Raw genomic sequence first — 72,089 nt, forward strand, 5'->3', positions numbered from 1 at the left:
TATGCGTGTATAGTCGCGAATATTTTATAAATTAATGTCAATGCGTCCCGCGATATCCGGTTACCGGAAGTGCACGACAATGGGCGTGCACACGCGTGTCACAACGTCAGCTAAATGAATGAATAAAAAAATTCAATTGAGGATTGAAAATAAAAAATAAAACGGGAAAAAATGTATTCTTTGATTCATTATTATATATCTACACATACATTTTACATCCCACATATATACAAAAATTCTCTACGACTGACTTTCGAGGATATGGGCGTGACTTCCGTTATTTTTAAAAAATACTACGAAATTTTTTTATTCTCAACAAATCACTTCTCTCTTTACTTCGTCAAAATTTTTGCTCAAATTATTTTTAAAAAAAAAATTTCCCGCTCTGCCCGACTCTTCGTTAACTGAAGTCATTAAATCCAAGTAAATATATATATACATATATATATAACCAAACATTATTAAAAATAATAATTGAAATCGATAAAAACTTGACATGACGTGTGCATAAAATTAACTCGACTATTTCTGGCTCACATATATACCAGTATACATTTCTCTATAATTTCTCGTCTATTATACCGAGAGATATGGTAACGACCGTGTGTCTAAGACCGTATTTACTCCACATTTATAAAATGTCTTATATATATATATAAGTTACTAAATAAAGTTTCGTGTCAACCGACAATTCATAAATTCCCTTGCACCGAGCTCACCTGGCCTTGACTCAAATCACAAGAATCCATACAAGATTTAACTGAAAAAAATTCAGGGTTTGGTGGTCGCAGTATTTTTTGTTATTGTTTCTATTTAGTTTTCACGACAGGACCAGAATCGACAGATAAAATCAAAGACCCTCCGGTTGCGGGTGATTGCTCAGGGATTAGTGTCAGCCCTTTTTACATCACCGGAATCTGAGTTAAATCCACTTGTCTTGTCCTGTGGACCATGGGCTTAAAAGTCTGTCTTTGATGCCCAAAACTGACCAGCCTTCAAATTTTCGTAAGAATTATTTTTTTGTAAAATATTGTACTGCCACCGTTTTACGTCTAGGCTCGGGTTTGGGTCCGAAATCCACTGGATTTTGCTGGTTTACTTGATATAAAGGGGCAGGTAAAACTTTTTGCCAAGTTAACTTTTCTTAGAGTAATCTTGTTTATTTAGGAATTTAGATTGCGGGGATAAGTTTTATCTGATGGAATTAATTTTTGAAATTGATAAAAATCTTGGGAAAAACCCAGCATTTATTTATTCATTATTGTGAATTTAAAATCAATATTTAATAGGAACAAAAAGGAATTTTTATTAAATTTTCTAATTTTTACTCGACTCTATTTTCATTAAATTTCTTAATTTTTTAAAGTTCGAATTTGAAAAAAAATTTTTAACTGAATAAATAATAAAAAAATGTATTCATTGTTAAAAATTACATGTACATTTATGATGTTGTCACGTGTTTGCAACCCTTACATGGCATACGATCTCTTGGGCGGAGCCCTCAACATCCGTTTTTGCTGCAACCTTTGTGCGCATTAAAAAACCTTTACATCCACGAAATCCAGTCCAATGTAGACCACCTGGAAGTCCAGATTGCAATTCGAGCTCGACTTTCTATTCTTCTTACGACAATGTCCTAAAAAATTCAATTTTTCCCGCCTCGCAGTCTAAAAAACCATTGCTCAAAAATTATTCATACTCCCCCCCCCTCCCCCGACCTTTACTTTCCCTCTGTCCATAATTAGGAGTAGGAGTACATCGAAGATGAAACGCATAGACAGTCGACGAGAGGGTTGCCGACAATGTCGCCCAAACGAGCGAGCCACCCCATGCGCGAGTCAGACCGCCACGCCCTTAGTTGTGCGCGGAATTCAAAATTACCGCCTGACCTCTTAGTCGTCTCGCTAAAAATCAACCTCCTTTGATAATTTCCCGATTCAAAATATAACCCACAACCAAAACTCAGACAAATTATAAATTCTAGTCTCATTCTCTATAAAACCCATCGCCATTTTAAATTGACCAGTAAAAAGAAAATTTAACTTTCCTCAATAAATTTTGTTTTTTTTTCAACGCACTGTAAAAAATCAGGAGTCAATTCGGAGTAACAGGATTTTAATACTGAAATTTTTTTACAATGCATTTAATGAACAATTCATGAAAAAGGGTTACAAAAATATTTAATACAGATTTATGAGTCACTTGAGACAATATATAAATATATATACATATATATAACGAGTGATTATTTAAGACGAATTTTTATCATCTACTTCCTTTGACTTTGAGACCACTCAGTTACTCTGTAAAAATATATAGCGTAAGTGAATTACTATATACATATGTATACATATATATGTGTAGTAGCTAACGGACCCTTTCTCTTCTATTTATATTTATTTAGTTGAGTTCATTGATATTATTTACGTATTTATTATTTAACTGGACCTCTTGACCCCAAAGTAAAGGAAAGTCTCATCCACTCACTTGCTGGTTAAAGATAAAAGTCTAGTGTATATATGTATATATATATATATATATATATGTATATGGTATTGTTGAGCAGCTAGAGTATAGAGTAGGTGCTGGAAAGTGTAATCTGAAAGTAAGCATTATATCGTCTAAATGTGAGGATCTGATGATCTGATGATGAAGATGATGAAGATGAGCATAAAAGGAAGGCCGAGGAATTTCTTCATCCGGTCCAGTCCACTACAGTCCGGTCAGTGTTGAGTTGACCGGAATAGTCGCTACTGAGCATTTACTATACGCCATCAATCCTCAGATGTAATGGCTTCGGAAGTGCTTTCAGACAACACAGACAGTAATCGCCGTTATCTAGGTCAAATTTATATCTTTTATTTTTTACCACCTTTTTATTTCATATAATTTCACTTTGGTTTTTTAAATATTAATACTCATCGCTTGTCTGGGTTAAGAATTTGTTTTTTTATATACAAAATATATACAATTAAATTTTTTTTATTTTTTATATATTTAGTATATGTTAATATATAAATAGGGTGAGAGTAAAATGACCCGAATTCAAAAAAATTTTTTTGGTAAAATATTTATTTGCTACTCAGAAAAAGTGGGCAAATTGGTCATCGGAAGCCGTTTGTATTTTGCTACAACCCAAAATTTTGAAAAAAAATTAAATTAAAATGAAAAGAGAAATTTTAAAAAAAGGCGGTTTTTTTAAAAATTGGGTTGATTTTAAATATTTGATTTTTTATTAAAATTTTTAAGAAGAGGAAAGTCGATGCAGCCTAAGAAGATTAATAGACTTAATATATGATGCATTATAGATATATATGAGATATTTTTTGTAAGGAATGAAACGTAATGTAAAGGGTCTCTAGAAGAGAAAGGGCCTTTCCTTCAACTGTATTGTGTCTATTGTAAAAGTTGCTGGGTCATAAGCCCCATAAGTCTATTCTCTACAATGCATTGGAGTTTGTACACAAGAACCAGTGTAGCTAATCTAAGTAGTCTATTTTTTTCAGTCCGACCAGTAACCTCATGCTATTCACGCATTGTAAAAGGACGCGTGCACTCTAAAGTTTTTTTATTTTTTATTCCATACTTTGTAACTATATTTTTATTATTATTATTATTGATGGAATTTTTACGCCTAAATTTAATCTCTAAATTATTTATTTTGATTATTTCGTTTGAATTTCAAAATCGATTAAAGTCAATGGAAAATATATGTATGACGTAGATTAAGTATATATATATTTTTGGCCGAATGCCCGGTAATTAAAAGTGATAAAAAAATTTTATTGCTCAAAAATGCCCGATTAGATTGTCGGCTAAAAAATTATTATAACATTCGAACAATAAAATCGTTAAAAAATGTGGTAATGTTTTTAATTCCTTTATTGGAGTTGAGTAACAAGCTCTTAATGTTTTTTAAATCCTACATATTTTTTTTTTTATCAATAAAATACAATTTTTTTTATCACTATGAAGATAAGAAATTTATTTTTAATAATAACTGCGAAATATTTTTTACTGCGTCATTTTAAACCAATAAATAATAATATCGTTATTGAGGATTTCAATTCTCGAGTCGGGGTAAAATGGGCCATCCACGTCTCTACATGGGGTAAGTTGACCACGCAGCGTACTTTTCAAAATTTTTGATTCTATTATTTTAATATCAATTTTTTTTTTATAAGGAACCGGAAGTCAACACTTGGGGTAAAATGACCCATTAAAAAAATTATTTTTTTAACCATTGTACAAAAAAAATTTACTAAAAATTTTAGCGCAGCTTGAGCTGAAAAATTTCAAATTTCCAAGTCTGAGGTAAAATGGGCCACCCACGTGTCTACATGGGGCAAATTGACCACCTGGCGTCCGGCTCAAATTTTTTTTCTTTTTTAATTTTAATTTTTTTTTAAATAAAAAACCGCAAGTCAAGGGGTAAAATGAGCCATCAAAAAAATTATGTTTTTACTCGTATTAAAAAAAAAAAATTTATTAAAAATTTCAGCTGAAGACTTTCTCGAAAATTTCTTCTCTGCCCCTAGATAAAAAAAAATAAATAACAAGGGTAGAAAAAAAAGTCAGATAATTAAATTGAATTAATTAGTTATTATTCATATTATTTGTTTTTTTTTTTTTATACAATAGTAATTATAATTAAGGTATTTAGTTTTTATCATTTTTCATTTTAAATTTATAATTTATAATATATTTATTAGCTACAGGACTTGGAGAGGATTAAGGACGAGGATGGGAGTTTATTTCAGGGACGAGGACATGACTCTAATTTAGTTTTACATATAATATAATAGACAACTTTTGTTATATGTATACACTTAACTCGGTTTATATAAATAACCATCGCTTCGCAAGCACACAGTATCTTTACCTTTATTTATATTTATATTTATATTCATATTTATATCAATATAATTAATTAATCAATAATAACTTAACTGTAACCACTTAGCTGTTATATAAATTCATAATGTTATTTTATAATTTTATTTCTTTACAATCTTACATCACAAAATTTTTTTTTATTTTTTAATTATTTATATTAATAAACTTTTATATTTTACACAGATTCACTTACGACAGATAACAAAATAAACTGGGGAAAAGGTATCAGGGATCGAGGTGGGAGAGGGTCGGATCCAAATCACCTGCAACCTTATTTACAATTTTTTTTTTTTTTTTAATATTATTTTAATTAGTATTCAAATTCAATGTTTATAAGATCGACGCAAGTTATTCTAGAAATAAATTTCTACATGCTGATCTTGCAAGTTCGTTTTTTTTTATAATCGGGATCTGAATATTTCAGATCTGAGATCTTATCAAATTCACATAGATCTATGTTTTTTACTGACATTTACAGATCTATGGAAATTTACATAGATCTCAATTTTTTTTTCTGTATCGAAAAAAAAATAATTCAGATCTGAGATCTATTTTTTTTCAAACTGTAGATCTTAATCGATATCAGTAGATCTAATGAAATTTATATAGATCTCCTTAGATCTTAATTTTTTTTACAACCGGTTGAAAATAATTCAGATCTGAGTTATGATCAGATCTGGAAAACTTCATGTGTTTCTTATCATCTCATGATATCAATATATCTACTCAGATCTATATAGATCTTAGATCTCAAATTTCTTTTGATAACCGATAGAAAATAATTTAGATCTAATGAGATCTGATAAGATCTTAAAAACATGTGTTTCTTAATATCTCATGATATCAATATATCTACTCAGATCTATATATATCTTAGATCTCAAATTTCTTTTAATAACTGATAGAAAATAATTTAGATCTAATGAGATCTGACAAGATCTTAAAAACATGTGTTTCTTAAGATCTCTTGATATCAATAGATCTACTCAAATTTATATAGATCTTAGATCTTGAATTTTTTTAACAACCGGTAGAAAATAATTCAGATCTAAAAAGATCTGATCAGATCTTAAAAATTCCATTTCTTCTTAACGTAACGTCTCTTGATATCAATAGATCTACTGAAATGTATATAGATCTCCTTAGATCTTAATTATTTTTACTCTTTACCATGCGAATTATTTTTTTTACTATTTTTATAAATATATGAGGATCCTAGACTAATATATATACATATATGTATATATATTATCGACAGTCCGCTGACTAAAAAAGGGGAAACGTTTACTCGGGAACAGAAGGCGTAAACGATTGTTAAAGGGCGCAAGGAAATAAGCGGCGCAAAATATAATATATATATATATACGCTCTCGTTACATATTATAATGTATTCCTTCCTTTCATACGTTTATAGTTTATACTTAATGTTACAATGTTACAACCGGCTTTATCGTTACTCATATTTTTCTTTTTCTTTTTTTTTTATCTTCGAATTGATATTTTGCGCAATCGAATTCGTGCTTCCAATTTTTTCAAACCTTATCATCATCATCATTATTATTATTATTACTAAATTTGCTTCTTTGTATTCGGTGTTATATTTTCATGGAACTATAGCTTTGCTAATCGATAAGAGTCAAAATAATAATAAGAATAATAATTATAGTTGAACGGCTTGGATAAGATAAAAAAAGTGTATTTTGTATTGTCTTTGTATCGATGCTTTGAATCAACAACCGGGAAATTTTGAAATTTTTAAAATTTATCAGAACGCAATTTTAAAAAAAATTTGAATTTAAATGGCCCGCGATTTGGTCGGAAAAAAATTTTATTTAAAATTTTGTTGAATTTTCGTACCGTGACTCGTTACTTGTAACTTGTAAGTACGGTACCACGAGTACCGCAAATCGTAGGCCACGCGCTCCTTGCGGTTATCGTTAGTTGGTTATGATACACAAGAAAAAACTCTAAATTGCACTGAGGGACAAACTTTTACGACAACTTGACCGCAATTCACGATTCCACGGTTCGTTGTCGTCAAAACCCGCGACTTAGTCAATTTCCTCGTTATTTTTTCCACTCATTACCCCAGTGCAGGACACTTCTATTAAGGAATAACCAAAAGAAAGTCCCGTAAAAATAAAAAAAAAAAAACTCAACATTTTTTTTTATTCAAACAAAAATTCATTTCATCATGCGGAAAGACAGACCAATGGCAATAATTAAATATATATATCACGATTGCTCATAATTTTTTTTTAAATTGCAATTGCTCATTACCTCAAAAATAATTAATTCAAGTGTCGCCTCAAGCGGTTTAAATTTAAATTTTACGAAATACTGATGCCGTCACCGCGAGTTTCCGCGACTCAGTTTGTGCAATCTTTCGTTTAAATTCAATTTTTTATGAAAAAAAAAAAAAAAACAAATAAACTGAGCAGAGTAAAATACTAGAGTAGTCGCGAGTAAGTCCTCAATGTAAATATTGTGTAAAAATTAAAAACATTGTCGTTTGCTACTCCAGTCTGGCCACTAGATGAAACAGAAGCAGAGACCGTAATCTAGCTAGATTAATACCCTGGAGTGTTGCGAGAGACTCGGAAGATGTCGAGTAGGTCAAATTGCCCAACTTTACATTAGTGGATTTATTTTTGTTTATAATTAAATTTATAAATTACTTTATCGTTATTATTTCCGCGTTGACATGTCAATCAATAAATTAATTAATTTATTTATTTATTTATTTACATGTGATGGTCGAGCGCTCGGCACCATTTCGTCGACGGCTTACGTCTTTCCAAACGTTTCGCACCTTTCTATGATTTTTTTTTTAGGGCAGCGGGATCTGCAAGGACCTCAGGTCTCACGGGCTGGATGTTCAAGTCCTTGGTTAATTATTTGGACTCTATAGTTCCCATTGTCTTCGTTACACTGCAGGCCAGACCCTGGAATAAAAAAAAAAATGTTTATTAATTTTAGAAATCTAAATTTCATTTTTTTTATTAGGGGGTGGACTGAAGGAAAAAAAATTCAAGTTGGGGGGGAGTAAAAAAAAATGGCAAATTTACCGTACTCACGTGAGTAATGCAGCAGGGTTGGGGTCAGTTTGGTACCACGAATACTGAGGCATGTATCCTCCATGATGAGGTGGGGGCGGTGGCGGGGGTGGATGGTGCCCAGGCGTGTGAGGGTGATGGTGAGTGTGTGGCGGAGCGTGGGAGTGCGGATGGTGTTTCATCTCTGTGGCCCAGGCTGACGCTGGCGGGCTCTCGTTGTGCTGAGGCGACATTTCGCTTCCGGGTGATGAACTCCCCGGGGTGTTCTCGCCTCCCCCTGGTCCTATTCCGCCCAGGTAACCTGTCGTTGGACTTCCGGACACTGAACTACCTCCACCTGAAACATTATCATTTATTTTTTTATAGAAAATCTCATGAGTTTCCACGAAAATTCAAATCTCAAAATTTTTTATGTCGAAACTATCAGGTGATCCTGAAGTTAGCAGACAATTACAAATTTTTTTATTTTTTTTTTTTAACAATTAAATTTGAAGAAAAAAAAAACTAAAAATATGCACATGTAAAAAATTTAAAAAACTATATGTGCAATTTTTTCAAATATTTTTTTTTTTATTATTTATTGCTTTGAAAATAAATCCAAAAATTATTAGACGTCAGTTGACTTCAGCATTATAGCTACCAGACAGTTGTCAATTTTTAAATTTTTTTTTCAACCATCATTTATAAGAAAAAAAAATAAATAAAAAAATGCATGTGTAGAAAATTAAAAAAACTTCAAGTGCATTTTTTCAAATATTTTTTTTTTTCTCAAATTCATTACTTTTAAAAATATCAGAAAATTATGAGATTTCGCATGGAGAAAAAAATTGAACTGAGGTTTTAAAATTTCTTATTAACGGTACTGGTGATAAATGAATTTCCATTTGTTAATAAAACTCACCGCCTTGCATAAGACCTCCAGGTTGTCCAGGTTGAGGTGATGGACCACCAGCCAAGAGATTGCCATGCTGTCCAGGCCCGCCGCCGCCCTGCTGCGCAGCCTTCATCATCTTCTTGTACTTACTCCTCCTGTTTTGGAACCAGATTTTCACCTGCAACATCAAAAATAACTTTCATCAGTCACCAACTTCATTTAAAACTTCTTCCTCTCCCTCTTCTTCCCTAACCCATCCTCTCCCATGGAACAAACTTAAATATTTTAATTTCGTAACCAGGACAATCTTCAATAGTCACGTATCACTACGGAACGTGATCACAAGAATCATCTGCGCGTATTGCACATTACTTTTTTTTTTTTAAATATTTTACTAACATTTCCTTGCTTACATAACTCATAGGTACACGTACTTCGAGATGATCCTCATCATCATCATCATCATTATCATTGAGAAAAAAAAATTCATAAAATCTTCAAGATTTAATTTCATAAAATAAAATTACATAATTCAAAGTTTTATAATTTTTTCAGTGAATTAAATTCTCTTGACAGTAATCTTAATTTTATATTTTAACATTACGACTGTAGTCGTAATTTCAATTAACTAAAAAATCATATCTGATTGCCCGCGGTCCTGAAATTAAATCGAGTTCATTAATACCATAAAGATAAAATATCATTTGTTCTGCTGATGTCTTTAACTATTTTTTTTTTTTTTTTTTTTTTTTTTTTTTTTTTTTTCTAATATATTTTTTATTTATTAAGAGCAATAATATGTATGTACATATATTTAAGCCAAGTGGACATGAGGCTGTAAGAGAGAGAGTGAGAATGGATAAAAAGGAAAAGGGGAAGGGAATCCACGCGCGGCGTGCCGGCGCGAATAAATCTCTTTCTAATTGCTGGATGAAAAAGCGCGAGGTTGCACGGTGGATGGCGCCCGACAAAGGACGCTAAAACTAACCAGTACATTTTATTTTATAATACTTAACTTATTTACTTTTATACTGGTTTAGTCATTTTTTATTCACCGATTTATGGCTCTGTCTCATATTTTTATGTCTAATAAGTATTTTTAAACGTATTAACCAGTTGAACCGTCGAGCTTAGATTTATTGGGATAAAAATACAATTCAAGATTTATTTTGGCAGTTTTATTTGCTTTTTGTTTCAATAAACTACCAATTATCATTATTTTTTTTTTAATTTGGAAATTGACTATTGGGGTTTTGAAATTTGTTGATATCTTAGTGATTATTTGAGATAATGAGACTTTATGGGGGGTCATTGGAAAGTAAATTTAATGACCTACATTTTTTGTAGAAGTAAAAAATCTCGTAGGATTCATATTTTCGAATATATTGAAGTTTTAAGCTTCAGAAAAAATAATTATATACTTCAAAAAATTTCCAAATTACTTAAATGGCTGTAACTTCTAAAAAATCGGACTTACGACATTTTATAAAGATACAAAAGTTGTAGGAAACTAAATTTTCTACAACATTGGTCCTGTTATAAAATATCCTAGGATCGATATTTGAAAAGATATTCAAGTTTTTAGCTTTAGAAAAAATAATTATATATGTTTCCAAAAATTTCCAAATTATTCAGATGGCTGTAACTTTTTAAAAATGACTTCCACGAGATTTTATAAAGAGACAAAAGTTGTAGGAAATTAAATTTCCTACAAAATTGGTCCTCTTGCAAAATATCCTAGAACCAATATTTTAGAAAATATATCCATCTAAAGTATCCGGAAATAAAAAACCACATGTACAAATTAAAAAAAAAAGTTTTTAAAGTTTAATTGTTAATTATTAAAATATATAAATATAAAGCCGCGAGGTAGTTCGGTAGTTATAATATTTCTTTAGTGATAAAAAAAATTTGATAGCTATAAAAATGTCTAGAACAGACATTAAAGTGAAGTAATAAATATAATTTAACAAAATTGATGAGACGTTTAAAAATTAACCTGCTCGCTACTGGCTACTGAGGAATTCCTAATACCTAATGCCTGTAATTTTTTTTTTTTTCAGTTATAAACTTTTGTTTTTGATTAGCGTTTTTTACAGCCAGTTGACCTGTCACGTGTATTTTTAGTTTTTACATGTGTGCTGGCTGTGTGTTGAGTGCATAGCAGACTAGCAAGTCTCGAGGCTATAAGAGGGTTTTATCGACATTCGACAGCCATACCGGTGGTTGATGCTTCAGCTAACTAAGCAGTCGAGAATATTATATGACATGAACTACAAGCACCTTCAACCCTTTCTTTATTCTCTCAGCTCAAAGACATTTATAACACACTGACATTTGTTCGCCGTTTAATCGAAAATATCAAAGACTGGCACTCGTGTGTGCTAATTAAAAGACATTTATATGTATATACTTGTATCTTTGATAATAAAATAAAAGTAAATATTTAAATACAAGATTTACAAGAACTTTGTAAAGAATTTTGAATTTAATTATTCACCAATAAGATTTATTTTATGAACTCAAATAAACAAAAATTTAAACTAAACAAATTAAATCACGATAAAAATTTTTTCAATTTTTTTAAAAATGCAAATTTTATCAAAAAAATAAAAATATTCAAATTTTGGACTTTTTGATAATTTTAAAATGAAGAAAAAAAATTTACATAGACAGAACTAATTTTTGATTTTTTTTTTTTATAAATAAATTACAAAAAAAAAAAAACTAAAAAAATGCATGTGTGGAGAATTTAAAAAACTATAAGTGCAATTTTTCAAAATATTTTTTTAAAAATAATATATCATTTAAAAACAATTTCAAAAATTATTAAACGTCGGCTAACTTAAGATTTTCCATTTAAATATTACAAGACTAATCTCTTTGTGATCTAATTATAAGTAAACTATATAAATTTAAAAATAAAACATTCAACAGAATAATTAATGAAAAAAAATGTAATTAATGATCATTAAATAATTTAAAATTGCCATGAATTAAATAAAAGTCGACCTTAAAAATGTAAAATCAGTGAGAAATTAAAAATAATTGTAGACATTAAAAGATTATGCGACACTTGTGTATTAAATTAAAGCATAATATATTATATATATATATATATATATAATATAATAAGCAATCTAGTCAATTAGTTATCTTGATGATAATAATTAAACATAATTTGAGAATAAGCAGTCGATTAAGTTGTTATTTATTATAAAATGGGTTTTGTCGGAACATAAATTAAAAGGACAACAATAATTTAGCAGGATAATAAGATACTGGAAAGTAATGAAAGTGGAAGTAAATAATAATATTATTTTTATTATTATATATGTATACATATATATAATGATAATAATGACGATAAGGATAAGGATTTAAAAGCCACCAATTTGAGTGGTATTATGTGTCGCTTTAACAACTTGATATAATGTATCTAATGACTATAATAGCAGGGATTTATTAATAATGCAATTGCATCGTGTAATAGTATATCAAGAGCACGAGCTGGTGGTTAAATCAATTCATGTCCACATGTCAGCTAAAAACTCTCAGCCCGCCGTCTGTCTTCCTGATTTAAATATACCCCTTGTCTGTCTACTCTTCGAATTCTATTTCGATCGATAAATTATTATCTTATCATAAATATCAACCAGAAAAGTATACATATATATGGGCATGCAGGAAACCATATAGGAATCCCTGATAGCCAAGTTGGCGAGAAACTGACGAGAAACTTGCAGCCGCAACTGGACATCAAGTTGGCTGCCAACAGTTGGTACCTTCAATAATTGATAGACATTTTCTGAGGAAGTTGGTGGGAAAAGTTGTAAATCCAAAAAGTTGACGGTCACTTTCTGAGAAAGTTGGCGGTAACTTGTAGCCAAAAGTTGCAAAAGCTGAAGTTGTCGATAGCTTGTCGTCAAGTTGGTCGGAAATTAATGAATGACCATTTTTTTCACGATTAACTCGTGTTATCAAGGATGTTATGCAAAGCCTCTTAGACTTTTTTTATCGACATTAAGATAAAAGAAATTGGGTGAGGGTAAGGAAGAAATTTTTTTTATCTATGGCTGCTGGAAAAATTTAGAAAAATAATTGAGAGCCCGAACTGGGAATCGAACCCGAGGCTGTTCGATTACGCGCCGAGTGCTGTGACAGTCAAGCCAGAGTCTATGCCGAAATTTAAAAGTTATAAAAGGGGTTAGTAGATATTATATACAGATATATAAATATAATGTGTCTAAATGCAGTAAATTGGAATACAATTTTTTTACGTGTAGGGTAACATTATTGAAAATATAATAAATGATGTGATCTTATCTATTTATGTAAAGTAAAATGGGATGCTAAAAATATTTAGATTTTTTCTAATGGATTTTAAATAAATTTTAGATGATAGTAATTATAGAATGATTTCTTTTTTTTTAATTTCATAGCTAATGATATTTTTGCGCGAAATTATATAAATTTCTTATATTTTTTACTGGAACCTATCTTATTATTTTACTGTCCATTTTACCTGACGTAAATCTGCTTCATATTTTTTTATAAAAAAAAATATTTCAATAGATATAATTATATGTGACTGTTATTATATTTATTTTTGTAAGGTATACGAGGGTGGAAAATATAAAAATTAAAATAGAAAGGGTGAGTACTGTAAACAAATATTTACTGAGGGTTTGTACTAGGGGATTTTTTCTACGCTCAGTAAACTATCCGACACCCACTGAGTGTTTTGACATTTCTTACCACTGTCTAAATCATTTTTTTTTTTTTTTAATTTTTATTCCAACAAAAAAATTAAAATTTTTTCAAATAAAAAAAAAATTTTTTTCTGTCAATAAAAATTTTCTTTATTTTTATTATTATCTGATGCTGAGTAATAAAAACGCGTCATTTTGTGATGTCACAGTGACTAGACGTAACATTATGTTGATGGTGGTTTGATAAAAAAAAAAAAATATCTCGTATTTTTCCTACTTATTTATAAATTTTTAATTTATTATAATTTTGTTATTAGTCATTTTTATTACCTCCACATATTTATTTACTTAATTTTTTTTTTTTTCAAAAAAACTTTTGCGTAGGAATCCGCTGTTTTTAATTACACGCAACTCACGTAAACTTAAAAAAAAAATTAAGTTTAAAGATATTTAAAAATAAAAAAAAAAAAACAATATAATGGTATAGGCGCTGTAACACTCGGAGTATTTCTTTTGTGTCCAACATTGGCATTCGTTATTTTATTTTATATTTTTTTTGTCCATATTCATAACGCACGACATGGAGGAGAGTTGCGTAACACCCCTAACGTCACTCCCATGTCTCGTCAACCTTCTCGTAATTTTATTTTGTTTTTTCACTCTACTCCGTCATATTATTTCGTTTTTTATACCTACATATTATGAGTATATATTTGTTATATTTCTGTGTACTGTCGAGTATGTCAACCCAGTGGTTGTCATCTGCGTTAATCCTCAGATAATTAACTTAATATTCATCAATAAATTATTGTTATCATTATTTTACATCCACATTTCATTTTAAAACCTTCAATTTTCATGTCAAATATTTTTATGATCCACCTGGTTATTCCGCGCTCATAAATTATTAATTAAGATATTTTAATCACGTTTTTTTTTTCAATTTTAATTGAAACATTATTCTGGTATTAAAAAAAAAATTTACTGCAGACAAAGAAAATTTAATTAATAAGATTTTCTCTCAAGATCGTAGGTCCATTTTACCCACTTTTGACCTAAGGCTGTCTTGTGGATAATTTTGAGCGGGCAAAGTTAAAAGAATGTACAAAAATTATAATTTTGTCGGTTATCATTGAAAATGGGGGATGTTTTTACAAAGAAATGAAATTCGTTGGATATTAATTTCATCGAAAAATTTATAAGATGATTTTGATCTACTAAATTTATGAGAATTTGTACAATAAGTCATTTTGAGAGCTACCATTAAAATTTGGAAATAAATATCGATAATAGAAATGAATTTTTTGGATATTAATTTCATCGAAAATTTTTATGAGATAATTTTGAATGACGAAATTTATGAGAATCTATATAAGAAGTCATTTTGAAAACTCCTATTCAAATTTGAAAATAAATATCGACGATTGAATCGAATTTGTTGTATATTAATTTCATCGAAAATTAATAAAATGATTTTGATCTACTAAATTTATGAGAATTTATATAAAAAGTAATTTTGAGAGCTACCATTAAAATTTGGAAATAAATATCGATAATAGAAATGAATTTTTTGGATATTAATTTCATCGAAAATTAATAAAATGATTTTGATCTACTAAATTTATGAGAATATATATAAGAAGTCATTTTGAAAACTCCTATTCAAATTTGAAAATAAATATCGACGATAGAATCGAATTTGTTGTATATTAATTTCATCAAAAATTGATGTATGATAATTTTGATCTACTAAATTTATGCGAATTTATATAAAAAATAATTTTGAAAGCTATCATACGAATTTGAAAATAAATATCGACGATAGAATTGATTTTATTGAATATTAATTTCATCGACGGACCAAAGTATGAAAATATTCAGAATTACCGCATAAAATTATACTTGTGCAGTTAATATCAACTATTAATAATAAAACTACCGCTAATTCTTCACAAAATATCCAAATCGCGGCTATAAAAAATTAGACATCGCAGCTGCGCTTCAGTGAATTATTTTTAGGCCACCGTACTTAATCAACGGAACTTAATTAAAAAAAAAACTAGCAAAATAGTAATTTGTCTTACAAAGTAGCATACACAGAAGGAAAGACAAACTTGGAGCAATTGGAAGGTGGGTACCTTAGTCACGGTTAGCAAGCATCATCATCATCACGATGGTTTGTCGGACAATCTACGGTGGACAGGACTCGAAGAGCAAGCGGAGACAGGGAAGACTACATAGTAAAGTGGGGGTTTATTTCTTGGTACGGCAGTCCACACACACATATACGGGCTTAAAACTCACCTCTGCTATTTTAATATATATCTATATCTATACTACACAAGTAGAGGACAAATGCACCAGCAAGAGAGTAAGGAACGTCCTCATACATATATATAAATGTATATATATATGTATATGTGTGTAGTTGTATGAAGTAGCATAACAACGAGTAGAAGAGAACGCGACAGTGCCAGGCCGCTCCGCGGAATAGAGAGGTACGAGCGGGGCAGAGAGAATGTCGTAGCGTGTTCATCGAGGTGTAGTTCCTCGTCCCCTGGATAGGACTTATGTAGCTTATGTATATATGTATATACTTGTATAGCATATATATATAGAGGTTTGGTATTGGTGAGCTGCAGCGTGGTCAGCAATGTCCCACAAATGTAAACCACGCTTGCGTTATTCGCCGGTAAATTGCGCCTCCACCGAGGCGGAGACGTTACGTTGTGGTTGTCGTTGGACGTTTCTATGACTATACTACCGTCTCGAACTCATCCTTCATCCTCGTGAAAAATACGACGTGTAATGACGTTACACCGGCACGACGTACTGGAGTTTTAGATAGATAGACGTGACGTTCGCGTTTTCCGGCACATCCGCTCTCATTTCTCGTCCACTTCCCGTGACGTGAGTTGGATTTTTTTTTTTTATATACTTGAAAGTTGCTGCAATTTATTTTTTATTTTTCGAAATTATTATTTAACTTTTTTTTAACAGTTATTTTATTTATAATGAAAATTGTGGCGGAAAAAAATTTGAGCTTTTGGAAAATTATAAACGGAGCGCTGTAACTTTCTAAGGATTGGTTGTACGTGATTTTACAATCAGAGGAAATTTGTAGGAAATTACCTTCCCAATAATTTTGATTCTTATAAAAAATATGTTAGGATCGGTAGTTTAGAAGATACAGCCATTTGAAGTCTTGTAAAAAGTATATATATTTTTTCCCAAACATTCCCAAATTTTTCAAAGCGCCGTAACTCTTAAAGAAATGATCCCACGTGATTTTTGTATCAGACAAAAGTTGTAGGAAATTAAATTTCCTACAAGTTTGGTCCTGACAAAAAATATCCTAAGTCTGATATTTTACAAGATAACGCAGCATTAGTGTTAATAATGAAGTATTCATTCTCAAATCATTATGACTCATTTTAAATTCGCTTTAATTCCTAATAAAATAATTGATAGCATTATCTCATTGAACAAATCTAAACACGATTAAAAACTTAATCTACAGACTCGTCACGTCAGTGTTTTTATTCGCGCGTTAATAAGGCGTGAACCTCCTGGGGTCACTGGGAATCAACCGGCTGTATGCTGGTACACTGCATACTACTTAAGTGGGTTAAGGTTATGACATATATATATCACCTTATTAAAGTATCAGTCATCCGACTATTTAATCGATTGTAAAATTCAATTTAGCTCAATTGCCCGCAAACAAATGCTACATTTAAATTAATATTCCTTTCGTTGTTATTATTATCGTCTTATTGTATTGTATTCTATTATATTAGAAGATAAAGATCAAACACAATAAGATTGAGATATAACTAGTGCTACGTCATTAATTTACTTTACCCTGCGATAAATGTCGATAGCCCTTTTGCAAAAAATAAATAAAAACCCACGTGCTTTAGCCTTTCAGTCTTTCAATCCCGCGACTTGCTGTTACTTCAATTTCACATTTATCACGAAATGTCGAGTGAAGAACTGAGTTTTCATACGACATGTGTACTAACTCATGTGGCAGTAACATTTATATATATGTAATATATATATATATATATATATATAAAGAGACTTTTACGGAAATTGAGAACCTGGGAGTTGTAACCGAGGTTTTATTTTTCTAAGATTTTTATTTTATTATTTATATACATTTTTTTTATATAAATATGTGCAATGTTTATGTAGACTTGTACACACGTGTTGAGACAAAAGAACATTTTTCAGAGACTCCAAGCATGACGGAAATTCTCACATTGTAAAAGCAACTTGACATTAAAATCGTTGATGCCGATATGAGAAATATTATTATTTTTATTATATTTTTTTTTTATTGTTGTGATATTTAAAATGACCTCGGCGATATAATTATGAAATAATAGTTGACATAAAGATAGGCAATTTTTATTTTTACTATTATTATTATTGTTATTATTATTTATTAGGTGTCGAGATATTTAGATGCGTCAGATTTTAATCTACCCAACAAATAGCCGTGGAAAAATTAAAAAAAATTTATTTTCAATCTCCAAGTATCTATTTGCCACATCTATGACCATAAAACTCATAAATAATTCCTAGATTTTTTTTTTTAAATTTGAGCTCAGGCTCAATTACCAAAATATCAAAATTTTTGTTTAAAGCCCAAAAGGTATAAAAAAAAATTTTTCTACCCTATTTTCCATAACTTTTTCCACAAGCTCATACTTTCAGCTAAAATTTTCTTTTTTTTAAATTTTTTTACGTCAATTCCTTCTCATTTTTCCAGGCGTCCAAAAATTTTCAAATTTTTCTCCCCACTCATTTTCAATTTTTTTCTTTAAAAAAATATATATGTATATGTATATATAGATATGAATGCATCTTAAACTACAGATTCAAACCTCCAACAAAAGAATTGTTCATCATGCCCCGAGTTAACAGACATTGAAAAAAAAAATTACCACGAAAATGAAAAAATCAGCATGAAAATAAAAAAGTAATTTATGAATATTTAGCTATTTATTCACCTGTTAAATAAACTACAGTGAACTAATTTGTAGAAATATTTATGTATGCAAATGAGTAAGGAAAAAAATTTAAAAAAAAAAAAGTCCTTATGCAAAAGAGTAATGAATAATTTGGATAAGTAAATTCACGGCCACGGTCTTGTTACTATTACACTCGCCCATCGTTACGTTACTATCGTCCTTCGCATTTTTGCCAGGATAAAGGATAAAATTAACGCGGGATAGTTGACGTATGTGAGTGCAGTACAAAAATAAAAAAAAATAAAATGTTTAAGATATAATACAAGAATTCATGAAGATAGTACTGTAATGTAAGCAAAGGCAAGGTATATACATATATATATATATATATATATATATATATATATATATATATAATGTAACGTATATATAAGAGAGGGCAGGGCAGGTTCGGTCACCGGAACGGACGTTCTTTCTTCCGACGAATTTAAACGTTACGGTCCTGTGATCCTGGCAGTCTCACGACCACGTGATTTCGTCCAGGAAATGCATCCAACTCCTGCACCCCAGCGGTACCTTCTCTCGCGCGGAATGTCCCGAAGTATTTCTATTCTTCTTTTGTTTTTATTTTTTATTTTTTTTTTTTACATTAGATAAATATTTTTACAATGACATTAAACTTACTGTTATTTCCATACTAACCACAGTTCAGGGTACTTGTCTCGATAAATTACTGGGTAATTTTACGCTTTTACTTTACCACTATTCAATAGTCGATAAATTCTTGCATCGAAGTATTAAACATTTAATTGCCGGAAAATAATTGCGGTCATATTCGTTTTTATTGACAATTTTGATTCCCCCCCCCCTTATTTTTATTTTATCTATTCTCTACCAGGGGAGGGGAGGGGGTGAAAATAGGGTGGCCCTAAAATTTTATAAAAAAAAATGCGTGACTAGAAGATAGTTACGGACTTATGAGCGACAATGTTGTGCCTTATCTATTTCAAACATCTTCCAACTCTTCCATACATATATACATATATATATATATATATAGATGTTAGATATAGTAAGTAAATGTGTTGAATGTGCGAGAAAAATAATAAACATGTAAGTTAGTAAATTAACACTCGAATACTAGGATTTAGTCCCGCTTCGCGATGCATGGCGTCGACTTTTTTGCGACAAAAAAATATATAAAATAGATGTCTCATTACTGTCTGATTTAAAACCGAGCCACTTTTTTTTCAATAAACAACGCATACTAATTATTTATCGTGATAGAATGCAATTAAATGAGTAAACTTTATATAAATTTTCCGGGTTTTTTTTTTTTTTTTTTTTTTTTTTTTTTTTCATTTTTTCCAACATTTCGCAATCGAAGCTCAGTATGCACTAACTGTGCACTTGTTTAAACGCAGCTTTACGCACGCATGCTCATAAATTACCGCTCCGGAACTTGCAACGCACTGATATGATACCGGGTTCGAAACATCTTAATATTTATGGCGGGTTTTTTAAAAATTCAAATAAATTTTTTGTAGAGGAATAAAATTGTACATTTAAATATTTTAGTACTGATGTTATTTTATCTATCATCAGGCAATAAAAATTATTTCATAATAATAATACTAATAGTAATAAAAAAAATTAATTACAATTACTGATTAAAATCAATCATCAATTAAAAATTATAAATAAAACGTCAATTATTATTTATAAAGTAATCATGACATTCCATCGGTATTCATTAAATATATATATATATATATTATTAGATTTATAATGTTAATTGAAATAAAGATATTTTGTAGTGACAAAATGTCATTTTGTATGCAATTAAATATAATCAAGTGCCATGTTTAGATATCAATTTGAATAAATTAGCGCGCGTACTGTGAAAGTCTCATTAAATTTATTTACATTTTAAAAATTTTTTTTTCTTTTGTAGAGGTCGAATCACATTGTACAGCAGTTTCCACGGTTTTATCAGATCGATGGGCGGAGTAGTTTGAGATGAAATTTGAGTTATCTGGGTGACGAGTAAAAAATAGCGTTGAGTAGGGACAAGATTTTTGCCTTAATTTTGAAATGAATGATTAAAATGATATTAAGGCGAAAATATTGGTGTTATCAGAAAAATTTTCAAACAAAAGTTGTAGGAAATTTAATTTTCTAAAAAAAATGTCTCTTATGATTTTTTCAAACGTCCAATAATTTCACCGTAATTCAAAAATTAAGATTCATAATGATTGATTCAAATTTTTGATAATTACCAAAATCTTAATTTTGAAATTATGGCTTTCTTATTAGTCCTATGAAAAAATTATAAGAGACATTTTTTTTAAAGAATTAAATTTTGAACAACTTTTATTTGAAAAATTTTTTGATACGACTAATATTTTCACCGTAATTCAAAAAATAAGATTCATAATGATTGATTCGAATTTTTGATAATTACCAAAATCTTAATTTTGAAATTATGGCTTTCTTATTAGTCCTATGAAAAAATTATAAGAGACATTTTTTTTATAAAATTAAATTTTAAACAACTTTTATTGCAAAAATTTTTTTATACGACCAATATTTTTGCCATAATATCAAAAATTTGACTCAATGAATTACTAATTATTATTTTTAAATTAAAGCAAAAATCCTGGCCCTAGTTATTAGTTTTTGCCACTAAACAGCATTGCATTTTGTAGTATTTGAGATTCGTTCGACACATTGGGCTGTGTGTGTCTCAGTTTACTCGTATGGAATGGAGACCGAGTGAGGAGGCTATAGGCTATTGTATTGCATTGTTTCGTGTTTAGCGGCAAGGTGAAATTATGTAATGAGGAGTAGATTGTATCACGAGTTAAGATCGTCGTCATGTAAAGCCTTTGTATTTGCTATACAACCGTGTTTTAATGTTTATTGTCAAGACATTATTTTTTTAAAAATTATTTACTACACTGTAAAAAGAACGGTGTTCAAAATTGACTCGATATAACACCGCGCGGTTAAATTGGTGTAAAAAAAAAATAATTTTATGCTCACCAAATCACCAATAATTTAATTTATTAGATATGAAAAAAAGTCTATTTGGGATATAAATTAAAAATGATAATTTATTGAGCCGAGTAAAAAAAAAGCGTAGATCAACGGTCGCCAGGCGCTCCTGGGAAACAGTTAATAGGACGAATTACACTAATAAAAGGTAACAACGTCAGCCGTTTTCACGGTAGAATAATAATGGGGCAACGCGTCGGCGCACTCTGGGGACCCCCATTTAAATATTTCCCTAATGCCGAGCCCCCGAAACCCGGACATGCGCGCGCTTTTTAATACGCATCGACGCGTCTTTCTGCGTACCGGGTACACGTACGCTCAACGGCTGTCGTTTCACCCGAACCGTCGATTCCTCGCCCAAAATTATGTCCGTCATAAATATTTATTTCGGCGGCATTTATAAAACATCCCAATATCAATAAATGGATAAATATTCAAAATATTATAATTACGATAGTAATAACAAGTAGAAATAAAATATATAACATATCAGTCAAGCAATATCTAGCGCACTTGTCAATATCGAGATAATTACAAACAGGTAATACCGGAATCGCTACCTTTTTCGAGCTGCGATAACAATTGATAGTGTCCTCGATGACCAAGTTCCCCAGTACTATTATTTTTTTTTATCATTCATTTTTACTATCGGCCATATTTTTTTTTTATCGATTTATATATATGTTAATAACTTATTTAATATTTTTATTCGACTGCTAAATAATAAAGTCAAAAGTCATATATCGATTCGTCACTTCAGTTGAACCAAACGATAAAAAAATATCGGACGCGACTCAGAATTTTTTTTTTATTTTTTTTTTCAAATTTAGTGAAAGCTTTTTTTTTTTTTTAAACATAAAATTCCAGAGAATATTTTTATTAAAAACTTTATATCTTTTTTACTTAAAAAAAAAAATTTTAACTGCGTGATAAAAATTCTTCCGCAATACAATAATTTTCTAGACTCAACTCTAAAATATAAAAGCGCGCTCATATTCTTTAGAACCATAAAATTTCCCTCATAACTCAACCGCGAGACTGTAAACGTCAACAGAAATTTTCATACGAATGACTTTGAGGATCCCAAGCTGTTATATTCCCGCGTTAAAACTCATCCTTGCCCATAACTCGTCTTCTGAAACCGAGGAAACAGCCGCGATTTCGCTCGGGTATTTTTCTACTGCCCGACCGTTAAAGCCGTTTCCACTTGCTCGATACTCTTCCCTCATATATTTTTTTCCCCTTTTCTTGCATCCCGTCTTCACTTTTTTACTCCACAAATTGCACAATTTTCTTCTTTCACTATTTGCAAATTTTTTACTCTAGTTTTTTTTAAAAAAAAACTCAGCCAACACGAGTGTTTTTTTTTAAGCTTTTTCAAAGCAAATAAAATAAATCGATCCATCAATCACCAGCAAGTGACCCAAATAATTTCATAAACTTCCTCTTATTAATCATAAAAAAAAAAAAAAAAAAAAATATTATTAACGCAGTAATTAAAATAATTTTTTAGCAAGTGATGAATGGTAGCTGGGAGCAAGCGATTCATGTTTTCCTGTCTGCAAGTACTGTCAGTGGGATAAAAATGATGAGGTTGTGGTGGATGAAGATGAAGAGAAGAGAAGAAAAGAGAAAATAAGCCTGGTATTGATGCATAAAACGTGCATATTTACTAAGCCTGTTTTCACGGATGTGAACACCCGGTATGCAACCGCGGGAGGAAGCTAATGCCGATCGAGTACGGGCGGACTTCAGCCGCAGATATGGAGCCGGCATTTATTTATTTTCCCTGGACTTGAGGATGGATGGAAACTTGTTTACTTCTACTACATGATGCACTTGAGGGATGCCTACGCACTTACACTTTTTTTTTAATGAAAAAAAAAATTACGGGATGTAAAGTCGCTCTGGATCTTGTAATTTAATTTTAGTTTTTTTTTTTTTTTTAATGCATATTTATTATTTATATATTATTATGATTGAGGTAATTTTATTGACAATGAGAGAAATAAAGAGAAATTTAAAAGTGTGTATGCTAATAAACTGAGTATCGACACGACACGAGGAGTCACGCGAGCCGCGGTCGAGTCGCGGATCTGTTTATAGTTTCTAATAAACTTTTTGCTGAAGTCTTGAAGACTAAAATTATTTTATTTTTTTGGATGGTCTAGGCCTTGTTTGTTTGGGCTCGATTGCTATTTGATACGATTTATTTTTTTTTTAGTGTGTGATGTACAAATGATTGGTATACCTATAGGTTTGTAAGCTTACTTCCTGATATGCTGGAATGATACTCAAACAGGTTGATATATAATATATATATGTATATATGTTGTGTGGTGCTATCAGTGTGTGGTATCTTATTCATTTGAGTCATTTGAGACCGGTATTTAGGGTAGTCCCAATCCCAAAGGCGCCGTATAAACGACTGCCGGCATTTAACGAAATCACCCATTAGCATAATTTACGTGAGCCACTTGACTTAGTGCTATTATGTCGGGACATAATAGATATATATGTTTATGTTTGTATTTATATTTATATATACGGATACGGAGGATATTAAGTTTGTTTTTAATAGTTTGTTGTACAATTACTCGATGACAGGTTTTTTTTTGCTCATGAATTATTCATTTGTGAAGTAGAAATTTAATAGGGAATTGACTGTTTTTTATTATTGATGATATCGCAGTGATCATTTAGGATAAATAGACGTTTGAGGGGGTCATTGGAAAGGAAATTTGATTCTCTGCAACTTTTGTCATAAGATAAAATATTGTCCGAGTCATATTTTCAAAGATATCGCAGTTTGAAGTCTTAGAAAAATATATATATTGTGTCAAAAATTATCAAACTGCTTAAACGGCTGTAACTTTTGAACGGAGGGTCTGAGGTTAATTTTTGATTGGACAGAAATTGTAGCAAATTAAATTTCCTACAATTTTGGTTTGAGTAAAAAATACTCTAGGATCAATAGTTTACAAGATACAGCCGTTTGAAGATTCATAATCATGTGTATACTTTTCCAAAAATTAACCAACTCATTAAAAGCGCTCTAACTTTCAAATTATGGATCCCACGAAATTTTTTAATCAAACAAAAATTATAGGGAATCAAATTTCCTTTCCAATGACCACCCACAACGTCCAAATATCTAATTTATTCAAGCCATTACTCCAAAAGTTATGAAACTCAATTTTCAAAAATAGTTCGAAGTCGAAAAAAAAATGTTTTCTATAAAAATATAATTATTGTCAGCACATTGGCTTATTTAAAAAAAAAAAAGTATGCTCTCATTGTCATGACATTGCACTAGACAACATTATTTTCTCTCCTTACAACATAAATGTTTTTTTTCCCATATATAAATATATTTCTTTTCATTTCCTTATTTTTGTTTCTTTTCGACTGCAGGTGCCCGCACATTTCGCCAACGACTGTCATAAGAATACCTTCAGGCATCAAAAAATAATAATAATAATAAAAAGTCAGTATAAAAAGAAATAATGTCGGTTGCGTGTCACTAAAGTAGAGGACGTGCACGCATTGCACGTCCACGAGACTTTGACTTTACCTACATTGCATACACTATCTCCATACATCCACATTTATATAAATATGTACATATAAATATATAAACTTGCATTGCCGATGATTCACGATCCACACGTCTAACAATGATCTACTGCGATCTATTATAAAAACATTCCGCTTCCACGTGACTCAATACATCACATTAACTTCACTTATTGTCCCACATAAATTTAACTCTGCTAAAATGTTTCACCAGTACCAGTACCAGTACCGTCTACATACTCATATAAATAACACCAATATTTATTTTATAATTTTTGTTTAATACTTTGAGAACCACTGCAGGATGAAGCGCAGTGGGCGTTTCAAGGTACATCCCATATACCTATGAGCATTATATACTGCTATTCACATTTCATGTTTAGGAACACTCGTGAAAGAAAAAGACAAGCTTATATATATGAGAAAAATATATATGTACACATTTTTTTTTTTTTTTTTGTTTCTTTAGATGAAATGTTGGCACGCGGACTTTCCTTGTAAGACGATACTAATTTTTTTTTTAATTTTTTTCAAAAAAATTTGAAATTTTAATTGAAGTAAAAAATTTTTAGTTTATTGTAAATTAAAATGTGATTTTTTTTTTGTGATGTTGATTTCTTTTTTTTAAAATTCGATGGATTAGATATTTAGATTTAAAACCTGAGGTAAAATAATTTGAATTACTAGTAAGCGCGTTTAGAGCGATTGCAAGTAGAATAATCGATACGGGCACCTCGACCTGGCGAACGAGTCCAGCGAAAAAAGGTAATCGTATAACTGGTTTGTGAAACTCTCAGAGAATAAGAAAGAATTGTTTTATTTGGGACCGATGGTTGTTCTGATGATAATAAAAATACAATTAAATTTAGTGACCGGGCCAATAGTTGAGTCAAGTCCCGAAATGAAACTCGCGCCTTATTTTTCATCCCTGACCCACCGCTTTCTTATTCTCTTTATTGTGGAAACAAAGGCAATGTACATATATATTCATATATATATATATATATATATATATATATATATATATATATATATATATATAAATGTGCACATGGTTAACGATAATTGTATAACCCAGAGCCGAGCACGTGATTCTGTCATTAAGATCTAAGCAAAATAATTCATCACCTTGATATTAAATCTTAAATTATTTATTTGTTTATTTATAAATAAACAGATGATTAGAAAAATGATTAAAATCACATGTGTTGAAAAATAATTAAAAAAAAAAAAATAGTGGAGAAAGAAGGTGCCGCATTTGAACAGGATTGCCGATCCGATCTTATAAATCAGTTTGCGGAGTATTTTTTTTCGAGACCCCGGTTGCCGGTTTCTCTACTGAAACCTCGTCGTTGGTATGGAATCGACGGAGGTCGGGACATAAATATTCAAGCGACAAGTTAAACTACACATGTATCCGTTCGGTCTCTACTCGGTATCGGTGTCGATGTCGATGTCGGTGTCGGTCACAACACGTCGATCTATGAGAGAGGGCTGGGGAGAGGGGGAAGGGTATGTATACTAATAGACAAGTATTCAGTTAAAATGTACATGTTACGGAATAGCAGGCAAGATTGTAACGCTGCAAGAGTAAGTAGTCAAAGTAGACAAGTTGGCTTTTGGAATTAAAAGGGAGCTCATGGATGATCGTCTATCTGTGACATGAGGCCTAATCTAAATATATGTATAAAATGGTTTGATTTTTTTAGTGGTATTGTTATATTTTTTTGTTTTTGACGATATCTTGTGAAATAATGGTTCTAGGCTATTTTTTATAAAGACATAAATTGTAGGAAATTAAATTTTCTATAACTTTTGTCTGATTGTAAATTAACGTAGGATGAGTTTTTGAAAAGTTACAGCCGCCAAAAGTTTTTGGAAGTTTTGGAAAATAGTATAATTTTATTTCAAAGGTTTAAAACCGCGATATCTTTTGAAATATCGATTCTAGGCTGTTTTTTATAAGGACAAAAATTGTAGAAAATTCAATTTTCTGTAACTTTTGTCTGATTGTAAATGAACGTGGGATGAGTTTTTAAAAAGTTACAACCGCCAGAAGATTTTGGAAAAATGTCTAATTATATTTCCAAGGTTCAAAACCGCGATATCTTTGAAACTATGGGTCCTACGAATTTTTTTACTCATACCAAAAACCTGAGAAATTAAATTTCCTATCCAATGACCTCCTTTAACATTAATTTATCACAAAAAAACCACAGAATCTGATGAAATAATTTAAAACTTAAATAATTTACGCGCGAAAAACCGATTTAGTTTTATTACTTTATTTAAATTCGTATCTTTTAATTGTCTATTTATTATTTTTTTATTACCCGATCAAGAGATACATGCTTTCATTCAGTTTACGGATTTTTAAAGTGTAGTTAAAACTTTATCTGATGCTTTTAAAACGGTAATTGTTTTTTTTTTATTTACGATCGATTTAAACCGCTTCAACTTAAAGCTTCAATTTAAAATCTATTTTCTCTTTAAATAATTAATTATCATTAAAATATTAATTTACACTCGTCATACCCATTAATAAATCCAAAAAAATCTATCCACATTATATAATTAAAAAAAAAAAAAAAAAAAAAAAAAAAAAAAAAAGAAATAGCAAAAACCGTAAAATCTGGTTTTGAAAAAACAAAACTCAAATAAATAAATAAAATAATAATAAGAATAATAAGTAAAGTTAAGTCTTAAAAAAAAAAATTGAACCCGTCCGCCGAGTGAAGAAGCGTCGATCGATTAATCGTCGCGATAGAGCACGGTTTAATTAGCCCGGAGCGATTTATGCAGCCAGAATGTAGAATGCCGCCACGAAAATTTCTTATTGCTCTTGTATACTCATACTTATTCTTCCTCCGCCAATGCTTTTACTTATACACATATATACTACCGCGAATGCTAGCGGCTCAATACCACCCCCCAGTCGATTATTTTCTCGCGTTCAAATAAATGATAAATAACCAAAGATAAATAATAATTGACGTAAGAATAAATCATACATTTACCGCAATCATGGTAACGCGTACATAAATAATAATAATAATAACAACTAAAAAATATATAAAAGTACTCATTTTTGTTAGTTTATAAATTACGTATTAAACAAGAGTAATTTCTCATAAATTATCACGTCAAGATTGACGGAGAAAATAGTCATGCTGACGGATTACATTAAATTATGTAATCTATAGAATGTAATTACTAGATTGATTTCTCGTTGATCGACAAGTTTTAACTTCCCTGACATTAAATTAATTACAATAAAAAAAATGTCGTGTAAATAAATAAAGCGGGACTTTATATATTTAAAGCGAAATAAACGAATTGTATTTTTTATAACGTGGAAGTAAAGGGTATTGAAGTTTTAGTTGGCAAAGTATAGAGCCGTATGAGTAAGTATGGTTAAGTATGCAAGTGGAGGTGGTGTATGACAGTAGTCACGTGCAAGTACACGGCCTGTTACCCTGTACTGAGTACCGCAAGTCAAGTCCGGGAAGGGAATTACGTAAGCGCATCTACATCTACATCTACTAGGTTATTGCTGGTATGGAGTTTTGCTCATACTCCGCCTCTTGATCTATCCTTTCTGTCCTTTCCTCTTACATTATATTATATCCATACATATATATATATACATATATGTCATGTGTGTGTGCAAGTATAGCTCGTTGCGGTATAGCTTTTACGTTTCCTCCGCGAATCTACGGAGTGAGTCGCGCGCACATGGGGATTGCGATTGCGTAAGGCGGAGTCTTAAATGTCCATATTTATTTTTTTAAAAATCAAAAGCTTCATTAATAAATTTGAATAATAAATCAGTTTAATTTTTTTGCAATAAATTAATAATTTAAAAAAAAAAAAAAAATTAATTATTGCCGTAAATATTTAATTTGAAATTTCTATTAATTTACTGAATGAAAAAAGTTTTAATTGATTAAAAAAAAAAACTAGTAATGAGATTTAAAATAGATTATATGAATAAATATATTTAAAAAAATATGGTTGCGTGACTGCATTACAAGACTGAAGAATCATCAGTCGTTATAGTATGCTATAGCTACAGGTGGTTTTCTTATTCAGCTCTTACATCTATACCCGGTTGTCTCGCGGCTCGTCAGTCCATCGACGTTTCATTTCTCATGTCTCACTTTTAATTTTAATTCCCCCTAAAAAAAGGGGGACTCTTCCCACCCTTGTATACAATATTTAGAATCCTCCTATTCGTTTCTCTATATCTATACTTGCCGACTCTCACCCCATGGCGAAACCGCACACACTCCTTTATTTTTCTATTTCACCCCAGACCATAACAGTTGCGATTCCCATTACTCATAGAAACTTGTGGTCATCTTTCAACTCGGTCTCCACATGCGACCGAGGGTTCCGTAATTATCTAGCCTGCTTCCGGTTAAATATTTTTAAAACCAACAATGTACCTCGGTCATTATTATTTATACTGTACTTGCTAAGTAATAAAAAATAATAAACAACAAATGAAATATTATTCCACGGTGTACTGTAAGCAGTGTATGATGGACGATCCACCGTCACAATGTACGTTTTATTATATTTTACTTAATAACAAAATCATAATCATCAAGAGAAAAGCTTTTGTGATGTTTACAGTCTCTATGGGGCCCCTTGTTACCGAGACTCTATATATATACATATATATGTACTCGGAGCTCTATAGTAGATTTTTATAACCCAAGACATGAGAAACAGGTGCATGACGTCAGGTGGGCAGTGGCTACCACGTGATCTTTTTATTTTTTTTTCACTTTCTTTTTTTTCCATTTTTTTTTCTTTAATAAACTTTGAAATAAATTTAAATAAAGAGATGCAAAATACACTTGTAAGAATTTTTTTTTTTTTTTTTTTAATTTATGAGGGATAAGTTGGGCCAAAATCGACAACTAATTTTACTATGTTAAATTTTTTAAATTAATTTTAGTGGAAGAATTTGAAAAAAAAAAAAATGACAATTGGGAATTTTTTTGAGTCCCGTTTTACCCCGATAGCTAATAAAGCAGTAAACGTCAAAGAGTAAAGTCGATAATGTGTAAATAAAATAAATAATAATATGTAAACATTGCAAATAAATGAAGAAATAAATGAATGTAAAATGTAAAAATGGTAAATATTTTTTTTCCGAATACTTAAACTGTGAGACTACTGAGGAATGAAGAATTATTGCGGCATCACGCCGTGGCCTTCGGGACGTCATTCATTGTATATATAGTAGTAATATATCGTATATATCGTACATCTATAGCACACAGGTTACCGCGAGTGTATCAAGTCCGTAGTATTATTATATACATACATTATACAGAGAGTGGATTCGCTCGCGCGTGAACCTGACGTTGCATCCACTTTTATAACCGCGAGCTGGAGCTGCGTACAAGTTATAACTCAAACTTTAATTACTAATTTAATATTTTTTAAACAAAATTCATTTTTATCGCTTAATCTCGTTACAATAAAATTAACTTCTGTATTACCCGGAACATCGCTATGATCTTTTAATTACTTTTAGCTCGACTATTTTTATTCCTATCAGACTAAAGCCAGTCAACTACATTTTTTTTTTTTTTTTTTAAATCAGAGGCAATAAATTCCAGTCATAAATAAAATAGACATTTTAACACAAAAAAAAAATTTATTAGTGCAAAAAATTTTACTTGTCCTTAGAATTTTTTCACATCAAAATTTACAAAGGAAATGACATTAAAAAATAAAATTCACCATCACATTGACACGTGATTCATTTAAAAGTTATTTTTAAAAAATAATCAATGCTTAAGATTTAATAGAAAAAAAAAAAAAAAAATGTTTGACGTGTCATTCAACAGCAAGCTGCACTGAGTAAAAAGGAATTTACAATTAGCATGAAGGTGAATAATGAACAGAGCTATGGATTGATATTTTAACTGACACTTATAGGCATCAATAATGTCAAATTAAGCATTGGGTTCAATTCCACTAAGTTGACGGATTAGTTTTGTTTCACATAGCGGTTGAAGTAATAACATATATATATATCAAGTATTAATTGATCATTTGGACGTTGACAGGGTACAATATGCGTGTAACCCTTTTAATTTCTTCTCCATGTCGAGAACTTAATAACTTTTACATAACCGCTGATATAAACGAGTGGGTATGGTATATATATGGATGCAGAGGATGTTTTAGTGTGCTGTTATGTGTTGCTGTACGTGAGACACTCGACTGACGCACAATATTCCGCACTTGATGTATAGGGTGAGTGATAGGGTGCGCAAAGCAATTAATTTATGCTAATAGGTTATCAGGTCGATGCTTCTCGTCTTAAGCGCTTTATCATAAATGCAAAAAAAAATATTAAAATTAATTTTTAATTGACTTTTTAATTTTTTGAAAATTTAAACTTTCGAAAAAAATATTTATTTTTAGTTGACGATTAAAAAAAAATTTGAAATGAAACTCAAAGAAAAATTGGCGCCAATAGCAAGACTAGAACCAAAGTCGTGGGTGGACGCGAGTGTTTTAAAAAGCAAAGAGCGGGAAGAAGAGATGAGTTGACTATTCCCATCAAGCTGAAGAGCAGATAGTGTTGAGCAGCGCTAATTGACCTCGGGGGCCCGACTGACCCGGCGCACGTCCACGAGACACTATCGCTAGGAGCGAGAGCGAGACGCCGTTAATTCTGCCCGCCACGGCAACTCCGTCTTTATTTATTCTCATTTAAAACTCTTACATGATACTGCTCGCGAGGTGGTTCACTCAAACACAATCTTCCCTCTTGTCTGCCACGTGTTTCACCCACACCTCATAACCCGCCGGGTAACCATGAATATTTATTACATGCGCCAATCCAATACTTTTACCTCTTGTCATCCTTTTGTTTCCACCTCTAATTTTTATCTCTCTAAAATAAATCCACCAATCAATCAATCAATTATCCAAAAATCAATATCAACATTCACATCCGCTTATAAAAATTACTAAAAAAAGTCCCTTTTAAACTCTGGTTGCATGATAAATCAAAATTGTCACGGGGCGGAGTAAATTATAATAAAGTTAACTTATCTTTCAAGTTTTTTTTTTTTTTTTTTGAAAAAGTTTTGCTAAGAACGGTAATGCTTAGCCACGCAAGTACCCTAAAAAACACGAAACTACAGAGTAGTTATTATACTTGAAAAGTAAAAAGTTGACAGCAAAAAAGTTTCATACAAATGTCGTACGTCTATGTGTGTATAGATGGCCGTAGTATTGACCAGAGCACTCGTATCGCGCAAGTACCAGTGATTATAAATAGTATTTTCGCAAGTAAAAGCCGAAGCCTGCTGGTTTCGAGCCGGGCCATATGCTCGACAAAGCTACAACCAACTTTTGGGGTTCAAGGTAAAAGTTATTTGCTCGCCACGCATCGATGAGTAAACGCAGGAAAGAGGGTGGGTGGTTGCGGTGCGCTAGACTGCTGCTGTATATATATATATATATATATATATATATATATGTGAGTGTGTTGGGTAGGTACATCACGGTATTATAGATCGTTGGTATGGTATACTATCGTGGAAAATGTTTTCGTGGTCGCTTCCGGATCAAGCTCACGTCGACGACAGACAGACGGCTAAGTTGTTATGTTGGCAAGTGAAGAGGGGCCCGATATACCGGGCCTGTCATTATTTCTTACAGCCGGCGTATGTCTTTTGCTACTACTCTCTTTCTTTAGCTTCTTTTATTTGAAACTTATTTTTTTTTCTCATTGTTTATTTATTTGTTTTCTTATGAATTTAACCCTGGGCTGTAGTTAAATAGTTAATTTACCGGTTTTTTAATATAAATATGAATTGCAAATGCTGATTATAATAAAAGTTTTATTTATTTTGTAACCATTTATTGTTCAACGTCCGCTAGTTTTTTTTTTTTGTTTACTTAAATCTTGAGAAATTTTTATTTACAACCGTTATTTTTCCGCAAGTGAAGAATTTCACGAAATATAACAAGGGAAGCTCGCGCTCAGCCTGCGAGAAATTTTATTTCTAGAGCCACCTAGCGGAGCTCAAGGAACTAAACTCCAATTAATCCGTCTATAGGCTTACTAGATCAACGGAAAAGATGGCGATGAAAAAAAAATGATCGAAGGCGGACAATATGAAAGTGAGGTCGCGAAAGTTCGCGAGTTAAGTCTACTCTGCACAGAAACTCACTTGAGCACAAACTGCCGCAAAACCTCAGGTAAAATACATTTCACACACACACGTTTTTAATCCCCCATACTTGAGACCAAAAGTTCTTGTACATCATAACATTTCATAGCTATCCGAGCCTCAGTATTTTAAAACACATGAAAACATCTCTCGACACTCCATAATCCATGTGTTGTCAGTCTCGCGAGATCTGCAGTTGCATTTCTCGTCTTTTATATAGATACCTCACACACACGCACACACCAGCTTACAAATATATACCAAACAGTGCACCTAAGACGGTAACTCGTCGGATCGATGAGAAAGTATCTTCTCACCGAGTTTACGAGACTCTCTTGTACCCGTTTTCGTAGCCGTGATATTTTTCTTTCTATCGTGCGAAACATTCCACACAAAATTCCCCACATTCTTACAAATACATCCACATATAAATATATATACCTCATTCACTTATTTATTTATCCAAGTAATAACGACATACGATACAACTCGATGTATACTTTCGGTCCTCTCCCCCCTCCCCTCCCCACATACATTCAATTTACTATTATAAATACATTAAATATATCAATTGGTATTTTTCTTCCAGCCCAACCAAGACGACAAACGATCATTTAAACTACTATTACACACACACACACACACACACATGCGCACACATGAACATACAAACGCACAGGATTTATCACCACTCCTTTTTCCGTTTGCTGTTCTTTTGTGTTCACAAATGTTTTTATTTTTTATTGTTTTTTTTTTTTTTAAATTTATTGTATTTAGCCACAAGTGACTCGTGAAAGCACACATTCAAAATAAAATATCGCTCTTGTTCTTGTTCTCATTTACTTGACACAATTTTAATTATTTCGCTATTGCTACCGGTCATTTTATCTCTGCTCAACCCAACGATGTGATAAATATTTTATCAGAAAAAAAAATATATATAAGAGGTTAATTTAATTTCGGTGGATATTTGAGGGCATGATGGAGTGGGATTTCGTCACCCAGTAATAGTTTAATTTATTATTTGGACGGGTTGGCTCTTTCAGCGTAAACATAATGAAGGCTATTTAGTATAGATTGAATAATAGTTTTAGTGTTCTGTCTATTGGTCTAGCTGTGTGTCAAAAGACAAGGGATAATAAGAAGGATAAGGGACGAGATGGTAACATGATCCAGATCCAGATCCAGATCCACCGAGATTCAGTTGTTAAATTTATAATGAAATGAAAAAAATTGTGAATAGGGAGGAAGGGATCGCGGTTGGGAATTCTTTAAAGGGCATCTGATATCTATATATATAATATATAAGGATCAAGTCTGTGGGTACACTGAATAGATTATCGGTTTTATTAGTTTTTATGACAGATATCTGTGAGGTCACCGAATTTGAGGTTGATGAATTTTCGGGAAAGCGAAAATGGATTTTTGGGTTTGTATATTTTTAAAATGAGACGGGGCGAAGGCAAAGGGTTTGAGAATGAGAATTGGTAGTAAGAATGAGAATGAGAATGAGAATAAGAATAAGTAATCTAAAGAGAAACGAAAAAGAGAGTGGACGAGACGGTGGGCGGGGCGCCTCCGCTCCAAGGCGATCCACTCGAAAAACCTCCACCTTCTTTTAGACGGATAGTAGGTAAGCATCAACACTTACATTGCTTTCAACGAACCAGTACAAATCTTTCTAACCACCGCAGAAATTCATTAAAAACACCCCAGTCTCGGAGAGTAACCAGCCGCCGCAAAAAACGTTTGAGGTGGAGGCAAAAAACAATAAAAAATAATCCGGCAAAACAGCGGTCTGTCGAAAAATAAAAGAAGCTATGTTGAAATAAATGCAATTGAAATAAGACGTTGCTGGAGGCAGCAATTGAGACGTTCTTTCCATGACTCGGGAGAAAACCGATGGCATCTTATCCTTCACGTCCCCATCGACATGTATCGTTTCTTTTATCCGGTTTTTTGTCAACGAAGATACTTTTTGCTGCCGCTAGTATATCCAGACACACACTTATATCTATATATATATCTATATATATAAATATATGTGTCGTTGTGTAGAATCGGTTGACGAACGATGTGTCAGCGTTGACAACTGGCGCATGCGTCGGCTGAATACTAAATTAACCGGGCCCTGAAAATCTTTGTGCGCAGACTTGCCCGTGATTTTAAATAAAAATCTTACGGTCTTATAACAAGCTCAGATAAATATATAAATATGTAAATAAATAAACAAGGGAATTTAAATATTTTTATTAAGCCCTTAGAGAACCGGTATCGCAATAATTCAGACGGTTCAAACAAACGGTCACTCAAGTGTAAGAAGCATTGGGAAGTGAGTTATAATAAAAAACAAAAAAAAGGGGGGCAGTAATTTAAAAAGTTGTAATGCATCCATAAGAGTGCGGAGGTGAAAAAAGTACCGCGAATATTCCGAGGGGAAAAGTCGCGGATCGAGAGCTTCTTGGAGCGAAACAATGTTGTGTTGGTATTGTATAAAGGGCGCAGCGATGCAGCAACAATCCAGGTTGCCCAGGGATGCCAGTGCCCGAGAGAGAGAAAAAGACATCGGGAGATTAAAGGAGAATAAGACAATAAAGGAGAATGAGGGAGAAGGAAGCAGAGAGCCAATGCCGCTGCAACAAACGAAATACCTAAAGGTAAGCCGAAGAACCGATGAAACGTGAGTTGGACAGAGACGGATTTAAATTCTCCGTTTGTCTGTTTCTCTTCTGTAGGCAAGAAAACGAACGCCTGACTTCAAACGATCCGCGTTGGGTCTCTCCGCGGCCCGCTGCTCTACAAACTCTACGACAGCTCGGAAGACAGTTCTCCAGTTATACACCACCCCCCAATGAAGAAACTCTCCCTCGAGACTTTGAACAGCTCGTGGCCACGGATTCCTATAATTGTTCATTTATAAGAATTCCCGCGTTTTTATTCCTTACACTTGGGACCCGGAGTACGCATGAGACTGGATACTGCTGACTAGTTTTATCATTATTTCCCGAGAGTTCGGTAACCCCGACAGGACTAAATGAACCTAGTGGACCCATGAACCAGCTAGTGTCTTGGAACACGCGGATACCACCTTCAGGACCTACCAGATCGAATAATTTCTTATTCTTCTTACGTCTCACCATCATCACCACCATCAACTGTTGATACCGATGCCAAATAACTTGACTTGTCCTTCTTCTCTTTCTTCCTTTTACTCTCTCTCTCTCTCTCTCTCTCTCCCTCTTGCTTTCTATACCAAGAAGTCACGAGATTTTATTTAAAATATTTTTTTTGTCCGGTCCCGGGCGTCTTTTTATCTCGATAGATGACACGTGCCTATAGGACGGTATGCAATAACCGTTTGATGATTTTCGTATGCAAGAAATGTGTACGGAGAACGAGGTGAAACTTTATTTTTATTTGTTACGCCCGCAAAAAATTTACCAGGATAAATATCTTAAGAATTTTTTAATTAGTATTTTTAAAAATGAATTTATTAATTTTGTTGCAATTAAAAATAATAAAAATAATGGAAAATTAAGTAAATGGAGTAAATAAAAAGTATGAAAAATAAATAAAAAGTGGTAATTTTCTATCTTGGTCTTTTTCAAGGAGGCTCGGATTTACCGGCGAAATGTTGAATTTATTAGATCGAGATAGGCGTGGGCGTTACAGGCTCGCTCTCACCCTCAGCCCTGCTTCCCAACCCTCTTTATAGTTTACACATACACGTACACTTTGATAAAATACGTTAATACATGTAAAACGCGATACCGTTATACATAAGCTGAAGAGGCTCTCTATCCTCGGCCGCGCCCAACCCCCTTTCTCCATCTCGCTCTCTTTCCCTTCATATGAGCCTCCTTCATATCTATGTATATGTATATGTATATGTATGTGTATATATGTGTGTATGGTGTATAATATAACATGGAACACTCGCGTTTCGAAACGATATCCACCAAAGAGTGGAGACTCTGCCCCGAGAGCCCTTTTGAATCGTTCTAGGAATCGGAAGGACTTATATCGAGACGATCATCGGACTCGGTTGATTTATTACATTAATTCGTCAGACGTTCCACCTCAAACAAAAAAAAAAGTCTAATAAAAATTTATCAAATAATTATTTTTATAAATTTTCTTATCAAACTTTTTGATAAAAATTCCTTTAAAAATTTTTTTTTTTAATTTGGACGGTAAAAAAAAATTTTAATTCAAATTTTTGATCCAATGGTCGAAAATTTTTCACGCCATTTAGTACCGAATTTTATAGTAAAATTTATTCTGAAAGTTGGAATAAATTATATTTTTGAATAAAATAAAGTGTGCGTGTCCAGTAAGTGTCAAAAAGTCAACAAGACAATCCACCCCAGAAATAAAATAGTTTATTTAAAATTAAAATTCTTCTTTCGCCGAAGGGGATGAGATCGAGTTGTTTTTTAATTTTTTTCCATAGACTCGCACAACACGCGAATGAAGTTAAAGTAAAAAGTGGCACGTTGTTGCTTAGGGGTAAAAAAGGTGTGCTGAGGCAACCAAAGTAAAGCAAAGTAAAGTAAAGGAAAGGTAGTGAGGAAAAAGTTTAAGTCTGGGAGCAGAGCAAGGGAAGCATGGACTCGTTGTAAGCCCAGGGCAAATTCACGGCGACTTGGAGGTTATTTACAGCTTCTTGGCATGTTAAAGTACGTGTATATAAGTTCAGTCGAGTTGATATGTATGAGATAGTAGGATGTATATAGTTGTAGATACAGCGATGGGTTTAATGTACAAAGGTGGTGTGTACGCCTTGAGAGCAGAGACGAGTAGAGAAGGAAGTAACGGATGATTTATATCCGCTGCTACCAGTCCTGCTCCCTACCCGCGATAATACCAATCATTATCATCGCTTAATAACAGGCATTACTGCCAACATTGAAATAATGTGTGTACCCCCGTTGCTTTCTCCCTCAATCTCAGGACTTTGCCATCGCAAGAGTCTTCTGACTCTTCTTCAAACCCTCGGCTTTTCATTTTTTTTATTAAATCACTAGATCCTTTGTGCGTATCCGCCTTTTTTTATTTACCAGAAAAAAAAATCAAAAAGTCCACACCTCGATCCCTCATGTCGTAAAAAATAAATGACAGTGTCATTTTTATTTTTATTTTCGAAATTTTTTCTGAGCTTGGAAATTAGGACTTAGAAATTTTTTTGTAAATAAAATTTATATCAATTAAAAATTATTTAGCGAGTCAAAGACTAACATAAAAATTAATCAGAGAGTGAACAAGGAGATTAAAAATAAAAAAAGAATGGTAGGACTTTAAAAGGTCCTTGGAGCAGGGTCCAGATGATCGGATGTGTTTTGCGCGAATTCTTCGAGTACGTGAGTACAAGTGTGTAAGTTGGGTCTGAGCTTGTTCTGATTCGTTTACTTGATTCAATGTGATTGTCTCACGGCCAAAATCTCATTCTCAGCTTGCTTGAATACTGAGTATATATATATATTTATACTTGATTATATGAAGATATATATGTATATTTATTAATTCGTTCAGATCGAGGATCGGTAATTAGTCTTTCCGCGTGAGGCTCGATTACACGTCAGAATTGGACCGTAGAATTTAAATAAATGCCGAATCGATTGCCCTCTCAATCGATACTTGCCGGAAATTCTTTACGTGCATCAAATTCTCGACAGCCACTTCATACATATTCATTATTATTGCAATCGTGGGAATTTTTTTTTTTTTTTTAAGAGTAATATTCACCCTGATAAAGTTTTAATACATAATTCAATTCACATATTTTATTTTAAATCGAAAAAATTTATACGTGACCAAATTTTATTAAAACTTATTATTCATTATGGAAAGTATTCTAATATATATATTTCTGCTCATCGCGATTGAAAGTCTGAAAAAAATATTTGAAATTTTTCAAATTTTTAACCACGCTGTAACTTTTGAACTATCGATCATAGGGTATTTTATAATCAGACAAAAATTGTAGGAAATTTAATTTTCTAAAATTTCGATTTCTATAAAACATTAGCTATACTCAATATTTTGTAAGTTATATCCATTTGAAGTATTATAAAAAAAACATATATTTTTCTATTTCCAAAAATTTCCAAATTCTTCAAACGGCTGTAACTTTTAAACGGTTGATCGCACGTAATTTTTTGTAGAAACAATAATTGTAGGAAATTAAATTTCCTACAATTTCTATCTCTATAAAAAATTTCATAGGATCGATATTTCAAAAGATACAGCCATTTGAAATCTGGAACTAAAATAATGATTTTCCAAAACTTCCCAAATTTTTGGTTATCGACCCAAAAATTATAATAGAACCCACTGATCACCTCCAATGTCTTCTTATCTTCCTTATTCCCAAAATATCACAAGCCAACCTATTAAATTTCCACTACAGTAATTTAATAATGAGCAAAAAAACTGAATAATAAATTTAATAAAAATACTTGGGAACATACTGCACTAAATAAAACTTAATTTTTTGTTTTTTGAATAAATTATTAACCAAAGTATCACATCAGCAGACACGAAGACCCGCTATCACGTAGCAGTTAGTATTTATACCCATTAATATCAGCTATAAATATATATAACAAACTTTTAGTCGCAAAAAAGGCACAAAACATTTGAATTTTTCTCCTCCATTATTATGTTTATTATCATAAGAATGTAGATCCAAGTAAGGAAATTCCTTAAAATTGTCTTTCCTAGTATACGTTTCAAATAGTTGCACATGAGGGTCGCGTGCAATCTCGTGCGAATATTCCGTGCGCCATTTACTCGAAATATTGTATACAAAGTAGCTGAAATATACAACTTACTCCAAGACTACATAAAATATATACGTGAAGATAGACATGTAAATGGCTTGCAATTTCACTATTGTCTCATGCATAACGTCGATATGTTTCGCGATTCACTCGAATGATTCCTGATGACAAAATTTCATATAAAAGTGATATTTTCTCTACGCACGCATGATTCTCATTTCCTAGTTTATAACCCGAGAAATCGTTATCGTAAACAAATAAATTGGATTTGCCTTCTTTTATCATTTTTTTAAAAAATTTTTTCAACCTGCAGTCGGTAAAAAGATACCCAGAGAAGATGGAAAATTGTTAGCATGCTACTGACAAAATTAAAAATTTCCTTGAATCGAGTAGAATATATTAATTATGTACTTTGATTACTGGGTGCACTTAATAATAGACAATTACGATGAAAATAATATATGAGACGACCCATTCTACGTAATTATCACGTAATGTCTTCATGATTATTGATACCGACGGAGAAATAAGCAAGTTTCCCGATTTGAGGTTAATTAAAATTAAAAGTAAAAGTCGAAGTAGAAGACAAGAAGTTTTGCAAAAAGAGGGATTGTTTTTTTTTTTTAAAGAAAAAAGGGCAATAATGAAGAAATAAATGCAAGAAAAAACAAATAAGCCGGGGCTAAAAAAGTGCAACGGCCGCTACTGATGCCGTCCTCGAATTGATGCCCTCGGGTGTACAGCAAAAAGGGGAAACAAAAGAGGTTGCAGAAGCACGCCAACCGCATCAGCCATCAACACAAAGAACTTGTGTACAAGTCTCTTGATTCTTCTTTAGAAACACGCAATAATTTTTTAATCATAGAACATCTTTAGAAACCTCAAAAATTTACTGCAGTTGGTTATTTATTTCAGGAAATAAAATAATTCCTTGTCTGAAGACTCTACTCTATTTCACCATAGAAAATTGTTGTGCGAAATCATATGGCAGCAAATGCAGGCGCCATGTTGCTTTGAAGTTATGAGAAGCAGCTGCCTAGATGTCGCTGGCTGTTTATGTTGGAGGGGAAATTGGCGGGATATTTCAAAATTCGAAATGAGGAAAATCTAATAAGACCAGATAGGAGATAAACTTGTGTGTTATGGGGATTCTTGTGATTGCTGCTCAATAACATTACTGGGGTTAGGAATTGAACGATCGACTGGGGAGCCAACGATGTCCAGGGGAACTAATGAAATTATCCGGTCTGCCCTTCGCAGATCGGCCCTAGCTTACGGTTATCAATCCCTTAGCATATCCAATTGACCGGTATATAAATATATACATGTATATGTATATATGTTTTATGGTAGTTAAATTAAATTAAATTTGAGTAGACAGGTTTACCGGGTTTGCCCAGGGAATAATCAATAGTATTTTATATAATTATTTTGTGGAGATTTTGTCAGGAATTTATGTGAAAGTAAAATGGGAGCGTGAAAGACAAGCTGCCAGACGGCTTCAGATGACCGGGAAAATTTATAGCTCGCTCGTTAGTGGCTTGAACTAACACCGGACACTCTTGGCAACCCTATCCTCGATGTCCAGGGCGTGCCGGATCGGTGATTTAGCGGAGTCATTTGTCCCGATAACGCTGACAGATGCTGCCGTTTGTAGGATCATATTCCAAGTATACCGCGAAAAATAAACTCTCTCGACTATAACTCTCTCTTTGCTCAGTATACAGAACTATCGTATAGTTTGAAACAGGAGACCGCTCTAGAAGTTTCGTTTTCACTGTTTTCACTAAATATTCTACTTGCAAATGAGAGAATTTTTTATGAGACAATAGAGGACTGTTTGGGGAATAATTGATGTTTGGAGACCAAACTAGGGCTCGGTCGATTTAATGATAGATAATATATTAAGTAGGAACACAAGACTCACCTGTGTCTGCGTCAACCCCAAGCTGGCGGCCAATTCGGCTCGCTCAGGTAACGCGAGGTACTGCGTCCTCTGGAACCGCCTGTTCAGCTGCTGGAGCTGCAAGCTGCTGTAGATGGTCCTCGGCTTTCGCATTTTCTTGCCCTTGCCATTTCTGAGGGATCCGCCGCCACCTCCGCCCAGTTCATCCACTAGACTGCCGCCCTTGTCACCCAATGGCGAGAGGTCTGTGAACATACACCACCCTGATATCAACCTTCAGAATCCTGGTCCATTTAGGCGTAAAAATTAACATAAAAAAACTAAAAATTTAATTGGCAAATAAACGTAATGTTAATAAAACAAAAGTAATAATTTAATTAAATTAACACAAAATTAAAAAATTATAATATAAATCATAAAAATTTTAATTAAAGTCTTAATTTAAAATTTACTTTGTCGGAATTTTAATAATTTTTTTTTTATAATCAAAAAATGGAACCTGGGGCAAAATGGGACTATGACATTCCAGGTAAAAAAATTTCAAGTCAAAAAGTGACCGAAAAAAGGCCCAGATTTTGGTCTAATATTTGAACCCAAGATCCGTAGGCATCTGAGGCAAGTTGAACAGAGGCATTTAAAAGAAAAATTTACTTTAATACCGGAAGTGATCAACTTCCCATCTTTCCTTTTTATCCCAATCAATTAAAAATTTATTCAAATCGATTTTTATAATTTTCAAATCAATAATTTTTTTTTTTTTTTTTTAATTAAAATTTTCAAGTCAATTATTAAATAAAAAAATTTGAAAATTAATTAATAAAAAAATCCATCGCGAGGGCGTGTGAATGAAGACAAAGAGAATAGTAAGAATCAATATATATATATATATATATATATATATATATATATATATGAATGAATAAAAATAATATAAGAATAGTTGATGATGGGAGCGGTGTATTTAAAATTCTTATAAGCAAAAGAAGAATAAAACTGTTGAGTTATACTCTTATATGCACATCATATATTGATGAGAGCATGTGATACCCGTCAATAATTTATACGTTTCATATTTAATAATCCTTTCCTTTAATACATCATATGCACACATATTAGCATCATAATTTTTTTTTTCTATATTATATTATTTTATCTTTGCTACTCATTATCATTAGTCATTACCGAGGCTCACACTTTTAAACATTATGCAGCTATTCATCGGTGCATGTGTACCTACATGAAGCACATGGGGTACAGGCTATTGTGCTACACCTCAGATAGTTCTGAGCTTAGAGCTCTCCTGACTGCTCTCAGCTAAACTCACGTGGGTTTTGTCCGTACGATTTAATAACCCGCCGTTAATTAATGATCACTCATCACGAAATTAGTACAGTTAATTACCTCGACGTATAATCTTATATTAAAAAATATAATAATGTATACACCAAACTGTTTTCACAATGCGCACGCTAGAAAGAGTTTAAACATCTATGTCAGGTGTCACACTTGTTATTTGATAATAATAATTATAAATACATTTTTTTTCAGTTTACGAATTCCCGAAGCTTCGATTGTTTTAATTTTCGCTCGCACCTCAGCATAATTTTTTTTTCTTTTTTTGAGGATTATAAAGAATTATTAAGGGAATTTAATCCTTGTAAAAACAAGCATTTAATACCTCCATCAAATAAGAGCCTCAACACACCAGCCCATTTCTAGTCTTAGTTCTAAGCATTGTCTTGTAGCCCTTGGTAAATTTGCGTAGCAGGTTAACCGGCTGGTGACTGGGACAATTTTTCCCACTGCCTGTTCCGGTCCCTACTAATTGGATCTAAGGCTTAGGCTGCGCTAGAAATCCTCTGGTAAAATCCATTTTGTAACCGGCAATCTATCAGTTTTTTGTCAGAAAAATTTGGTAATTTATTTATAGATTACCTTTGCTAATTTTCAGGAAAATTGAAAAAGTTTGTACTTGATATAATAAGAAGCATGAAACGGAAGGATTTTTTATGAGAATAACGAGAAGGTGCCCTGAGAGATAATATCTAGTATCTTAACGCGCGTCCGCGATGTTTGCCAGGCGCCGAGTTTAACCGCTCGTGTACACCAGGTTGGATCACGCGATCGCTACCCGATCTTCCTTAACTTAAACAGCAACCATCTCACAAGAAGTTTCTTCTCCACGGCTTGCCGCCGATATCTTTCTTATCCCCTTGATCTCTATATCTGCACACACCACTTGCACATATATTTATAATATTTTATGAAGAATTCAATTCTATCAGAAGCATATTTACCTTGAATTCCATAAAAATCCGACAGTAAGTAAATATTTCGGTAATTTTTTGAAATTACACTGAAAATTTTGAATAATTGATTTGAAATTTTTAAACGATATATAGAGCATGCGTATTTTTGGTCTGAGTAATTTTTTCTTAGACACGTGTTTGAAATTTTTTCCTGTTTAAAAATTTTTTCACTACGAAAAATGAAATTTTCACTCATAAATATAAGAAATAACACAAACAGTCTAAATCTCATATTTTTAATATTCATATTTATGTACAAGTTTATGAAAATTTTCTATTTGGGCAACTTTCTGCAAAAAAATGCTTTTGCCATAGAAAAAACTGAAAATTGCGGAAAATTTGAATTTTTAGAGCGTGAGTTAATTTAACAGTCCGTTTTTAACACAAGTTAAAAATTTATTTACTTTGGCTATTTACCTTTACAATATAAATAAATATATTCACCGTAATATAAATCTCGAGATAACTTTTACAAGGGGAGATTATCATTTTTGTATAAATACTCAACTATAATAGACGATATATTTTCACGCAATCTCATATATATATTAATAATTATCCTTTTCATCACTATGCATACATAATATTTTTTAATTCAAACTTAACCGCTTATATTTATAAAGACATTAATTTTTTTAGATTATTTGGACGCACGTATTAATCGCCCTGAATATTTTCGAAGGGAAAGGGCATGGGTAGTAAACATTAATATTTAACATAAAATATATATAATTAAAGTTAATTTTAACGGTTGAAAAGTTAATTGTCGATGGGTCATGGGTATTCGGTAGTGTCGGTACACATAGAAGTAGCAAATGGCGCGTGTACATCACTAAAAAAGGAGGCAGTAGCGCAGCAAACAATAGCGTGCCCGGTGGCAATTAACCGAATCGCGATTGCGATGCGATATTTATTATTTAATTAATCAAACGACGCCGCGAGTGTATCAGCCCGTAAGCACCCCGTGAATCTGTTATTGTTCTGTTGAATCAGGAGCTGGTATGCCGAGCAGTGACACCCCCTCTAACAATGAGATATATTTATTCGCGTATTGTTACCGTCGATGTTAAATGCTCGTTAGTCACTTTAGTCATCATTAATTTGCGTTATTATTTTATCTCCATTTACTACTTTTGTCTCTATAGAGGGTAAAAATATTTGCCCGAAATCGTTCGATTTTATTTAAAGCGGCTTAAAATTGGCTGAAATCATGTCCAAGTCGTAAAGTTTTCATAAACAGGCCGAAATTGTCTAATTTCGGCCATAGTATTTTATAGAACTTTGAAAAATTTCAAACAACTTCATCCCGAGTGGAATAATTTTGACTGATTTTAGTATAACTAACCTACATTAGGTCTAATTGGTCTGTATTTGAACTAATTGGTCTGTTTTTATATTTGTACGAAAATTTTAAGCTGTTTTCGATCTGACAGACTTTTGACAGACGACCAAAACTAGACTGAAAATGATTGAAAACAAGTCTAAAAGTAGTCTTTATAAGGAATAGTACGGGCAAATTAAATGTCCCATGTTAATTGAATGGAAAGAAAAAGTCTAATTGAATATAAAAAACTTAAAATTTGTATTTTATTTAAAACAGATCAAACTTTTAACCCGAGATGTAGAACAGAAAGTTTTCAAGTTTGCGGCCATTTTCAAGCCTACTTATCGGCCAATAGGTTGCTTACAGTTAATGGCGCCTTCAAATTTTAAAATTCAATAAAAATTAAATTTTTCTTTGTTTTATATCCGAATATAATTTAAATTTAAATTCAACCCTTGAGTCTTTTGTAAAAAATATATTTCTCGGAAAGAGTTAAAAATTTACCGATTCGCGAATTAAAAGTTGACGAAGCAAGTCCAAGTTTTAGTATAAAAAAAGTTTTAATACATTTTCAATGATTGCTTAAATAATCTGTCATTACGTTTCACTTTAACTCAAACTTTGAACGATAGGGTTGGCAAGAATATTTAATAGACGCAAAGAAAGTTATCGGGAAATGATAACTGTCATCAGAGTTATCAAACAAGATAAAAAAAACCCTTTAGTTAATAAATATTAAATGAAAACACGGTATTTTTTTTTATTCAATTGCTTTCAATTGACCGGTTAAGTCTCCAAGAAAAGTTTATATGAAAATATAAAGTAGTAATCATCTTCAAAGGGTTGGAAAAATTATTGAAAAACCGTTCAATGCGAGTATTATTTATTACTGATTATAAGTTTATGCACAAGGGTGAGTTCTTGAATTTTTTCAACCCCACTGACGATCATCGGGGTAACGAGCAATAACCAGGGTCGCGGTTCGCGACGTCGATGTCCATAGGACTCTTGAAGCGGACTTTGACGGACACATCCATATTGTATAGAAAAATTGACAGCACTCCTTACTTAGGTCCCTCGGACTCGGGTTCGAGCCGCCCCTTGGTATTGAAAAAAAAAAAAACTGAGCGAACTTGAACTTGAACCCTTTTTTTCCTTCAGAACCGGGTGTATTTTTTCCCCTACGAGCTTTGCCGTTATAATTTTAAGTACTGACTGTAACTATAAAGGATTACTGGCAAGCGTCACTGACATTCAACGCGTGCATAATATAATAAGATGATCGTTAAATTGATGATGTGAATTTTATAGTACTTTGATGTGTATTGTACATTGTACGTATGTTGTACGCTACTGCACTTTAAATGAAGGCTGGTAATGATAATAATGATCATAACAGTAATGATAATGATGATGATGATGATGTTCACGGACGAATTTATATTGTTACGAGAAGACAATGACTGCATTGCCACCTGACTCTCAATATTATGCTTTTTTTGCAATGATAAATATGTTTTTTTTTTTTTAGATTTTTTTTAGTCAGCAGTCAGTAGTCTGCTGATGACTTTTTACTGTAATCATTTTTTAGTTTGAACATTTTTAGGATAAGAAAAAATCATGTTGGAGCAACATGACATTCCTGATTTTTCATGTTGCTGCAATACAAATCTAATGTTACTACAACATGAAAAATCATGCTTTCCATACATGATTTTTTCATTTTGGCGTAACATGGCAAATCAACATGATTTTGTCATGTAGTAACATTATATTCATGTTGCAGCAACATGATTTTTTTATGGTGATCCATCTAGACCACGTTATTTTTTCGCGTGTGCTGATAATTTAAAAATTGTCATATATTTCACTCCCTGGATATATTTTTTTAAATTATGAACATATTTATTTTTATAAATTGTCACTATGATTTTTTTATTAAAAAAAAAATTACACCGAAAATAATCCAAGTCCATTAGAAAATAAAATTATGCGAATAGATAATAAATATGATGTCACATATATTTAGATATTTGTAAGCAATAAAAAAAATAATTGAAAATATAATTAGCTCTGAAGTAGAGTAATTAATACTTTTGTAACACAACAATTAGAAAAAAATATATTTAAAAAAGAATATTGTTTACGTAAAGTTTGATAAGTTATAACTGTAATTACGAATAATATATGAAATGTATGTACTATTGTGTTTATCGAGTCTATTTAAAAATATCGGGCAATCCAGTTAGAGTTCAGTAAATGGCGTAAATTAATGAGACGAATTAAAGTGACAGTTAAAAAATAAAAAATATTAAATTCAGTTTGTGTTTGTTTTTGAGCGACTCTAGTGGCAACGTCGGTATCAAGTCGTATATCTTTCCTGGCATTTCTCTGCGTTAATTTACCCGGGAGCAGTGAACAAAATCGGGCGTCGACCGGCGGATGCACTACCTGCTACAGATTCTTACAATTTTATTTTTTATTCTGGTCCACCTTTCTTTATTATTTCTCTATCCACATTCTATTCTTCGTCTTCTCTTCAAAGACTATACACTGAATACAAAAAAAAAAAAAAATCAAATAAAAAAAACTTGAAAAGAATGAGAACGAGGACGAGAAAAAGAAATATTTTAGGCAACTTTTATAATGTTCTGCTACTATTTTAACACTATAGACATTTTTCCGGTTCGTTTGAATTTTTCATTAAAAAAAAACTCAATGCGTCTAAATAAATTTATTTATAAGCCCGTTTTTCAACAATGCCATCGAACATAACTCGCAACATCATCAAACAGTTGGTCTGTCATCGGAAAACGATCGGGCGAAACGACAACCGGGCAGACAAACTGGCGCCCAATAAGCGCTTCGGACTCCCCGCGACGTAAAAATAATACGAACCCTTGTTTTTAACACAGGAACCCCTTGGCTATCACGTTTAAGACCGCGACACAGGTAAACAATAAGCAGAATACGGTATTTTTACTCGGTATTATATTTAATCGCGGTATCGAGACTGAAAGGTCGGTTGACTGGACAACAGACTGCTCTATTCAGATATCGATTCCGGTGGCTATGCCTGTTCAATATAAATACACATATTGTATATATGGATACTTATAAAGTCAGCAGGCAGCCCCTAGCTATGATATATCTTGGCAACTACTTTATTTCCAAGCCAACGCAAACTTGGAGTTATAAACTAATGTTGTGCAGAAACATAATATTTGAGTTATCAACTGCATCAGGACTAAAGTAATCGAGAGAAATTGATGATTTTAAGTTGTTAATTGGAGTTTGTTGGACTACTGATAACTAGCCAGGCGCTAACTGGAATTCGAGACCGAAACCTAAAAAACTGAGTTGAATTAGGAGGGAAGTCTCTATTTTCCGACGGGTTGTTCTTAAGAGTAACTTAAAACTACTAGTAATAAAAATTGATTGAATACGTACAGTTTGGGTACTCACCGTCCTTGGGCGGTGAGGGACATTGTGGTGCGTAAGAACTCAAATGATATCCATAGGCATTGTGCTGATGCATTGGAGCAAAAGGATAACCAGCTAACGCAGATCTGGGACTGGGAAAACCTGCATCGGAGTGCTGCTGGTTCCCACTACCGGGACCCGAACTCTGGTGGCCCAGTGAGCTGACTTGGTGTGAGAACTGGTGGCCTGAAGAGACATTGTGTCCACCGGGGTAGCCACCCCTGAGGCTCGCGGGGTTGTAAAGATTGTTGTGCTGGAGTTCGATGAATGCACTCTTGCCAGACTGTGATACCGGAGTGCTTGAGGCACTGTCACCACCGTTTCCTGGTGGTCCAGGGGTCACGGAGCCCAAGCCGCCGTGGTGTAGATGCTGGTCCATGTCGGAGTTTCCCCCAGCACCGGCGGATCCTCCACCAGCACCAGCACCCGACGCGGGTCCGCCCGACATACTGTTCGGGGTCGGGGTGCTCGACGGACAGGGGTCGCCCGCCCCGAATGGGCTCCCCAGGTCCGTAAAGTTGAGCGTCGTCGTGCTGCCCGGACGATCCACCTTAATAGCAACGTCGAGGCCGTACGCGGCTCCAGCCGACGTCGCGGCGACTCGAAAGCCGCACGGAGCCCGAATCTTGGAGCTTGCCGATGCTTTCGCGTCGGCTCAACTCAGGGATAATTTACCAAATTATTTATTTTCTACTGATCAATCCTGACCAGATTATGACATTACGACACTAGTGCCCTTGTTGATGATCTCGAGCACTCTGTACACTCTAGTAAAAATAGTACGTTTTCGTTTGGTGTGTTGCTGATGCTTTATTCCTGGATAGCCAACCACTTGACGTTAATGTCACTAGACACTCGCGACACCATCCGCACAAATGAATATTTAAATGTGCCAACACGTCCACTACACACCTGAGTTATCTTTAAATATAACTCACCGATCAAATTAATCGGACACTCGGTACACTAGCGTCAGCTTGTCATGCTACCAGACACTAAATAATAAATAATCTTCATATTAATTTTTAAAATATATCTATTGTTGAAATCCGTATGCTGATAAAATAAACAAGCTAATAAAACACTATTCCAAAAACACTTGATGTACAAAAACACTGATGAGCTAACAAGCCCCGAAAAATTAATAAAATCCGTGATGAACAACGGCACAGATATTATAAATAACTATCATTAAGACTTTGATCATTAGCGATAATTGCCCGTCGGCTAACCACCAAGTTTGATGACTTATTTCGAACAACAATCCTCATTCAATTCAATCTATTGCTATTATTATTATTATCAACTATTGCTGATAACTCAGACATCATACGATCCGATAAATCCAGTTCAAACTTTTCCTACCACTAGTCTTGTTAAACCACCATAAATCACCAACACTGTCTTGCACTGTCGTTTGACAAGGGTTCCGTGATCCACGTTTTAGTTAAAATACTTAACTTTAAGCACCCAGCAAGACTTTTGCTGCTGGTGGATCGGTACCAAGGGACGATAATGAGAACAAGTTTAACCAACAATAAGAATAAGACGGAAGGATAACTATAAACGGCGTGTTCGCGGTTTCGGTTGAGCACGTCGTAACGTTTAGAGGGAAGGCCTGGACACGGAACCACACACGCGCGTCTAGACCAGTAACTGCAGTGCACACCGCGCGGCGCGGACCGGTATAATGATACATAATGAAGCTCGAGCCTCTCCCAGAGTCAGCTTCGCTGGTTCCCCGGTTCCCCGTAAGGTGGCGGTCAGAGCAAACTCCTCCCACGGGCAGAGAGTCCGTCTCGTTGATTGGTCCACCCCACCACGGGGACAGTGACGTCGTGCGAGGTGATTTGTCGCGTGGAAGCCATTATGGTGTCCCTTGGGTGGAGCCAGGGGTGACCACGCCCACGTTATAACCCAACACGGCAGAACCGTTCTCGCCTACCTGGATAGCCGCAATGTACAAGTAAGCGTCACACGCGTCCTCACGCATTGCCGGGGGTACCCACGGAGTAGTTCCGAGTGAGAAACTGGGAAATTCAAAACTCGCACCCTTTATACACTTAACAACATCTACCAGTTGTTGTTATCTTTATTCCGACAGATATATGCGTTGTTTCACTTTAACTCACTTTGCTCAGCATCATCATAAACTAACAGTCTGAGCACCAGTATATAAAACTTTTCCGTTATATGCGGTAGAGTATACTCTCAAAATTTCATTCCGGAAGCTGGCTCGATGAGGAACCTGTGGTTATCCAACCAGAGATTTATAAAACTCTTTAGATGATTGCGGTCTGCTAAAACTAAAGAGCCCATTGGTTAAGGATCAGCTCGATGGAGTATTGAATTTTTATATCATATAATAATAAATATATTTATATATTTTTGATGTGTTGTTATCATCATTTAGGGCCAGTGAAAAAAAGGCTAGAGAAAGAAAGTAATGATGGATCTACTTTTACGTGAGAGAGTCCGAGAGCAGACACGCCCATGGAGGTTGAAGGTCTCTCGACCTTTTTCCACTTTACTTTCTTGGCTTACGTGTTTACACAGATCAACAAGGATTTTGCTTGAGAACTATTTTTCTCAGAGTGCCTGGAGCGTAATCCACATCACAAGTATTAGACCAGACTTGTTCTTGGTAATATGTCAAGAGTTTAGCTATTGGCACAGCATTCTAGTCATGCAAATCTGCATATCACCTTGCCTGACTTTCAGCTCCCAAGCAAATCCTCGTCCATCCGAGTCACCTGTGCCAGTCATAGTCACAAATAACTCCGATAATAGTGAACTAGATCCGCATTATTTTATGAATATGTAGCCCACGGTACTGGTGCGACCCTCGACTATTGACCTTGACACCTTTGCCAAGTGGTCTGTTTTCTTATCCACACCCGCAGCCTTCTAGGGCAAGCCTCGATGGCTTATGTCCTTTTAAAAATTATTTTTTCTCGGCTGTGTTTACGCAGCTTGGCTTCGACAATTAGTCGAGGACTGGAGACCAGACTTGAGTCAACCAGATCACACTGTCTTTAGCTATACCCAAGTTTGCTGGTGATGAAGGAAAGACAGAGAGAGTCGAAGAGACAGCTTGTTGACTCTAGTCTTATCTAATGGTCTGATCAGACCCGCTAGGCAATTTACACTCTCTACTGGCAGCACCAACTGCTTGACATTCTCCTCATCATCCTCCGATATTTTCTACTGGCCTTTTCCTAGCTCTTGCATGTATTGCCACCACAAGACTCACACCACAACCAGCACAACCAGGAACACATCAGTTCCTCTATCTCTGCTTCTGGTTTAACCTCAACAGCTACCTTCCAACTCATGCATGATCCACCTTCACCGTCGACACACTCGCTATTATTAGTTGTACACGAGCGTGTACCTTCACTCGGCTCTTAGCTCGTAGCTACAGGCACCCGGGACTTCTCGTGAGAACCGGAAGTCCCGGCTAGACCCGCATTAGCCTCCAAGCACTCACGCATCCTTGCCACGGCGACATTCGATCGAGCAACGGACCACAATGTCCTAGTCATCCTCAACCTTTCCTCTAACCAGAGTACCTTAGGCTCAGAAAATTTTCTCTTCCTCCTCACTCTGTGACACTATCTGATGTCCAAAGTCTTTTCCAGGTCGTGCTGGCTTTCTCTCCCCCACTGGATTATCGGCCCATTGTTTTCCGTTATTTTTCTAGGCTAATTGCCTTTTCGGCTCTTCCCAATTTCATTCAATTAGAGTTAAGCTCCCTGCTATCCCAAATCTATAATTATATATGAATTAACACTTCCAACTACCGGTGAAAACTCCATTGAGTACAATCTGGAAGATAGTTTTATTTCTTATATATTTTTGGTTCCACTATTAATCGGGTAAATATCAAATAACTCCCGAGTTTCATTGATGTTTATCTTGAAATCATAAAACTTAATTCCAAATATTATATAACCATAACTTTGTTAGCAGGGAAAGTCAAAATGACACGTGTCCGTCAGTAAATATTTTAACACGAATAATAAATATCGATTATAGATAATAAGTCTATTAATACCATAAACCAGAATATTAAATATGAAACAGTCTGGGTATAATTAATTTTTTTTTTCTTCATTTTCGGGCAAAACTGTTTTGGAATGACCAAAAGAATCTTTTGTTCATTTCATTATGAGCAGTAAAAATATATATGACTGATGCAAATATATATGTGTGTACGTGTGGTATACTTATTATTTGCTCCAACCATCAACCACTGAGGTTTGTGTACGGTGAATTACATAATTGAGCTTGGTAAATAGCCGCAATCTGAGTGCATGGAAGTGTGCTAAATAAAATGCCATTCAATTAGACACGGAACTGGCAACGAGAGTTGCTGATGTTTTGTTCGAGTTTGCTACTAAAGTCGGAGCTGGATAGTTGGCTAATAGGCAGCCTATCGATTCATCAACCTGAACCACTTTATCGTGTTTGTTAATAAATATAAAGGGGGGGGGAGTACTTAAGAAATACTATAAGTTTTCGGGGACTCATATACATTGAATATTCTTTTTTAATGATAATACGCCCTGTTCGTTTTCCCCTTTCTTCTCTGAATTTGATATTTCCAAGTCAAAAAAAAATTCAGATTTAAGTCTCAAAGCTCTCAATGAGGTTTTTGAAGACCAATTTTGAATTTTAAGATTGACAATAGTATAGAAAGTTATCCAAACCTCAGAGTAGTAGTAACGACCCATTTTACCACTTTGAGGACTAAACTGGAAAAACAAAATCTGGATTTGAGCCTCAAAATACTTAAAACATACAGGAATAATTTTATGGACATTTGAACCTCAAAAGTATCTTTCGACGCATTCTCTCCCCTCCCTTTTGATTCGTTGAAGATTTTGAGGTCTTAATTATAATTCAAAATCAAAAAATTATTGTTATTTAAATCTCATAGATCTCATTGAGGATTTTGAGCACTAAAGTAGAATTTGTTTTTTGATTCGGGTTTAAAGAAGAACTATTGGAGTTTTTAATTTCGGGAGAATTCAGTCTAGCCGTGGAGGAGCTTTTGAGAAGGGTTTGGAAGAATGCCAAAGTACTGAGGCTTGAAATTTAAGTTTCAAGTATCGCCTGGAGCTGTGACAACCCGTCGAATAATAATTTTCGTAGTTTATTACCTGGCAGTAAAAGCCAGGGCGAATATGGGTGGGCGTCGCCCACAAACGATTCGTTTGACCACGTTATATTATATATATGTTTCTCCCCTTATGTATACATATATGTAGACTTTCTTCGGTATTAGTGCTTTTGCATCAGTCAGAGCTTTCCTATATTTAGCTGGCTATCAACTTCTCCCTTTTATATTCATCGATGTCTATATATATTTATAGTAGAGACTGGGGTAAAATGAGACATCATATTTTTAGTGAATGTCCAGGGCAAAATGAGACACGATTTTGTAAAAGGGGTGAGGCAAGTTGACCAGGTCAAATTTAAAATTTTCAGTAAAATTTTTTTTTTCAGAAATTTTTCTTTGGGTTGAAAATTAACTTTGAGGTAAAATGGGACATTGTTGTAATAAAAAATAAATAGGGGATTCCCCTATTTATTTTATTAAAAGTGTGCATGTGAGTTTGATCCTCATGCGACATTGAAATGACTTTTTAATTCGTGTCGAAATTCAAATAAAACATTTTTTCCCAACTACGACCTGTTACACTAAAATTAAACTTTATCCAGTCGTGATCAAAATAAAGTTCTAGTAAAAAAAAAAAAATGACAAACTATTGTTTCGAGTTCTCATGTCTAGTCGGAACGACTATACAATTAATTTAGGGCTTTTAAAAAATTCTTACCTCAGTTACTATTTTCGTGTTCTGAGAAAAAATGAAAACGCTACCGGAATCGGTTTTTTTGGGCGAAGGCTCTGTTCTATGAGGGAAGCTGCCACACCCTTTACAGTTGCATCCTTCCGCCCCCGATGCATCACTTTTGACGTTCGTCACTCCACAATTTGTTCGGTCTCTTTGTTTTTCAGTTGCTACCCGTGACCACCTGAAACTAGACCTAGACTTTCCCTCCCTGGATAACCTTTGCTTTTTCCCACGCGTCGTTTACTCTCCAGTCACTTAAATTTCGTTCCGATCCGTTTAGTTCCTTAAAGACAATTCTGTAAAAAAAAAAAAAAAAAAAAGGGAAAATTATATACAATTGAATTAAAAAAAAAAGAACTAAGTAAATGAAGTAATTATCATTTTATATGATAAAGTTTAAAAAATTCCTCTATTTAATTAAATACCGTTCCTAAGAATTTAAACCCCTATTACAGTACGTACACCAACCCCTTTCGCTATCTATAATTACACAGTTAAACTATGTCATATAAAATTAAATATATCAGAGATACATGTATTGTCTATAGACAGGAATCCTCGTCCATCGAGTCCGAGCCTCTGTCCATGGAAACAAAATAAAAAAAATAAAAAAAAAAAAATGAAAAAAAACATTGTAAAAAGAGTGAGAACGTCAGCTGGCGGCGTTCTCGCGTGACGACGCACCGACGTCCTCGACGTTCCCGGTGTTGTAGAAGACCCGCCTTGTATCTCTGTCCCTCATTACTATTCCATGTCGTCAAATGCATACGTATATATGTATTAATATAAATGGACAGTAGAAATCATATATATGTATATATATGATGACGACAAACGCGCGAGTTTGAGCCGCCGGGTGTGTCCACGCGCTCATGTCCATGTCCTACAGACTCACGATACGTTTAGTCCTCACTCAAGTGAAACAAAAGGCATATATGTATATATATATGGATATTGGTACAAATGTATGGACATGTATTAGAATAATGTGCGTGCAGAAGAGAATAAGCATCGATATGAAATAGGACGTGCGTGATATGAGTCCGCGAGATTTGTGTGCGGTAGAGGTTGTATGAGGACTTTATATACATGTATGAATATATATATATATATATATGGAGGTGTGGGGTGTATAGATAAAAGAGAGAAAGAAGTTATAGCTGTACGATATATATATGTACGACCCACGCTAGCCCGCAGCGTGCAATGTCAACTCGAGTTGGTATGCATCTGCCTGTCAGCCTTCGGCTGTCACGCCAACTCTTAACTTTTCGGCGGAAGAAACAAACTTCTCTTTTATTATTATTTACTACTATGTATGTAATCAATATTTATGTAATAATATATATTTTTCCTACTTTTTTACCGAATCAAAAACGATCATTTTTTGATTTTTTTTCTTTTGCAAATTTATTTATTTTTTGTGACCTCGTTTAAGAAATTTTTCATTATTATTATTATTTTTATATTTTATTATTTCAGATAATTAGACACTTGAGGTCATTAAAAGGAAATTTAATTTCTTATTTTGCCGTTAAAAATAGCCCAGGATCAAAACTTTTGCAGGTCTAGTCATTAAAAGTTTGAAAAAATTATATTTTGGAAAAAAAATTTCCAAAATCTATAAAAGGCTGTAACTTTGCAACTATTGATCTCACGAAATTTTATAAAGAATCAAAAATTGTAGGAAATCAAATTTCATTTTCAAAGGTCACCCTAAACATCTATTTATCTTCATAACTTTTTGAGATACTGCTCATTAAATCTACAGAAAATAAATTGCCATCAGAAATTCTTAAAAAATGAAACCTTTACTTTTTCCAATAAAATTAATTAATAAAAAAATGAAGCCTTACTTTCATTGAATTCCCTTGTTAAAGAGAAATAAGTTAAACGTTTAAACGAATAATAAAAAAATAACTTTTTGCGGTTTTTTAAAAAAATTCATTTTAAAAATATTTTTGACATCTCGTGCGATGCACGAAAGAATGCATCATCTTGACTGATGATCTGCGTTCGTGTTGCCGAAGTGTATAAATTTTTTTACCATTTTTTGTCCATGTATTTTTAAAATTTTAAACTTTTTGTCCGACCGGGATAGTCAACTATATGTAGCGTAATTGGCCCTTGTGGTTTCTGATGGCACGACGCCAGAAGGGATTTCTAGGAGTTTGGGACTCAGCCGAATCCAGTTTTGCCTCAAGGCGCTTTCGGCCCGTACTATTCTGCTCTACTCTTACACCTATACAAGCATGCCCACACATGTCCATACATATAAATATGTATATAAACACACCCTGGGCCTCTTGCTCGCTCTCCTTTTATGAAGAGTGTACATATAAACTACTACTCCTTAGCGATCAAGACAGCCCGGGGCAGCATTTATTGCTGATACAGTACTCTCTCTCCAACTTGGGTTCTGTTTCTCGGACGTTGTAAAACCACAAAGATGCAGATGCAAACACGGCTATAAAATTTATTTATTTTTTATTCCTCTGCTAAATTATACATCCACACTTTGTGTAAGACATTTCCAATGTAAACTTTTTTTTCAACCGAAACATATTTTTCAATACCCGTAATAAAAAATTTATTTTAATTTAATTAAAAAATGACAATTAAGCGAATGCTGAACTATCAAATTTTAGAAATAAAAGTTTGATTAAAAGCTTGAAAAGTTGGCTGTTAATTAAAGTTTAGTTAAAGAAAGTTAAGGTTTAAATTAAATTTTATTTTAGGAACTGAACAAAAGTCGGTGTCGAAATTAGGAGCTTTGATCGATGGGTAACCGATGAATGTGTATTGTATATATTTTATGGAGATGATGATTAAAGAGAAAGAAAATGTAATAAATGATAAAAAAGTTAGAATACGTGCTGGGGTTTGAATGAGAAAGAGCAGGAAAGCTGAAGAAGCAAAGAGAAGAAGAATAAGAAGGCTTTCGTGAGAAGAGCCAGCCCCCCGGGCAGCTTGATGATGAACAAAAGGACCAAGTCTCTCCTCAAGTCAGAGTGTAAAGGTCCGTGAGGTCTCTGAGGAAACCACTGGACCTGGGCACTATACGCAAGACACCACTGAGGCTGAGTGGATGATAAAAAACAAGAGCCTCGAAAATACAGACAGAGATGAGATTGTGTATTCGGTGGTATTGAAACGTAAACGGGCTTGTGGATAAAATAAATCGGGAAGGTCGGACAGAAGGTCGTGCCCAGGAAGCGGTCGTCCGTCTCTTTGATCATCATCACGGTCTCGAGTCTGGAGGCAAGCCCGACTTGTGTGTTTTACCTGGTTTTTGCTGGGGAATATTACTCGCGAGGCAATTAGCACTGACCTGAAGCTCATTAGTTACCTGCCCAATCAGTCAAGCCACCCAAATAATTTTTTTTTTTCACCTTTTATTTTTTTACTCAAATAAATAAATAAATGAATAAATTGTTATTATTATTGTTAATTAAATATTTAATGTATATTTTTTACGAAATGTATTTTTTTTGACATTACTTAGTTGACCCTTTCGACGAAGTTTAAACGAGAATCAAGAGAAGGTAATCTAGTGGATGATGATCGGGATCCTCGTCTGCAGGTTCATTAGTCAACTGACTAAAGAGACCGGTACCGGTGATTTTCTTGCCGGCTATGAGTATAAGTGAGTCGTGAAACGAGAAAGATCTTGGGAGTCAAAAAAAAACGAGACGAGATGCAACACGGGTATATCTATATATATGTGGGGATAGAGAAAGAGAGAGATACTGAGAGAAAATCTGGGGTCTAGCACTACTACTGGGTACAACTGGGATTAAAAGTCTATTACAATGTAATGGTGAAGTGAAAATAGTTGGATTTATTTTAGCAAGTCATATAACACCAGGCATGAGTTGGCTTTATTTCGTTCAAGGACCAACAGTGGCAATTGCTCACTTAAAAATCGATTAATCTTTCGGGTGATTTTAAATTTTAAATTTCAGATTTACTTTTTATGTAATCCCGTAATTTATGTCGTAATTTTGGGTGACCTTTAAATTTTATTAATTCATAAAAGCCAGAGGGCGATACTTCGAAATTTTGGTAAAAATAAAAAAAAAATTTTGACCTAGAATTTTTATAAATTTTAGTGACACAAAGTATCGGGGCAAAATGGGGCACTGATAAATTTAAAAAAAAAAATTCAGTATTCAAATTTCAAAAATAAATTTGTGACAAATTTCGATAAAAAACACGAGTCAAAAAAAAAATAATAGACATGTATTAATTTTGATTTGTAAATGATATATTATCAAAGAACAAGAGAATTTAATTTATATATATTTAGCGATGATAAAATAGTTGAATAACAATTTAATAAAATATTTATTAATGAGATAATGCTCGGGACTAAGTATATAGAGTTAAAAAATATAATATTTGTCAAAGCAAATAATACAGCACACATGTGTATTGTAATATATACAAATATTAATATATATGAATATAGACAGACATATGAGTGGAAAAAAATCTAAACAATAAAACTGTATAGACGAAAGGTGCAATCAAATAAAAATATTCGCTCTAGTTGAAGTTACAGTGACCTCATCACGGTTGTATAGAAACTAGTGATACGAGTGTGTAGTATAGGGACAGAGTAAAGTGAGGTGGTGTAGTCGTTCACCTGCAGCAGTAGTATACCGCAGCCCTATAGACATCCCCCGGACCCACCACCATACCACCGACTAGCCATATATGTATGTATATATATATGACTAGGGTGTAACGTGACGTGAGCTGACGTGATATCGAACGTACAAAAGCGCTAATATGTGTAGGTGTGTGTGTATGTGTAGTTGCTGGATGGCAGCAGCTTCAGGGCTGTGAGTATAGGACTCAGTTTGCAAAGCTGTCTCTCTCCCTCTTTCAGCCGATGGTACTCTGTCTTCACTCATACTGGGTGTCTATATAGCATGCATATATGATGTATACAGTGTGCGGGTATGGAGGCGGGGCGGAGACAGATGGGCGTGTGGAGGATTCCTTTGAGGCTGCCGCGTGCGGCGCCAGTTCCCTCTGACTCTGCTCCTCTTCTTATATTTTACCTCACCGTCTTCTCAGCCACTGAGACTAAAGCTAACTTGGGATTTAGTCTGATGTCGATGTCCAGGATTCAGAGTCGCTTGATATCAGAAATTTTGAATTTCTTTTATTCTGAGTTTGAGGAAAAGTTTTTGGAGAAAGGGTTAAACAGACTGGCTGAAATTTCGGTTAATATTTTTTGCTGGTCCATTTCACTCCCACTCCAAAAAAAAAAATATTTTGTCCCTGACTTGAACCTGTACCAATTTTTTTTTTTTTTTTAGTGAGAAATAAAAAAATAAATAAATTTATGATTTAATTAAAATTCGTAAAAATGAAAAACTAGAAATAAAAATGACTAGTATATAAAATAAGATTGCATAAATTTAGAGTAGAGCAGAGCAGTGTAGAGTAGATTTGATGTATAATATAGCTTCTTAAAGCAAAGAAAGACAGAGAAGTATAGACTGGTGGTAGTCAACAATAATTTCCCTTTGGGCTCGCGTGTCCCGGATTTCGATGGCTACACCTCACCTCGGGCATTCTCTCCTTCATTTCTCATAGTACGTCTACCTTATTCTCGAAAGCCCCCTCCAGCTCATTTACCCTCGGTATCTAGTGATCCCTCTCGCTCCTCGTAGTTGAACCTGGGACTCGTTGCTTCCTTTTTTACTTCTCGTACACAAGCAAAGTCTCTTGTCTTATAAATATATTTTTTAGCAGATTGACTCTTACTCTCTCGGTACTCTACTGGTTTACTCACAGCGAGTACTCCTGCGACTACATCACTAGGATCTCTCTCACTGTGCACACCGCTCACGCGATATTTTCTCGGTGCACGTAACTCACCTGTGTACTTGGGCATGAGATCTCTTGGAAGATTTCCAAGTTAAATAAATTTTTTTTATTAGCTCACTTTAAATACATTATTATTCTTTGCAATAATTAAAACGTTTTATATTTTTTGTCCGTAAAAAAAAAATTCGATGAAAAAAAAATTGTTTTTTTTTTTTTTTTTTTTAAATTTAATAATAATAAGTTTTATGTTTATTATTTATAATAAAGGATACTAACGAGCGCATCAACCAACACACAAATGACCGATTCAAAAAGACCGATGGCGCTACGAATGGCTTTAGCACCCAATAAAAATGTGTAAATATTTGATGCAAAAAATCGAGTCAGTGAATGGGTGAGAGAGAGTGAGGAGTGAGGAGTGAGTATGAGGACTCAACCAAAGCTTGGACTCATGGACCACACGAGTTAAGAAGTGTGTTATTGAGGCGAGTGAATAAGATTTTTAAATGAAAATAAAATGACCAAAATATATATAGATGTATATTTGTGGATGTAGAAACGGCTAGAGAGGTGTAGGAGAGGTATCACTGAGACTAGGCCGCGGGAAGGAAGAAGGTCGTGGGGGAAGATGATCCTTTGTAGTGGCCCGCGTCTAACCTCGTTTGTGAAACAAGCCGACAGGTACCGCGAGACAAAGACCGCGCGCCGCGGGTCGGTTATAATTGCTTCCGAGGCTTTGGAGCCGATGATACTCACCGAACGAGAACAAGAACGAGATGAGGAGATGCTTGAAGAAAAGGACCAACGAGACCCCCCGACTAGTCATATAGACTTTTTTTATTCTTTTCTTCTATTCCTTCCTCTTGATGAACTTCACTCAATATGTGCTTGTAATATTCTTCTTCCGGTCATTATGTACTGACAAATATTTATTGTATTCAAATATTTTTGGTTATTTTTTTCAAATAATTAAAATCGTAACTTTTTTTCAACTTGAAAATTTCAAGATTGAGAAAGTTTTCTTTTATTAGAAATTTTTTAGGGACTATTTGGAATAATTAGATGTTTGAGGAGATCGTTGGAAAGGAAATTTGATTTCCCACAACTTAAGTCCTTATAAAAAATGTCTTAACATCAATATTTTTGAAGATATTGCTATATGAAGCCTTAGAAAAAATTTTTATACTTTTCAAAAAATTTCCAAATTCGTTGAAGCGCTATAACTCTCAAACTATTGACCCTACGCGATTTTTTAAAGAATCAAAAATTACAGGAAATTAAATTTCCTACAACTTTAATTCTTACAAAAAATATTCTAAAATCAGTATTTTACCAGCTACAGCCATTTTATGTTTCAAAATAAATAATTATATATTTTTCCAAAAATTCCCAAACTGTTCAAATCGTTCCAACTTTGAAACCTCTAGTGCCACGTGATTCTTCACTGAAACCAAAGTCACAGAAGATTAAATTTCCCTTTCAATGATCACCCTAAGCGTCTCCTTACCCCATTAACTTCAAAAGGCGATTACGAATTGAGCAGCAAAAACAAAGTATTGCACGAAACAAATTTTAAAATAAATGTTAACAATATATTACGGTTACGATAATAAATAAAAAAGAGATATACGTCACTCATAATTATAAACGGATATCGAAACAGTATCCTGCAGCGAGGTCAACATACAATCCAACAAAAGTATAAAATCCAAAGCAAAACCTACAAAGTCTTCTCAGTAGAGTAAAGAAATGAGAAATTTTTCGGTCGACCTCTTGTTGGCTTGACGCCGGAGTCATTGAGAAAGAGTCTTGTGTCTATCCCCAGGCGTGTTACGTTTTTCAAGGTACCCGACTCCCAAAACACACACACACACACCCAAATTTACCTATAGATCTATACCTATACCGAGCAACAATTTATCCTTGCTCCTTTTCCAAAAATCACGGGTACCCTTTATCCGAGGTACAGCGCCGGGCGCCACAGTTTCACGCCTCTCGACCCTTTTTACATTTTTTTTTATCATGCCCTCTTCTTCCTGATACCTCAGTCCACCGTCGAGCATCTTCACCCTCATCCCATCCCGTCTCCCTGTCAGGTCTCATACAAAGTCTTCGAATCCGACTTTGCCACTCCCCTTTACCCATAAAAATATATAAAGAATATATATAAATAAGTTTTTTATCCATTTATAATAAAAATTAATACGCAAGCTAATTATCTTTTTCCCAATAAATAGAGGATTTCAGTGGTCGGCCGAATTTATTGAAGAACAAGGATCTGATTTTTATTTCCGATGTATTAATTTAAGTAGCTCTTAGCCTTTTTTTTTCTTTCTGCTGCTATTGTATGTTAAACGGAGTGTGTCGAGTATCGCAAGTCATCGTTAAATAATTTATAATCGTGAAAGAGTAGCTGTTGTGGACCACTCAAAGTGCCATGACTAAATAGACTAAACGCCACGCTAATTTCATTTAGCACCCTGTGGTGTCTGTCCTCGCAGTCCGCATCGTGGGGGGTTGTTTTTTGTAGTTTACACTCTGTAACTTGTAACCCAACTACAGACCATTATATATATATATACATGATATACCCTTTTAACTTACAATAGCAGCCCGATTTAACACTCTGCCAACTAAAGTTGTAACTTAACCTTTTACAAATTACTCCCAAATAAATTCTTATTGTGGTAATTTACCTTTTTTTTAGTTTTTAAAACTGCTTTTAAATAACAGGTGATTTAAAAAAAAATACTCGTTTCACTTACGAAACAATAAGTCAATTTTTTTTACTCAAAATAAAAAATTAATTAATTCACTTAAGAATTGACGATACTGAAGTAAGCCGACGTTTAATAATTTTTAGATTTTTTTTTGAACAATAAATTAAAAAAAAAAATGCACCAGTAGTTTTTTAAATTTTCTACATGTGCATATTTTTAGTTTTTTTATTTTTATCATCGATTTGTTGAAAAAAAAATCCGAAAATTACTAATGGCTAACTTCAAGATCTTAAGAATGTTCAGAAAATTAATATTGACATTGAAATTTTTTCGAGAAAAAAAGTCGCTTTTTTTAGCTGGTCCATTTTACCCCACGTCCATTTTAAAAAAATTTGAACCAAAAATGAAATCGTGATAAAAGTGACGGTTTATTTGTTTCGGGCGTGACTAGTTTCCATTAAAGATGAAATATAAAACAGCCGGTAGTATCTTACGTTAAATAAAACCAAAAAAAAACAACATTACAATCAAAATAAATTTGTGACACATTAGCGTCCGCCTTAATCGCTTGGGTTTCTGATAATTTAAAATTTTTTAGCCCCAACAATTTATTTAACACTTAAACATTTCCTTCCTCTTTTTGTTGCTCAATAAATTTAGTAGAAGAATATTATGAGGAATTAAAAAGTCTAGTAGTTAATGTCTGGTATTGAGTGAAAATAAAAAAATAAGTTTAAAAAAATAAATTAGTGGTCATTAATGAAGTCATTGGGTACTGGAGAGTCACGGTAGCGGATGTTGGCGCCCGAAAAAGTGTTCAGTACATTATGTGATGTCTCATGAGATAGAGTTTTAATATTATTTTATTTTATTTATTATTTAGTAGTAGCGGAGTAAGAAGTAGACAAGAAGTAAAAAATAAGACGAGGCGTCTGTGAGAGGCGTTCTGCGTCATTACTAGCCATGACTTTGCGCTATATATGACTTCTCCGTTGGGTCATCTTCAACCGCTTCCTTTTTTTACGCTTTATCTTTGTACTTAATAATATTTTTTTACTTTTTACGCCCTCTTATTTTTACTCGACCATTCACACGCTATAATAAAATCATTTTTATATTTATATGTACTGTTGTAGCGACTCATGATGACCGTCTGATCGACCACCAGCTCAACATTTCAATTCCACGTCTCATCATTTCATTCATGTGTCTCACTAGTCAATTTAATTCACGAATTATACCCTCTAGTATCATTGTTCAAAATTATTTTATTTTTTAATTAAATTTACACCTGAGATTAAAATTTATTTTTTAATCCATCAGTTTGTAATTAAGTCAATAGTTTTTATTTTTTTATAGAGAAATAACAAGAATGGGCAAAATGGACAATTTCAAATTTTTAATTTAAATTTTGAGGACTTTGTTTCTGACAAAAAATTCAAATGTATGAAATTTTTTTTCATAAAAATAAAGACTGGCCACTTTACCCCATTTTTTCATTTTACTACAAAATATATTTTTGATAAAAGTTATCCCCTAATTTTGAGAAAGTATTCAAATATTTTAATTGGCTCCGTCCTTTTTTTTATTTTAAATTTTCCCGCCAGAAATTAAATTCAAATTTTTTAATTTATCAGTTCATAAAAAATTTATTCAGCAATTACTGAATATCAATTTTAAAAAAAGCGCGGCAACTTTTCAATTTTAAAAAAAAAATCTCAAATAGTAAATCTTTTAATTAAAAAAAAAAACCTCCGTATTAAGAAAATGAAAAATGGGCAAAGTGAATATTTAAAAGGATTAAAAGATTGATGTGAATTATATAGGTGTTAATGACTCAGGCAAATACGCCAACAAGTTGATAGCAGTAATGCCCAGTCGATCATAGACCGTCGCACTCGGATCCTCGTGCGCTCGCTCGGTTCAAGTAGAGCTGCACATCCTCGCATCAGTATTGCATGCCGCAAATTGGCTCAAATATTTACGCAATTGGCATGATAACCACATTACGTGATTATGGACGCTCGTTGCCCGCGCGATCCTTCGTTCCGTCCTATCCGAAAGCACCCTGGCAGCCCTCGCTGTCATACTCCGCGGCCACTGAGTACACACACCCACACACCACCCAGACTATTTACAATCTACACTAACGCAAAGTGCCGTCTTATTTCCGGACATATCACGCAGTCTCTTTTGAGTCAACTCTTCCCGTGTAAGCGGCTAATCAGGGGTATTAAGTGACTATACAACCTCTAAGTCTATTGTTCGCTCATTATGCGTTTTAACTTCCGCTTCCGAGTCTAGCCCTTTCACTTTCTCAATTGTTGATATCAAAAATAAAAATAACAATATTTATTCATTATTATTTTGGTCTTTGAATTCTTAAGTGGGAGGGGGGGAGGGGTGTGAAGAAAAAATTCCGAGGCAGACAGTGCGACTGCCGATAGGACTAAGGGTTGATTAGAGAATTTGGGTCAGTATGCCAGCAATCGCTGACTGAGAGGGAAAACATAGGGATTGAGGGATAAAGAGATTGAGATAGAGGCAGAGAGAAAGACGGAGATTAAATCATGGCTGTTGTCACTTAACCACAAGGATGAATTGAAATTACCGGTCGGCGGCAGCGAGACGACGGGTAAACACAAAGTATCGCTTCGAGACTCGGAATTATTGTAATTACGACAATTTATTGTTACGGACAGAAAATAACGAACGGAAAAAAATAACGATACGAGCGCATGCTTGCCGCCCTTTTTTTAAATACCTCACTGGCGCCATCTTATCAGTAAGCGCGGAAACAAGTGGTTATAAAAAGTTACTGACCACTGATAAGTTTCATATCATTTTATTTTAATTTTTGGATAAATCGAAATTATGACTTTTTTAAAATTAATTAATTTTTTTTTTATGTGAAAAACAAAAAAAAATTCGGAGTTATCGCAAAAATTTTCGAGTATCAGACCAATGAGTAATTTCTCGTTTTTAAAAATTTGAAATTTTCTTTAACTACAGTTAAAAATAAATCAATAGATAAGAGCCATCTTATCAGAAATGTCATCGATATTTTACCAGCAAACTCTGGGAAAGGAAAAAAATGATCGGTCATAAATCAACTGAAGACAGGTGTGAAATTACGCGAAGTATCTGTACATACTGCTGCAGGAAGGACTCGGAAATAAAGGAAACTCATGAACTATTGAATCATAGAACGCGACAAGTTAAAATGAAATAATAAAACGGCGCTCTCGAGGCTTACATCAAAAGAAATTCACAGCACTTAGAAATAAGTGCCGGTGATTTATGGAAAAGTTATAAAATTTCTCTGTATCCCTGAGAGTGGGTATCAATTGGCATATCAACCCTGCATTCATCTAATCCCACATATAAATATATCATATCCGTGACGACCCGAGGGATCGACATTAAGTTCTCCTCTAAAGTCAAATAAAATTCACATTTCGAATTGGGTTTCGTGCGAACCGCTCCGAGTTTCACACCTAGAAACTTAAACTTTTCAATTCGATCATAGCCGCTCTCTAGATAACTACAGAGTATCAGGAGCCGCGGCACGTCAATTGATCGAGTCTATCTGCTCTCAGCAACACCACTACCAGCAAATTCTTTATCCTTATCCTCGTATTTTGCCCACCGTACGACCACTCGCTATATCCTAGCCTTGCTGTTCCTCGCTACTAACTTATCATCATCGTGAAAACCATTCGACAATAATCGACAGATCCATTCGATACACGCCTATCTCACCAGCATCCAACAGCCCGATCTTGTTACCAGCCATCATAAATTTACTATACAAATTACACCTTTCAACTCCACTATTTCGCATTTTTTTATTCCCATTTCCCTTTTTTCCAATTTTATTACATAACCCATTGATTCGTTTTCAAATAAAAATACAAATTTTAATCAAATTCTTTTATTTCTCAACTACAATATATTTTTTGTTACATTTATTTCCCAACACCTTTAACAAAAAATTGTTTCCTTAATTTTTTTATTTTAAAAAATTTTCCGATCCTTGAGATTTTTTTTCCTCATCCTTAGGCTGCGTCACCATTTTTGCGTTTATTTCGTTGCCAAACTTCATTGTCGATACTAAAAAAAAAAAATTAAAAAATTAATTACAAATTTTTTTTATTAAATTAATTAATTAATTAAAATTAAAATTAATTTTTTTAATAGACAGAACGGACTCATCAGAAGAGGTTCCATATTTATCGTTCGTATATGATGCAAGTGTACGCCAAAGCTCTGGAGGTCCTTCAATAGCTAGAGGGAAATGTTCCCACGATACTGATTCGAAGTCTAGAAAAAATTACTCAAAATTATTAAAACTAAAGTACATGTATAGATATGTTTAATTTACTTCCTGGTGCAGGATAATTCACCATCCTTTTATGTATTTCCGGATCGTTTCCTCCAGTGTAAGGCAAATATTCATTAGACTAAAAAAAGTAATTTTTTTTTCAGAGATTTAATTTAATTATAAATAATTTATTTTATTGACAAAGTACCGGAGTATATTCAGCAACTTTATTAGCCCGTGGATAATTGTTCGATTGCTTGTTAAATAAATAATCGTCGATCCTGCCGCTCCGTCCGACTCGGGGAATATTTTTTGCTATTTTGAGAAAAAATGCTGGTACTTCGTCAGCATTGACGGTGGTCCAGTTTATTGAAAGTAACATACCAGTTACACAAATCACTTAAATAATAATAAAAATAACAATAATAATGATAACAATAAATTTACACTGTAAAAAATCAGGATAGTGGTCAGCCGACATTTAATAAATTTTTGAATTGTTTTAAAAATGATAATTTTCAAAAAAACAAAATATTTAAAAAAATGCACTTGCAGCTTTTTTAATTTTCTACATGTGCATTTTTTTATTTTTTTTTTTTTTCACGTATGGAGTAAATATGGGATTTTTTTTAGCAAAGTAATTTTATGATACTAAGGCAAGCCAACGTCTATTAATTTTTTGAATTTTTATAAAATTAAAAATTATAAAAAAAAAAATATTTTAAAAAATTGCACTTATAGTTTTTTTAATTTTCTACATGTGCATATTTTTTGCTTTTTGTAATTATTTCGTTGAAAAAAAAACTCTCCGTATTTACTTCAGACACTCCGAAAATTTTGTACAGCGTAATTAGTAAAAAAAAAAAAAATAATTAATAAATGAATAATTTAAATAACTTACCAACAAACATTTTGTAAATTTCATTTTGTTTCAACATTTTTTTTAGTTAATGATTTTTAAATCTATGAAAAAAAAAAATTATTTAATAAAACAAACTACAGAATTTATTTTTTAAAAATTAATTGAAGCAAAAAAATATGTAATAAATTTTTTTTTTGATTATCATTATATCAAAAAATAAAAAATATAACATTAAATGTCCAAGGTTCGCTGAATACTAAATATTAAAATCGAATGACACGAATTTTATATAGAACTGAGCGGATAGTATTTTTCAAGTGCATCAAAAATAAATATCAGGATTATCGAGTATCGAGTAGTTGAGTATTTTGTCTATACTGGATGTTTATTCAAACTATTTTGATAAATCGATGACAAGTTGAGTAAACTCATAAGCGATATATATTATTTTATGACAACAAACAAATTTATAAAAATAAAATTAAGTGGACAAATAATATTTATTGCTTATAAATTTAAATATAAATTTTAATTTGTTACTTACCTTGAGTGCTTGATAATTTAAATTGACTGTGCGGATTTATTTTTATTCGCGCTTTTATACTGGCGAAATTGGTTAATTAAATATTTGACGCGAGTACTCGCTATAAATTTAATTAGCAAGTCTCCCGGTTTGTTTGTAAAAAACGTCAAATAGGTCGAATTAGATTTTTTCGCGGCTTTATGATGCTGGTTTTCAGATTCATGCTGGTAGAGCGACAACGTGATTCGGTTAATTAATTTATGTAGACTGCATGAGATTTAAATTTCATTTGATTTCAATTTTCTAAAGAAATTCAATAATTAGCGAAATTGGAAAAATCAATTTTGAAAAATATGCTGGGAAGCTTCCACACATTTTTGGAAAAAAAACAACATCTTAGATAAAATTTCTAACTCAACCTACAGATCAATCGAACATACATTTGATGTCGAGGTAAATCAGCTAGTGAACGAGAGTGTGAAATAAAAAATTAAGAAGCGGAAATTACGGCTCTGAAAGTTTTCAAAGTTTCAGCTGAAAAATTTAGAAATTAGGATTTAAATTTTTGGTATGTGACGTATATAAAAATATATGTGTTACATATTTAATTTTGCCTGAATATGTATTTTTTCCATACAGGAAGAAATTTTCAAATGACAGAGAAAAAGGATTTTTCAGCGCGGGAAATATTTTGTATTATAAATTGACGAGAAAAATTTTCTTAAGACTAGAAAATCTTGAGAGAAATTTTTGATTCGCATGAAAATATATAAAAATTGAATTTCCATTGCAAACTTTTACTTTTGAAGACAGAGCTCATTGAAATGAAGATTTAGATGGAGAAAATCGGAAAATATAAAATTGCTATTGAAAAAATAATTTTTTCATATTTTTGATATCAGGTAAAAAAGATGGTATCTTATCACTAAACTTATAGTAGACAAATATAACAAATAAATTTTTTTCATACAATTTTTTTATTTTTCAAAATAACATTTTACATTAAATACAATAAATAATTATTAATTAAACAAAAAAATGATTAGAAAATTTAATTATCGAACTCTGCATTTTTACACTCAGTAATCGTAATTTTTCGATACAAACAGTAAAACAAAATATTTAAAAATTTTGAAAGCTGGATGTGATCTTCATTTAAATATATAGGAAATTGGCGTTGTAGCAAAATAATTATAAGTATTCACTATTTTGTCAGTAGCTCAAAAGTACGTAAAGTAGTCGGTTGATTATCTTCAGTTGGTGTCCTGGGGCATCAACCATGCGTTGCAAGTTTCGCTGGCGATTTCGCACATGTTACCAAGTGCGCGGCTGAGGGCTTCGAAGTCTGTACGAAAACAAAAATTATTGACCATAATATAAAAAAAAAGAAATCACTATTAAAATTTATGAATCAAGTCTACGATGTAATTTCAGAGAGTAAACATCCTGATAGCAAAGTTGACGGCAAGAAAATGACAACTTACTGCTGCAATTTTTTGCCGTTAAAAGCAAGAATTGACAACAATTAGATGTCAATTTACTAGGAAAATTTATAGCAAAAGTTAGCATCCATTAGTAAAAAAAAGTTGCCATCACTTTTTGGAAAAATAGGTAACGACTTTATAGTCAATAGTTACAAAAACTAAAATTGTCATCAACTTGAATACAACTAATTGACACCAATTTTCTGACTAGAAAGTGTTGCTATCAGGTTAAAAATATGTAAAATAAATTTTGAAAATAATTACCAGCTGCTGAGTTTGATCGTTTACCAAAAATGCTTCCATTGAAAGGTGGCTTTTTGTAGGCACCTTCTACGTTGACTGTTGCAATGAAAGCAATGATGGCAAGGACGATAATTACTCTGAGTGACATCATTTTGAGTTTTTGGTTTTTGGATCTGAAATAATTGATAACTAATGGAATAAATTAACTGGTAGATTGATAAGAAGGAAGAATCGGCTTGATAAAGAAACGGAAATGGAATTGGAGGCTAGTGAGAGAGAATTGATTTGAAATAGTTGTTAGAGTTGAAAGTAAAAGAAACTTACCGGAAAGATGTAAGAAGTATATGAGTTGAGAGTTAACAGAAGACTGATAAGAAGTGAGGGAATTTTTGAGCTTTTATAGGACTTGAGATTTAAAGAAAAATGTAAATGTCAAAACAAGTAATTGGTCATTAGTTGCAGATGACAGCTAATCATTAGGACATTTGTCAAGAGACAAAAAATTGAATGAGAGAAAGGAAAACAGATTGTTTACGATATCGAATCCTACGGTTACAATTTAAAGTCATGAGGGGATGGGGTGAGATTTTTAAAGATAAAGATAAGAAGGATTAATTGTAAGAATTATTTTTTGTACTTACGTGCTTGTTCTGAGAGAGGTGTTGATGTTGTTGGAGATGCAAGCTCACTGTGGTCAGATCATAGAAGCACAGAGCTTTTATACGAAAATTTTCGCGACGGAGGATAAATGTAATTATGCTGGATAAATGAGAGACAGCAGGGTGATGCCCCGAGGGAAAGTAATTAAGTTATGATGCGGTTCGAATACAAGTTTACGCTGGGGAAATTTATTTGCTTTTCTATGGATAAATTGAATTATCTGTGTTATTATGAGCAGACTTAAATTGATATGTGGATGCGTGAATTTTGCCGTTAGAAAAGCAATTATCGATTGGTTGAAATAACTTCACTGAACGGAAATGAAAGTTTAGATATACATAGTGAGTAGCAAGATGATGATAAAAAGGGGACGAGTTCTATGAAACTTCGATGATAAC

General features: G+C 33.1%; 2 protein-coding genes across 5 annotated transcripts; both read right to left on the reverse strand.

Moving 5' to 3' along the window:
• Positions 1-4,649: 4,649 nt before the first annotated feature.
• On the reverse strand, positions 4,650-50,838 carry LOC103576358 (homeotic protein distal-less). 4 transcript variants are annotated; one of them, XM_014444170.2, is made up of 5 exons: positions 49,138-50,838; positions 42,076-42,317; positions 8,854-9,004; positions 7,974-8,289; positions 4,650-7,841 (listed from the first exon to the last, which is right to left on the reverse strand). In XM_014444170.2, exons 1-5 carry the CDS (start codon positions 49,616-49,618, stop codon positions 7,823-7,825), a joined length of 1,209 nt encoding a protein of 402 aa, XP_014299656.1. In that variant the 5' UTR covers positions 49,619-50,838; the 3' UTR covers positions 4,650-7,822. The 4 variants fall into 4 exon arrangements, with proteins under 4 accessions (XP_014299656.1, XP_053594649.1, XP_008554760.1 ...); XM_053738674.1 differs by having other exon boundaries at positions 7,965-8,289; XM_008556538.3 differs by having other exon boundaries at positions 42,076-42,299; positions 49,153-49,596.
• A 16,703-nt stretch (positions 50,839-67,541) lies between these two features.
• On the reverse strand, positions 67,542-69,341 carry LOC103576359 (uncharacterized). The gene is made up of 6 exons (XM_008556539.2): positions 69,326-69,341; positions 68,821-68,882; positions 68,128-68,318; positions 67,980-68,058; positions 67,807-67,918; positions 67,542-67,708 (listed from the first exon to the last, which is right to left on the reverse strand). The coding sequence occupies exons 2-6, from the start codon at positions 68,855-68,857 to the stop codon at positions 67,654-67,656; spliced, it is 474 nt and encodes a 157-aa protein (XP_008554761.2). The 5' UTR covers positions 68,858-68,882; positions 69,326-69,341; the 3' UTR covers positions 67,542-67,653.
• Between the last annotated feature and the right edge of the window lie 2,748 nt (positions 69,342-72,089).

Source organism: Microplitis demolitor, chromosome 4, assembly GCF_026212275.2.
Source record: "Microplitis demolitor isolate Queensland-Clemson2020A chromosome 4, iyMicDemo2.1a, whole genome shotgun sequence".
In the NCBI taxonomy this organism is placed as follows: domain Eukaryota; kingdom Metazoa; phylum Arthropoda; class Insecta; order Hymenoptera; family Braconidae; genus Microplitis; species Microplitis demolitor.

Excerpts from the sequence above, each read along its gene's own strand:
- LOC103576359 (XM_008556539.2), bottom strand. The coding sequence starts at position 68,857 with ATGTTGAAACAAAATGAAATTTACAAAATGTTTGTTG. Across the intron at positions 68,059-68,127 it reads AAGTTGCTGAATATACTCCG|TCTAATGAATATTTGCCTTA; the intron begins GTACTTTGTCAA and ends TACTTTTTTTAG. Across the intron at positions 67,919-67,979 it reads GAATTATCCTGCACCAGGAA|ACTTCGAATCAGTATCGTGG; the intron begins GTAAATTAAACA and ends AATTTTTTCTAG.
- LOC103576358 (XM_014444170.2), bottom strand. The coding sequence starts at position 49,618 with ATGTCGGGCGGACCCGCGTCGGGTGCTGGTGCTGGTGGAGGATCCGCC. Across the intron at positions 42,318-49,137 it reads GGACGGTGAGTACCCAAACT|GGTGGTGTATGTTCACAGAC; the intron begins GTACGTATTCAA and ends GGTTGATATCAG. Across the intron at positions 9,005-42,075 it reads TGGGGTTGACGCAGACACAG|GTGAAAATCTGGTTCCAAAA; the intron begins GTGAGTCTTGTG and ends TTGATGTTGCAG.